At 45.0% G+C, this 72,089-nt stretch overlaps 1 protein-coding gene across 2 annotated transcripts; it reads left to right on the top strand.

The window, feature by feature from the left end:
- The first annotated feature begins 13,854 nt into the window (after positions 1-13,854).
- Positions 13,855-56,751, top strand: LOC116967509 (receptor expression-enhancing protein 1-like). Of its 2 annotated transcripts, none has more exons than XM_033014141.1 (8): positions 13,855-14,433; positions 35,319-35,391; positions 41,453-41,529; positions 42,893-43,013; positions 44,853-44,966; positions 46,451-46,604; positions 49,499-49,674; positions 54,579-56,751. In XM_033014141.1, exons 1-8 carry the CDS (start codon positions 14,402-14,404, stop codon positions 54,645-54,647), a joined length of 816 nt encoding a protein of 271 aa, XP_032870032.1. In that variant the 5' UTR covers positions 13,855-14,401; the 3' UTR covers positions 54,648-56,751. The 2 variants fall into 2 exon arrangements, with proteins under 2 accessions (XP_032870032.1, XP_032870031.1); XM_033014140.1 differs by lacking the exon at positions 13,855-14,433 and adding an exon at positions 19,918-20,152.
- Positions 56,752-72,089: the final 15,338 nt, after the last annotated feature.

Here is a 72,089-nt window from a genome sequence, read left to right as displayed (position 1 = left end):
ACCTTGTGTAAATCATCGCTGAGTCATCAAATATTTAAAAGCAAAGCATAAGATATTCTGATTGTTATTATACTTAAAGGCAAACCAATTTCATGAATGTGTGTCAAGTCCTTTTCAGCTCTGTCCTATTTTTTAAGACAATGTTCCAATGCATAATCTGTGTTTGTACATTGCACAATGTCAAGCCGTTAGGGTCAGTTGAAGGATCTATGTCCTTCTTGACATGCCGCGATCGAAGAAGTCTCGAGAATGTGGTAGGCGCCACTCAAATGCAAATCCTCTCATTCGCCTGAACTCCGAAAACCTGTGTCACATGTCAGCCATTTTGATCATTTAAATCTTCCATCGTCTTCCCCTCGTCTCACTTCTCAAAGTAAAATCAAGGATGCTGCCTGGGTTGTTCCTGGAATCTCCTCATGGTGGTTCCTGTATAAATGTCCAACACCTCGCGTAGGGGAAACACGGTGGTGCAGCGGTAGAGTTGCTGCCTTCCGGCGCCAGAGACCCGGGTTCAATCCTGCCTTTTGGTGCTGTCTGGAGTTGTATAGGAGCAGGGAGGTTCTACTGCAGTTGTACAGGGTCTTGGTGAGACCACACCTGGAGTATTGCGTACAGTTTTGGTCTCCAAATCTGAGGAAGGACATTATTGCCATAGAGGGAGTGCAGAGAAGGTTCACCAGACTGATTCCTGGGATGTCAGGACTGTCTTATGAAGAAAGACTGGATAGACTTGGTTTATACTCTCTAGAATTTAGGAGATTGAGAGGGGATCTTATAGAAACTTACAAAATTCTTAAGGGGTTGGACAGGCTAGATGCAGGAAGATTGCTCCCGATGTTGGGGAAGTCCAGGACAAGGGGTCACAGCTTAAGGATAAGGGGGAAATCCTTTAAAACCGAGATGAGAAGAACTTTTTTCACACAGAGAGTGGTGAATCTCTGGAACTCCCTGCCACAGAGGGTAGTCGAGGCCAGTTCATTGGCTATATTTAAGAGGGAGTTAGATGTGGCCCTTGTGGCTAAGGGGATCAGAGGGTATGGAGAGAAGGCAGGTACGGGATACTGAGTTGGATGATCAGCCATGATCATATTGAGTGGCGGTGCAGGCTCGAAGGGCCGAATGGCCTACTCCTGCACCTAATTTCTATGTTTCTATGTTTCTATGTTTCTATGTCTGTACCGAGTTTGTACATTCTCACCGTTGGTTTTCAACGGATGCCCCAGTTTCCTCCCACACTCCAAAGACTTGCAGGTTCATTGGCTTTGGTAAGTTGCCTGAGAACAGTTGGGAAGAAACTGTCCCTGAATCTGGAGGCGGAATGCTGCCTCACCCGCTGAGTTCCTCCAGCATTTTTTTGTCTACCTTCGATTGTTCCAGCATCTGCAGTTCCTTCTAAAACACTGAATCTGGTGGTGAGCGTTTTCACACTTCTGTACCGTCCGCTCGATGGGAGAGGGGGGAAGAAGGAGTGGCCAGGGTGCGACTCATCCTCGATTATGCTGCTGGCTTTGCCGAGACAGCGTGAGGCGTAATGTTCAAGAAGGAACTGCAGATGCTGGAGAATCGAAGGTAGACAAAATTGCTGGAGAAACTCAGCGGGTGCAGCAGCATCTATGGAGCGAAGGAAATAGGCAACGTTTCGGCCCGAAACCCAGAAGGGTTTCGGCCCGAAACGTTGCCTATTTCCTTCAGTCTGAAGAAGGGTTTCGGCCCGAAACATTGCCTATTTCCTTCGCTCCATAGATGCTGCCGCACCCGCTGAGTTTCTCCAGCAATTTTCTCTACCAGCGTGAGGTGTAGATGGAGTCAATGGGTCTATCAGGAAACGTTGGTTACAAAGAGACCAGAGGCATCTGTGAACGCTGGGCTGAAATCTCCCTTCCTCTCTGCTGCATTTATATTTGAAGCTTCCTTGCCTCATTATGGGTGATCCGTTAACCAACTGAGGCACTGGGGATTCCCTTCCCAGTGCTTTACAGAGAACTATGAAGATTTATTGCACTACATTTGTAAGCCTATTAAGCTGAAACACGTCCCATTGTGTTTCTCCTCTGTGGAGTATTCATTCCGAGCACATATTTATTGGGCAGTAAGCAATATAAATATTGTGGCCTACCTGGAGCCCTGTGTTTAATTCACCCACCCCCTCTTGGGGCCATTAATCTGTTGTTGTAGACGCTTCCCAGTTTGTGAAGATTAACATTACTCTGCTCTGCAACTCAGGCAGCGGACAGCTTGCTTGAAAGCACTGCCTCCCGAGAGTAGATGTTCGCGAAACGTTCTGGTGGAATCCAGCTGCCTGCATCCGACGTCACGCCAGGTCCCGATCACCCATCGTCAATGTGCCAATGGACAATAGACAATAGACAATAGGTGCAGGAGCAGGCCATTCGAGCCAGCACCGCCATTCAATATGATCATGGCTGATCATCCAACTCAGTATCCTGTACCTGCCTTCTCTCCATACCCCCTGATCCCTTTAGCCACAAGGGCCACATCTAACTCCCTCTTAAATATAGCCAATGAACTGGCCGCAACTACCTTCTGTGGCAGAGAGTTCCAGAGACTCACCACTATCTGTGTGAAAAATGTCTTCCTCATCTCAGTACTAAAGGATTTCCCCTTTATCTTTAAACTGTGAGCCGCTTGTCCTGGACTTCCCTAACATCGGGAACAATCTTCCTGCATCAGACAAATGCAATTCAGGACTTTTCTCTTCACAAGCAAAGTCAGAATGACGGTTAGTGAAGAATTCGAATAATCGCTGAGCGTTCAGATGCTGCGCGCGCCTCCTGCACCAAAGGGGGGGGGGGGGGGGAGCGTGTGTCGTCACACACAAAGATCTTTGGTCACATGCTAAGCACGCGCCTCCACAAACTGATGAGCGTCTTCTTGAATGGAGAGCGCGTGGCCGCCTCCACAAACAGTCACACACACTGTAGACCCGCCCCCACAAAAAATATTTTGTGTGGAAGGGGAGGAGGAGGGTGGAGAGGGAGAGGGGGAGGAGGAGGGGGGGGGGGGGGAGGAGAGGATGGGGGGAGAGAGGTGAAGGGGGGGGTGGAGGGGTTGGAGCGGGCGTACATGAGTCGAGAGAAGAGAGAAGGGAAGAGAGAGAGAGAGAGAGGCTGGTACAACAACAAAAAACCTGGATAAACTCAGCGGGTGCAGCAGCATCTATGGTCCGAAGGAAAAGGGCAACGTTTTTGGCCGAAACCCCTTCTTCCGGGTTTCGCTCCATAGATGCTGCCGCACCCGCTGAGTTTATCCAGGTTTTTTTATGTCTACCTTCGATTTTCCAGCATCTGTAGTTCCTTCTTAAAGACAGAGACTGTGCACGGTAAGGGAATGAGGAGGGAGAGGGGGAAGAGTGTGGAGGGAGGGGGAGAGTGGATTGGAGGGGGAGAGGGGTGGGGGGAGAGAGGGGAAAGTGTGGGGGGGGGACTAAGCTATAACAGTAAATTAAACATTGTCACTAATGCCAGCGTGTTGTAGAGTAATCCCTGCTGATTTGGAGAGATATTAGAGATATGGTAATAGAAAATATAAACAAATATTGTGTGTCTGTCATCATAGGAGACAGAAAAAACTCAAGAGTTGAAAGATACAGCATGGAAAGAGGCATTTCGGCCCACCGATACTGTGCTGATCATATGAGTCCTTGTGTAGCTTGGAAAACGGTGGTTCTTCCCAAATTCAGACTAATCTTTCTTTATAACTGACATTTCATTAACATTTCATTGCTTAAGACAGGCAATGGATCCAACAAGGATCGATTGCCGCACTATAACATAGCCACAGAAATCTGAGATGCTTCTGCTGTTTGAATGGCAATAGACAATAGACGCAGGAGTAGGCCATTCGGCCCTTTGAGCCAGCACCGCCATTCAATGTGATCATCCCCAATCAGTACCCCGTTCCTGCCTTCTCCCCATATCCCCTGCCTCCGCTATTTTTAAGAGCCCCATCTAGCTCTCTCTTGAAAGTATCCAGAGAACCTGCCTCCACCGCCCTCTGAGGCAGAGAATTCCACAGACTCACCACTCTCTGTGAGAAAAAGTGTTTCCTCATCTCCTTTCTAAATGGCTTACTCCTTATTCTTAAACTGTGGCCCCTGGTTCTGGACTCCCCCAACATCGGGAACATGTTTCCTGCCTCTAGCGTGTCCAAGCCCTTAACAATCTTATATGTTTCAATGAGATTCCCTCTCATCGTTCTAAACTCCAGAGTGTACAAGCCCAGCCGCTCCATTCTCTCAGCATATGACAGTCCCGCCATCCCGGTAATTAACCTTGTAAACCTACGCTGGGCTCCCTCAATAGCAAGAATGTCCTTCCTCAAATTAGGGACCAAAACTGCACACAATACTCCAGGTGTGACCTACACCTGGGGTTGCCAACTTTCTCACTCCCAAATAAAGGTTAGAAGGTCAAAATGAGGGACAAATTCCCGACGGCATAAAGTACAGGCGGCCTTCGTCGAGACCGCTGATAGGCACAACCCACGTCGTTTTTTGCTTGTTTAAGAAGGAACTGCAGATGCTGGAAAATCGAAGGTAGACAAAAGTGCTGGGGAAACTCAGCGGGTGAGGCAGCATCTATGGAGCAAAGGAAATAGGCAACGTTTCGGGCCGAAACCCTTCACCTGTCTTTGGTTCCTAATTAAGCCTCCAGCTAACATTTGGGAACTTTCGTCGGTGCTAAAGAAAACTGTTGCTGTTTCACAGTCAGACTTGAGAAAATCTTCGCATTTCTGCTTCAATCCACAAGTGTGAGATAGCAAGTGGTGAATACTACTGGGAATTTTGGAGAAAACGTTTTACCCAAAGCGCGGTGAGGAGGTGGAACTCCATCCCAAAGGATGTAACTGAAGCCCAAAGGCTTTAATACTAAGCTGATTGAGTGCATCCGGGAGAAAGAAATCGTACCTTCAGAGAGGAGATGAGAATTCTTTAGTCAGAGGGTGGTGAATCTGGGGAATTCATTGCACCAGCCGTTTGAGGCCAACTCAATGGAGATTGCCAGATTCCTGATTAGTGCGGGTGTCAGTGGTGATGGGGAGAAGGCAGGAGAATGGAGTTGAGAGGGAAAGTTAGATCTTGATGGGCCGAATGGTATACTTGATGGGCCGAATGGTCATATTTGAGAATTTTTGTACATGAAATGTGAGTGGGATGTGATTTGGAATATTGTGTGCAGTTCTGGTCGCCCCGTTTGAGGAAGAATGTGAGGGCGTTGGACTTATGTGCGGGTGGATGAGTGATGGTCTTGGCATCATGTTCAGCACATAGATTGTGGGCCGAAGGGCCTGTCCTTGTGCTGTACGGTTCAATGTTCTGTGAGATGGCCAAGTGTTTGTGTGGCGTAGAAGCTGCTAAACGTATAGAATGAAAGCCCCAAGTTAAGTCAAACCAAGTCAAGTTTATGGTAGACATAAGTGCTGGAAACTCAGCGGGTGCAGCAGCATCTATGGAGCAAAGGAAATAGGCAACATTTCGGCCTATAGCCATCAGACTATTAAACACTACAACCCCCAAATAAGTTCTGAACAACATAGACTTGGGGGCCAGACAAAAATAGCTGGAGAAACGCAGTGGGTGAGGCAGCATCTATGGAGAGAAGGATTCGGCGACGTTTCGGGTCGAGACCCTTCTTCAGTTGCCGCCTTACCCGCTGAGTATCTCCAGCATTTTTTGGCTACCTTCAATTTTTCCAACATCTGCAGCTCTTTCTTAGACTTGGGGGCATTAGTTTTGTCTCTTTGCACTATTATTGTTTGTTTTTATGTGTATATATCTCTGTGTGTGTGCGCGCGTGTGCTTGTGCGTGTGCATGTGCGTGTGTGTGTATGTATGTAAAAAATATATATACGGAACATTTTTTTCTTGTTTACAGAGTACTATATTTATATATTCTGTCATGCTGCTGCAAGTAAGAATTTTATTGTTCTGTCTAGGACATAAGACAGCACAACTATCTGGGGATTCCAGTTAGCTGCCTGCACATTCGGTATTTTTGTTTTTACTTTTGCTGCTGAAATTTTTAACAAAATTGCCCCATTTTTATGAAGACCTCTTGGGACCCCCTGTAGCATTTGGTGGCCTTCCCTCAGGTTCTGGCAGCCCAGCCTAGAAGCCCACTTGTGTAGAGGACAAAATACCAGCGTGGATGTGTAGGAAGGAACTACAGATGCTGGTTTAAACCAAAGATCGACACAAAAAGCTGGAGTAACTCAGCGGGACGGGCAGCATCTCTGGGGAAAAGCAATAGGTGACCCTTCGCCAGAGTCTGAAGAATGGTCTCAACCCGAAACGTCTACAGGTGCACAGTAGAGAGCATGCTGACCGGTTGCATCGGAAAAGACTACAAAAAGTAGTAAACACTGCCCAGTCCATCATCGGCTCTGACCTCCCTGCCATCGAGGGGATCTATCGCAGTCGCTGCCTCAAAAAGGCTGGCAGTATCATCAAGGACCCACACCATCCTGGCCACACACTCATCCTTCAGGTAGAACCTGAAGACTGCAACATCCAGGTTCAGGAATAGCACCTTCCCCACAGCCATCAGGCTATTAAACTCAACTGACACAAATCTCTGAACATTAATAGCCCATTATCTGTTTATTTGCACTTTATCTGCATATTTATTTATGTGTGTATATATTTATATAATGGTATATGGACACACTGATCTGTTCTGTATTCATGCCTACTATATTCTGTTGTGCTGAAGCAAAGCAAGAATTTCATTTGACCCAAGCAGTCGTTCCAGGTGCGACAAAGGTTCACCTGTATCTCCTCCAACCTCATCTACTGCATCCGCTGCTCTAGATGTCAGCTGATTTACATCGGGGAGACTAAGCGTAGGTTGGGCGATCGTTTCGCCGAACACCTCCGCTCAGTCCGCAATAACCTACCTGACCTCCCGGTGGCTCAGCACTTCAACTCCCCCTCCCATTCCCAATCCGACCTCTCTGTCCTGGGTCTCCTCCATTGCCAGAGTGAGCAACAGCGGAAATTGGAGGAACAGCACCTCATATTCCGTCTGGGTTGCTTGCGTCCGGATGGCATTAACATTGAATTCTCCCAATTTTGCTAGTCCTTGCTGTCTCCTCCCCTTCCTCAACCCTCTAGCTGTCTCCTCCCACCCTCCCATCCGCCCGCCCTCGGGCTCCTCCTCCTCCCCTTTTCCTTCCTTCTCCCCCCCACCCCCCATCAGTCTGAAGAAGGGTTTCGGCCCGAAACGTCGCCTATTTCCTTCGCTCCATAGATGCTGCTGCACCCGCTGAGTTTCCCCAGCAATTTTGTGTACCTTTGATCTTCCAGCATCTGCAGTTCCTTCTTGAACACAAGAATTTCATTGTTCTATCTGGGACACATGACAATAAACTATCTTGACTTGACTCCTATTCCCTTTCTTCAGAGATGCTGTCTGACCCGCTGAGTTACTCCGGCTTTTTGTGTCTACCAGCGTGGATGTTTTGGGCAGTGCCCTTGCTTCATGGCTGCAGTGTTGACGTTGGGTCCCATGCAGGCCAGTGGGACGTTCCTTGTACTACCAGCAGGTGGGTCTGGAAAAACACTTCAATATCCAGCAAGACTGCAGCCTGCCCAATGTTTTACACCATAGCACCATCTGTTGGTTGTTTGTGCACTGTGCTACATCTCTGGATGAAGTATGACACAAAATGCTGGAGTAACTCCACGGGTCAAGCAGCATCGCTGGTGAAAAAGCATCTCCGGGTGACGTTTCGAATCTGGACCCTTCTTCAACTCAAGCAGTCTGGACTCGAAACGTCACCCATCCTTTTTCTCCCAACTTGTCCGACAAACATACACATTTAGAGCAGCAGTCATTTAGTTTGGATCAGAGATAGAGCATGGAAACAAGTCCTTTGGCCCACCAAGTCCATCGCTCACCCGTTCACACTAGTTATAAGTTATTCTACTTTCTCATCTACTCCCAACACATTGGGGGAAATTTACAGAGAGTCAATTAACCAACAAACCCACACGTCTTTGAAATGTGGGAGGAAACCGGAGCACCCAGAGAAAACCCACGTGGTCACAGGGAGAACGTGCAAACTCCGTACAGACGGCACCCGAGGTCAGGATCGAACCAGGGTCTCTGGTGCTGTGAGGCGTTGGCTCTACCATCTCGGCCACAGTAGGTCACCAAACACCCTGACCTGTTCCACCATTAAGGGGTGGCACAGTGGCATAGCTGCCTCACAACTCCAACAGCCCGGGATCGATCCGACCTCCAGTGCTGCCGTCCAGTTTTACTCATTCCTACACATGTTAACAAACTCTTCAAGAAGACTGGCTCCGTCCTAGGGGTGGAGTTGGATTTGTGGGAGGTGGTCTTGGAGGGGAGGATGTTGGTGCAATCGGCCTATAGTCATTGAGGCATGCTATGGCTGGCTGTACCGAGTTTGCACATTCTTCCCATGACCGGGTTTTCTTCGAGATCTTCGGTTTCCTCCCACACTCCAAAGACGTACAGGTTTGGAGATTAATTGGCTTGTGATAAGTGTAAATTGTCCCTAGTGTGTGTGTGGGATAGTGTTAGTGTGCAGGGACCACTGGTTGGTGCGGACTCGGTGGGCTGTAGGGCCTGTTTCCGCGCTGTATCTCTAAACTAAACTAAATTAATTGTGTCCGTTATCAAAATGCCGTTCTAGTTCAACTGCATGTGAGGCAGTCCCTCAAGATTGAGGATGACCTCCACTGGAGTTGTAGTTACCAAAAGAGAACCGACATTGTGCACAACAAGCTCCAAAGAACTGACAGATGACAGACAGAAAAAAATGCTGGAGTAACTCAGCGGGTCAGGCAGCATCTCTGGTGTAAAACAGCATCTGTAGTTCCTTCCAACAGAACTGACAAATGACGTTGACTGTTCTTTAGTAATGATGGCTGAGAGGTTTCAAGCATATTTGACGAGTATTTTAAGATAAGAAACATTATCATCAGTAAAACATAGCTGCCAAGGCTGGAGCAAACCCGGCCCAGCAAGAATATAGACCTTCTAAACAGCTAGGGTCGTCATCCCATGATTAGTTAAGGGCCTGTTCAACTTTTGCGTCATTTGGTGCGCGAAAATGTTGTACATCCCAATATCCTGGGGCGCCGCGCGCAACCGGGCGTCACTGCCTACGTCACCACGCACCATGCGTGTGTAATGTGCACCATGCGGCATCACGTGCGCGGCACGACACGCGTGTCGTGTGTCGTGACGCGTAAATGATGTTGCGTAAATTACGCGCAAATGACGCCCATGTGGGACAGGCCCTTTAGTTAGTTTAGTTTTAGTGAATTGTCACATGTACTGAGGCAGAAAGACAATACATGTTTACAATCCAGCCATCCACAGTGTACAGAAACATAATAAAGGGTATAACATGAATAACGTTTAGTGCAAGATAAAGTCCAGTAAAGTCCGATCAAAGATAGTGTCACGTCCAGATAAAGATAGTAATATACCTGCGTTGGTGAGTTTGATGTGCACTGTGGCAGGGGATTGTAAATACAATGAATCTGGTCAGTAGTGGACAGGCAGTGACAAATGACTGTGGAATCCACCCAGATTCATGGATCAAGACCCAGCCAGCTAGCTCATGACAACAATGCGAATTGATGTAGCGCTGCTAAACATACTGTAGCAAAGCATCCCAGGAATGTGCCAACAGTTACCCTCTTGGTTTAACGCCCAGGGCCCACAGGTCATGTAGACCTGGACTGCCTCATCACTGACACTCACCAAAGGCGAGAGGTTCAAGAAAGAACAGCTGGCCGATCCAGTTTCATTCCCCGTAGGGATTAACGTTGGAGTCCAAGATCTCCCATTGCCACTAAATTGCAGATAATGTTCATAGCGTGGTTTATATAGAACTTGCAAATGTATACCATCTGTGGCACTCCCACTGCGCCACCTGATATTTCCACACCAAGGGATGAGATCATCCGCAGCTACCAGATGGTTGGGTGGGACGTCAAAAATGCATCAGGACTTTATTTTTCCCCAGATCACCTCCGCAGCTGCACAGATCCACCGAGGCCGTCGACCCACCAGAGATAGGGGTCAGGCTTGTGCGGCTGGGTGGTACAGTGCACAGGAGACCACAGTGCAATATTGGGAATGGAGTCAGGAATGTTCTTGGGAGGTATTGGGTCAGGGCGGGATTGGATTGGATTGGATTTTGTTTTGGAAAGGTGCCTAGGAATGTTCAAGTTTATAAAAAAAGTTTGTCCAGATTGCCTTTCCTTATAATAATTCCCCTAAATCTCCCGCTGGCTACATATGCCTGCAAATAAATCAACATCACTAAAGAGATTCTTTAGTTTGTTTTCTGGATTTGTTTGGTTTCTTTAGACTTCTGGAGAGTTTGATGCGTTCAGGGTGGGATTATCTTTGGGAAGATTGTGAAGAGAGAGGTCTGTAACGTTATGATAGAGTTTCACGGAAATTAGTTGAGAGATACAGCGTGGGAAAAGAAAGCATTTAATTCACATGTTTAATCAATAATGCTTTATTATTAATGTTTAATGTTTTATGTGTCATTCCTAATTGTCACTGTATGTCATGTTGTCACTTGCGGGCGGAGCACCAAGGCAAATTCCTTGTATGTGAATACATGGCCAATAAAGTTATTCATAAACGGTCATAAATGGAAACAGTCCCTTCGGCCCACATAGTCCTTGCCAACCATCAATGACCTGTACACACTTTAGTTTAGATGAGATATGAGAAGCACACCCATGTAGAACAGTCACTAAAACACCCAATAAATAAAGCGGCTTCGCTCAGAGTGTGATTAGAATTTGGAATTTACTACATAGGGATATCAATGAGCTAGACGTCTATACATTTATTTAAGGATGGTTGGTAAATATACTGGAGAGAGAGGACATACAGATTGGGTTTGCTGAGAAGGGCTGGAGGTTTGTATGGGATATTAACCTCACCAGAATCAGGTAGGTCTAATTACCTGCTTCCATCTATATTAATCTGTGAAAGTTTCCAAATTATATTTTATACAGCTAGAGGGAGCAAAGACATCTTTTCAATACAATCCCAGACCATGACAATGGCAACAGTGAGCTCTATGTGGAGTTGGAAACATAGATCAGTACACCACCGGAACAGACTCGTCTGCCCACAATATCTGTGCCAAACTTAATGCCAAGTTAAACAGGACTGGATGAGGGAATGAGGTAACATAGAACTAGTGTGAACGGGTGACCAATGATCGGCATGGACTCAGTGGGCCAAAGGGCCTGTTTCCATGCTGCATCTTTCAAGTAAACTAAACTAAACTAGTGGAAGACCATCGGTAAGAAAGATTGGTTCTCTTTCTTTCTCCGAAGCCTGACTTGTCAACTGCTTCCAGCAGTTTCTGCCAGAAGATCAGAGAGATGATCCCAGTTGCCAGAAGAGTTGGAGCAAAACATTTGCAGATGCTGAAACGCTGATTCCTAGGCTGGGAATCAGCAAGTCCAAGGGTCTCCAATGAGGTAGATAGTTGTTCAGGACTGCTCTCTAGTTGTTGGTAAAATGGTTCAGTTGCCTGATAACAGCTGGAAGAAACTATCCCTGAATCTAGAACCTTTTGCCTGATGAGAGGGGGGAGAAGAGGGAGTGCCAGGGTGCGACTCGTCCTTGATTATGCTGCTGGCCTTGCACAGGCAGCGAAAGTTGCAGAACAAGTACAAACCAATGTACCAGAAAAAGGTTGAGGGTGGAGGCGTGAGTAGAGAGAAAAAGGGTGGCAGGCAGGAGAAACTGATTCATAAAGATCAGATGATTAGAGATTTATTTATTTATTTATTTGTTTATTTGTTCCAAACAAGTAAAGACATAAATAGGAATAAATAACAACAACAAAATCGAAATAGTCAAACAATTGGACAATCCAGGCAATATTTGCAAAGCAATAAAAAGCATAAAGCAAAATTTAAACGTCCAACACTTTTTCTTTACAAGCTCGAAAAGGAGTGAGAAGAGGAATAACTTATTTAATCTCACCCCTTCTCCCTAAACCCTTCTTCCATATTTAATAATTAATTAATTAATAATAATAATACCCCAGACAATTTTTAGAGATGCATACAAACATATATATACATACAACTGATATACACTTACAAGTAATATGTATGAAGTAACCAAAAAACATAAATAAATAATAAACAAAATAATAAACAAACACCAACCCCTGTTTGTCAACCAACCCCTTCATCCCTGTACCTAGTGTAAAAAAGTTTTTTGTATGTCATTTTGAACTGGTTCATGTTTGGACATTGCTTTAACTCCACATTCAAACTGTTCCACAATCCTACTCCACAGACCGAAATACAAAAAGTTGTTCTGGTCATGCGGACTCTTTGTACCTTAAAATTAAATATTCTTCTTAAATTATAACCCCCCACTCGCTCATTGAATAATTTTTGTATATTTCCATGTAAGTTTTTATTTTTGGCCCTAAACATTATCTGTGCTGTTTTAAATGCAACCAAATCTGCTAATTTTAATAATTTTGAATGTAAGAATAATGGATTAGTGTGATCCAGATACCTGACATTGTGAATAATACGTATTGCTCTTTTTTGCAGAATAGTTAATGAATGTAGCGAACTTTTATAGTTATTAAAAGGAAGCAAGAAATGGGAGGAGTAATTAAAAAGGAACTTTTAATTCAAATTTATTGGCCATTGAAGATAGCCAATTACTCAATGGTAAAGTTTCACCATACGTCACAGACTGGGCGGGTCACTGGGTCATTGACGCGCACGCGCACTGTGAGCATTTTCTCCAAAAAAAGTCAATGGCCCCGCGGACCTGGGGGAAAGCAGCAACAAGACACCCCTCCCCCCTGCACACAGAGCGCGCATGCGCACTCCCGCAGCTTCGTCTTCCCCTCCGTTGGCCTGGCAACGCGGACCGGCGAGGGACGGCTTGGAGGACTCCTGGTCCTCCCAGCCGCAGGTAGCGGCCCAAGTGAAACCAATTAAAGGGGAGAGCGGGTGTTTTTTTTTAAGTCGGCGTACGAGCCAACATGTGCTTCTTTCTTCCACCCACTCCCCAAATAGACAATAAAGTTGAAGGATAGATAGAAAAGGAGAGATTAGAGATGTAATCACAAAGCGAACCCACACCCAGGACAACAGGCTTTTTGGAAGTGACCAAAGCAAGAAGCGGACCGAGTAGTGATAACCCCAGCACCAGCTGGAAGGTGGACCGGCGAGAGGCAACGTTTCCAAAGCCAGCCAAGCCGCCGCCGAGGGCGCGGACCGAGTAGTGCCAACGGAACGTTCACCGCAGCAGGGCATCGGACAGGGGCGTGGTCTGACTCCCTTGCCGCCCGGACCGCGGAGGGGACCGCCCGCTCGCCTAGTGAGTGCGGACCGAGTAGGGGCGGGGGACCGGAGGGCGTTCGCTCGCACACAAGAGGGTCAACGTGGTCAGACTCCGGACCCGGCCAGACCGCGCAGGGAGCACCCGCTCGCCCAGTGAGTGCAGCCGGCTGCCCCATTGGAGTGCATTGGACCCGGGGGCTTGGTGTGACTGAATACCTGATTGACCTGATTCACCACTCAAGGAAGTGTATTGCAGAGACAAGAGAGTGCAGGCCCGCCCGGACCGCGCAGGAACACCCATTCGGCCCACAGTGCGGACCGGGTAGTGCCAACCAAAGATCTTACAGCTTCACTATAAGATCTTTGGTGCCAACCGCCCACCCCGGTGTGAGCCCTGTGAGTGCGGACCGTGTAGTGCCAACCACCCATCCCGCCCGGACCCCGGTGGGAGCCCTGTGAGTGCGGACCGTGCAGGAAGAGCGAGGGAGGGAGGATCCCACTCTGTGTAGGGGCGGGTTTCTGCCGGCAGCCCCGCCCGGACCGCGCAGGAACACCCATTCGCCCACACAGTGCGGACCGGGTAGTGCCAACCGCCCACCCCGGTGGGAGCCCTGTGAGTGCGGACCGTGTAGTGCCAACCGCCCACCCCGGTGTGAGCCCTGTGAGTGCGGACCGTGCAGGAAGAGCGAGCGAGGGAGGAACCCACTCTGTGTAGGGGCGGGTTTCTGCCGGCAGCCCCGCCCGGACCGCGCAGGAACACCCATTCGCCCACACAGTGCGGACCGGGTAGTGCCAACGGCCCGCCCCGGTGTGAGCCCCTGTGAGTGCGGACCGTGTAGTGCCAACCACCCATCCCGCCCGGACCCCGGTGGGAGCCCCTGTGAGTGCGGACCGTGTAGTAAGAGCGAGGGAGCGAGGATCCCACTCAGTACAGGGGCGGGTTGCAGCCGGCAGCCCCGCCCGGACCGCGCAGGGAGCAGCTCTCGCCCAGTGAGTGCGGACCGTGTAGGAGGAGCGGCGACAGTTTAAATCGCAACGGCCGCCATGGTGTCGTGGCTGATCTCCAGGCTGGTGGTGTGAGTATTATATCATGTATTTAGTTATATATACAACTTTAATCACCAGTTTTTGTAAACATAAAAGCCCTGCTTCCGGGAATTTAAACGTTCGCACTTCTATTCGAACACTGCCCTAAATTTTCAATTTCCATTTTTTTTTAAAAACACATAAAATTGTGTCAAAATTAGGTATTAGGTGCCGTTCGTTGAGTTTGCCTTGTCATTCTTCGTCTCTTTCTTTGCTGACAGACCCTTCGGCCCGACCTGCCCATACTGGCCCCATCCACACACTAGTCCCACTTGGCCCAATATCCCCTCCGAATGTTTCTTAGAAGTTGGGATAGTAGTCCCTGCCTCTGCTACCTCTCCCCTGGCAGCTTGTTCCATACACCCACCACCCTTTGTATGTAAAAAAAGTTACCCACCCCCCCTCGGTGATCTGTGTATATAATAACTTTAGGAATCTGAGGGGGTAACTTTGTAACACCTCTACCATGTATGTCTACTCTGCTCATGACATTTCAGATTCAGATTCAATTTTAATTGTCATTGTCAGTGTACAGTACAGAGACAACGAAATGCATTTAGCATCTCCCTGGAAGAGCGACATAGCAAATGATTTGAATAAATAATAATAAGTGATAATAAGTGTCCGGGGGGTGGGGGGGGGTGATTGGCAGTCACTTGTCTGTGACAAGATACAGATCAAGATGCAAGTCAGTAAATAATAATTGGTTCAAATCTGTTTGGGACAAAGAGGTTCGAGGTAAAAATCTAACATTCATTAAGGTAGACAAAAATGCTGGAGAAACTCAGCGGGTGCGGCATATCTATGGAGTGAAGGAAATAGGCAACGTTTCGGGCCGAAACCCGTCTTCAAACTTTCATTAAGGATGGGGAATCTCTCTGCCCCAAGGAACAAGAAGAGTCCCAACCAGAAATGTTACATATTTTTGTTTACCATAGATGCTGCCTGACATGCTGAGTTGCTCCAGGGTATTTTCTGTAAACCAGCATCTGCAGTTCCTTGTGTCTACCCTAAATTTTCTTCGATTCTATAAGAAGGGCCAATAGTGTCCATGTGCCCTGACGGGAAATGATGTGTGTCCGTTTAGTTTGCGTTGGGCATTGTTAGGGCAGTGCAGAAAGGAGGCCGAAAGTAGACTGGAGTGAAAATGGTAGTGGGGCAGAGAATTGAAGCGATAAACTGCCAGGAGTGTAGGATCGTCCCTGCAGACTGAACAGAGTGTTTTGCAAACCCATCCCTGTTCTTAAGAGGTTGAAGCTTTGTCATTGCATCACAGATGCCATGCCATTTATTTTCCTCAAAACTCAGGTTGATGAGTTTCAACTCGAATCTACTATCATTTGCGTAAGTATGCATTTTTGGGTGTTAGTGGTATGGAAAGTGAGGTGGAGGATCGGTCTGGAACTATTTAAAGGCAGAACCTACTCAAGAGATATGCTGCCTGACCCGCTGAGTTACTCCAGCATTTTGTGTCTATCTATTCAAGAGGCTGCTTGGGCCACTCTCTTTTCTTATCATCTTAACTTTGTATTTTAGTGATTGACCCAAATAGATGCAAGCTGTGGAATCAAATTTGAAAACAACATCTTCATAGGGTGGGGAACTTTCTGCAAACCCTTTTTGTACATCCCAGCTGTACAACAAGTGATTGGTTTTCGAGTGGACTGCAGTGGTTCTAGAAGGCATCTTACTACCATTTTCTCAAGTGCAATTAGAGATGGCAATTAAATGGCTCGGGTGCAAAGCCCACTCCCCTTGAATGACTGATATTAAGGTGGGACATTAACGAGCCACTTAAGGGAAGAGATTGGTTACAGATGATCACAATAAATTGCAAATGCTGGAACTCTGAAGTAAAAACAGTAAAATGCTGGAAACACTCACCAGGTTTGGTAGCATCTGTGGAATGAGAAACAGCTGCCTGACCTGCTGAGTGTTTTCATCATTTAATGCTTTTATTTTAAAAATTCACAGTCAGTGGATTGTCACCTCATAGGTTTTCCCTTCAGGTTTAATTATTGTAAAGTTGTCCTTTTTTTTGCATTCTGTATTTTGGATTTAAATGCATGTTCTTTAGCGTATGAAACTTGAGAGTGGAGTTTAATTTATAATTGTGGCCAATTGGTGTTTTGTTGCCTAGACATGTTCCAGCCAACTCTTTAATTGGCAGCGCCAGATACTGGCACACAATCTTCTGTCAGTAGAGCCACTGGTGTTCTGCTCAATCACAGTGGGTGATTAAGGACATAGGTTAATGGGGTTATAAATGCAAGTTGCCTCTCTATATGCAAGTTTTTTGAAAAGTACTAACAGCACTTGTGCCTAATATACAACAATGCAAAACATGATTTCACTTGCTTGGCTTTATTGAATACTTGACTCAAATATTAAATCACAATGGTGGAGCTGCTGCATCACCGTGCCAGAGACATGGGTTCGCCCCTGACCTCAGCTGTTGTCTGTGTGGAGTTTGCATGTTCTCCCTGTGAACGCATGGGTTTTCTCCGGGTGATCCGGTTTCCTCCCAAGTCCCAAGGATGTGCGGGCTTGTAGGTTAAGTGGCCTCTGTAAATTGTCCCTAATGTGTAAGGCGTGGAAGAAAAATGTCCCTTATGGTAAAATGTGCATGATAAAATGATATAACATGGAACTAGTGTGAACAGGTGATTGATAGTCAGCATGGACTTTGTGGGCTGAAGGGCCTGTTTCCAGTGCACTGACAAGTTAAAAAAAATTTAAAAAAAGTGCAAGCTCCAGAGGCAAAGGATCTTTAAAATTCTCTACTGCAAGGGCAAATGGGTACAACTGAATCTAAAACGGAGTCAATGTATTTTTGGACAGACTTTGGTGATAAGGCCAGATAGCAGACTTGAGGTTGATAATTTTCCTTAACAAAAGATACAGTGCAAGATCTGCCTTGCCCACAAAATATATTTGCATTTTCATTTTGTATTAAACAAAATTAACATTGCCTGCATTTGGGTTTTTTTAAATAAATAACCATGTTCACTTGTGTCAGGGGTAGATGCAGAACTTGAACATTAAACCCCTTGAGCTTGCGCCACTGGATTCAGATTCAGATTCAACTTTAATTGTCATTGTCCGTGTACAGTACAGAGACAACGAAATGCATTTAGCATCTCCCTGGAAGAGCGACATAGCATATGATTTGAATAAATATTTACATTAGCATATATACAGACATAGTGTTTTTCCTGTGGGAGGAGTGTCCGGGGGGGGGGGGGGGGGTGATTGGCAGTCACCGAGGTACGTTGTTGAGTAGAGTGACAGCCGCCGGGAAGAAGCTGTTCCTGGACCTGCTGGTCCGGCAACGGAGAGACCTGTAGCGCCTCCCGGATGGTAGGAGGGTAAACAGTCCATGGTTGGGGTGAGAGCAGTCCTTGGCGATGCTGAGCGCCCTCCGCAGACAACGCTTGCTTTGGACAGACTCAATGGAGGGGAGCGAGGAACCGGTGATGCGTTGGGCAATTTTCACCACCCTCTGCAATGCCTTCCGGTCGGAGACAGAACAGTTGCTATACCATACTGTGATACAGTTGGTAAGGATGCTCTGGATGGTGCAGCGGTAGAAGTTCACCAGGATCTGAGGAGACAGATGGACCTTCTTCAGTCTCCTCAGGAAGAAGAGACGCTGGTGAGCCTTCTTGATCAGAGTTGAGGTATTGTGGGTCCAAGAGAGGTCATCGGAGATGTTAACACCCAGGAACCTGAAGCTAGAAACACGTTCCACCTTCGTCCTGTTAATGTGGATGGGGGTGTGCGTGCCGCCCCTGGACTTCCTGAAGTCTACAATGAGCTCCTTGGTCTTCTTGGAGTTAAGGGCCAGGTTGTTGTCAGCGCACCATGCTGCTAAGTGCTGGACCTCCTGCCTGTAGGCCGACTCATCGTTGTTGCTGATGAGACCAATCACCGTTGTATCATCTGCATACTTGATGATGGTGTTAGTACCATGTACAGGTGTGCAGTCATAGGTGAAGAGGGAGGAGAGGAGGGGGCTCAGCACACAGCCCTGTGGAACGCCGGTGTTCAGGGTGAGGGTTGAAGAGGTGTGCTTGTCTAACCTAACAGACTGTGGTCTGTTGGTTAGAAAGTCCAGTATCCAGTTGCAGAGGGAGGGATCGATGCCCAGGTTACTGAGTTTGGTGATCAGTTTAGATGGTATAATGGTGTTGAATGCTGAGCTGTAATCGATGAACAGCATTCTTACGTAAGTGTCTCTGTTGTCGAGGTGGGAGAGGGCGGAGTGAAGTGCCGTTGAGATGGCATCCTCCGTGCTCCTGTTCTTGCGGTAGGCAAACTGATAGGGATCCAGTGTGGGGGGTAGGCAGCTTTTGAGGTGTGCCAGGACCAGCCTCTCGAAGCACTTGGTGATGATGGGGGTAAGTGCAACTGGGCGGAAGTCGTTGAGGCTTGCCGCAGTGGAGTGTTTTGGCACTGGCACGATGGAGGTGGTTTTAAGGCACGTGGGGACAACTGCTTGGGCAAGTGACAGGTTGAAGATGTCAGTCCAGACGTCTGTCAGCTGCGCAGCACAGGCCCTGAGCACACGCCCGGGGATGCCGTCAGGGCCAGCAGCCTTACGTGCATTAGTCCTACTCAGTGCCACGTATACGTTGTAGGGGGTGAGTGTGAGGGGTTGGTGATCGGCAGGGAGCACAGCCTTGATGGCCGTCTCTAGATTGTCCCTGTCGAAGCGGCCATAGAAGTGATTAAGCTCCTCAAGGAAGGAGGCGTCGCTGGATGTGGGGGTGGTGTTGGAAGGTCTGTAGTCCGTGATGGCCTGGATGCCTTGCCACATGCGTCGGGGATATCATACAATTGTATGATAATGCAATTGTGGCTGGTCTGTGCCTCGAGTTTTCTGTCAGATAAGTTTCCTCTTTCGAATGGTGTGACTGTGAGCTACAGGGTCCGTCTGCCTTTCTTACACTATCCATCTTTGGAGTGTCGGAGGAAACCGAAGCACCCGGAGAAAACCCACATGGTCACAGGGAGAAGGTACAAACTCCGTACAGACAGGCTCGTAGTCAGGTAAAATTTGTAAATTGTCCCAAGAGTGTGCAGGATTGTGTAAGAGTTCGGGGATCGCTGGTCGGCGCAGACTCGGTCTTTCCACACTGTATCACTAAGCAAACTAAAACTAAAGCCCTCCTTGCCTGTAGCCACATCACTTGCTACCTAAGGAAATAAAAGCATTGATTTGTCTGATAACCTGATATCAGATCAGCCTTGCCCCTGGCCCCATAGCAGAAGCGTCCACGTTGCGGGGCTGGATACTGGAAGTATCCCGAGCTAATTCTGTTACCACCGTCATTTATTGCGACGATGGCTTCCACTGATTGTCGCCGGAAGCTTGCGTCCTTTTCAGGACGGACAATGACAGCGATGTCAACATTTGTAACGAGGGACAGGAAAAGAAGCTCCTTGTGTTCATGAACAGACCATCTGATCCATCAAGCCAGCCATACGTTTTGTTAAGATGAGGACAATTATCGACCTCGAGTCTGTGTGTTCCCTGAAAAATCTAGTGACTTATCATGAAGTTGGTTGTGACTTTGAAGGAGAACACCAGAGATCCCCAGCTCTAGGAATGAACGCACATCTCCATCTCAAGCTCACCACCTGCCCTGCCAAGATCCCTAAACATCTAATAACATCATTGAATATCTGCATTTTGCAAATGCTGAGGTATAGATGATATTTGATGCTGAAATTGATATAGTTTTATATTAAGTTTACCACAGTATTTAACCTGCCTGGGGGCAATTTGAATACATGTAAATAATTAATTTTAGAAGCCAAGTTTGTTACCAGGATGTCCTGTTGGCTGACTCAGCATTTGTCTCCTGGTTGATTTATAATTGGGAACAACTGATCTGTGAAAATGCCTGGCAGTGTTAGTGTTGATTGTATTGTGCTTACACTGCATTCTGGACCACTGCATAGTTCAGGCCCAGGCTAGTACAGTGCATCCATATCAATGCCTTTAATCTGCTACTGAAAACCCCGCACGTTGGCACATTTGGATTCCTTTAGTCCATTACTTTCACACTGGATACTAACTACTCTCCAAATGTGAGCTCATCTATCACTCTGGTGGGCACGCAGTGCCTGGAGTAAGTCAGCGGGTCAGGTGTACGTATTCTGCTTTCCTCCTTGTGTCTACTGATGTAAGGTAGACAAAAGTGCTGGAGAAACTCAGCGGGTGCAGCAGCATCAATGGAGCGAAGGAAATGGGCAACGTTACGGACCGAAACCCTTCTTCAGGCTGATGTAAATTGCCTCCTGGATTTAACAATCCATTCTTCCTCTCTGGTCTTCCAAAGTGTTTGATCTTCCCATCTCTGTAACCTCCAACACTCCCCAAAATTCCTGATGAGCCATCGAGCCTTCTTTCTATTACACTTCAACATTCTACCCTCGCCACTTGTGGCTTTGCGATTAGATGACTAGTCTCTAAGCAATGCAATTCCCTCTATTTCTATTTAACTTCTTCAAGCCTGATATCTCTAAAGTGAAATTGTGTCAAATGCTGATCATTTTGCAGTGAGGAGCCTGGGGGAGTGGAGAAGATATGATTATATTTCCCTTATGATCTCGGATTATCCCTAAGCACTTTAATAACGGCAACATATTTCGGAGGCTGTTATTACCACAACTTTTTTTCACAATCAATTCGGTCGCCTTGCTGTAGAAAAGTTGTTAAGCTGGAAGAAGTTCAGAGAAAACCTTTGAGGATGTTGCTCGGACTTTATTCCCTGCAGTGCAGGAGGATGAGGTGGGTATATGAGCTGCCAGAGGAAGTTGTTGAGGCAGATGATACAACAACATTTCAAAGACATTTGGACGGGAACATGGACAGGAAAGGTTTGGGGATATGGGTCAAATGCAGGCAGGTGGGACTAGTGTCGATAGGGCATCTTAGTTGGCATGGGCAAGATGGGCCAAAGGGCCTGTTTCCATACTTGGTGACTTTATCAATGATATACTTACCAGAAGAGGTAAAAAACGTATTCAGTTTTGTAGCTTGAAGGACAAATTTCGGCCAATACACCAAGGTTAATTCAACTGCTCGCTGAAACGGTTCATGTCTTTCTATTCTGAGATAAGATTATTCATCTCATATAAAGGAGAACCCCTCCCACAGCACAGCAGCCCCTTAAATATCTGCTTGGGATTTTAGTTTTGAGATACAATGTGGAAACTGGCCCTTCGGCCCACCGAGTCCCTGCTGACCACGATCACCCCTGCACTATTTCTATTTGATCCCTGTTTCCCACCGTACACACTCGGGGCAATTTGCAGAAGCCAGTTAACCTACAAATCTGCATGTCCTTGGAATGTGAGAGGAAATCGGAGCAAACCCACTCAGACAGAGGGAGAACGTACAAACTCCGTACAGACAGCACCCGTAGTCAGGGTCAAACCTGGCCACTCTGTGCCTCCCTCCACCCACCAATTTGTGTTTGGTTTGCCATCTTGGGACTAAGGCCTGCACTTTGTCGCCCGGCTGGCAAATAAGCAGAAGCTGGCATTTGTGATGCATCATTAGTTTAGTTTCTTGTCACATGTACAGTGAAAATCTTTTTGTTGCATGCTTTCTATTCAGCGATCAGACCCCACCTGCTTACAGTCGAATCGTCCACAGTGTGCTATATAAGTGTGATCTGCTTTCACTGGAAGTTGCTTTTCTTTTATAGGGGATAATTATTGCCTTAATTGCGAGTGGTAGTAGAACTTCATTTCTCCTGTTGCATTTTGAGCTGCAGTCCCATTTTCTCAATTTCTGACATGGAAAGTTGCATATTTCTAAGTGTTGGATTTGTGACCAACCCCATTGCTTCACAAAAAAACAGATAAAAGGGTTTATCTGTTTAAATCAATAACAAGCCGTGACACTGCTGATGGATCATGTGGCATTGAACGACATTATTGCATTTGTGTAAAGATTAGGCCTCTGTGCGCAGTTCGCTTCTCTCATCATTACTGACCAGTGCAGGACAGGTCGAGGCTCTCCAATTCTGAAGACAGTTGAGGAATGGTTTTTGTGGGGAGATTGTTGATAGGAAAGCAAATTAAAAGAAAAGTTGAATAGTATGGATCTTCAGTTCCTAAACTGAAGTTCCTTTATATTCAACGATTCAACCTAAAGTAGGAACCAGTTCCAAAGGTGTGAGTTTCTGGGTTAATTAGTCTCTGTAACTTGCCCCTAGTGTGCAGGGAGTGGATGTGAAAGTGTAATAACACAGAGCGCGTGTGAATGGGTGATTGCGTGGACTCTGTTTTTCAAACCCCAGAGTAGGGTAATAATCTGGTTTGTGCTTCTTTTGTGTAGCTTCCTGGTTATTGGCACTGAGCCCCTGGGATATGGAGGTGCAAGGAATTAATTGCTATTGACGGTTTATGCAAGGACCTCACTTTCTGCAAAGGTATAGTGACCAGTCCTTGTCACTTTGGTATTTGTCCATTTTAACCCATACCATTCCTTACCAGTTGCGCACAGTGGTGCAGCGTTAGAGTTACTGCCTTATAGCACCAGAAGCCCGGGTTTGATCCTGACTATGGGTGCTGTCTTTACAAAGTTTACACGTTCTCCCTGTGACCCCATGGGTTACCTGCCCAAGGACGTGCTGATTTGGAGGTTAATTGGCTTCTGTAAATTGTCCCAATGTGTAGGATATAACTAGTATATGGGGATCGCTGGACGCTATGGGCTAAAGGGCCTGTTTCCATGCTGTATCTCCAACAAAAAGTAGCAGTCAACTTTTCTGTATGGTCCCACATGCAACAGAGGTATCTTCAGTGTGAATCCTCTGTTCCTTATCTCACTGCAGCAAGCTAGCCACAAACCTGTAACTTGCAATTGATTAGGCTTCACCAAGATCTTTGATTGCCCTAAAGTGGGCAAACCTCCCAATGTATTAAAAGACACATTGTGCTGGAGTAACTCTGTGGGTCAGGCACCATCTCCAGAGAATATGGATAGGCGATGTTTGGGGTTGGGATCCCTCCACAGACTCTTCTGTTCTTTGGCAGTCTTAACTTGCTGAATAGCAATAGAAAAGCAGAGTATTACTTAAACAGTGATAGCACTACACAAGTGATGTTTATTTGATGAGACAGATGGTTGGGCAAAGGCGGAGTTGAAAAGACGGAAGGCGCGAGATGAAGATAAAAGTGAAAATTGTGAAGCCAGCGGAAGGAATGTCGGTGTGAGGAGGGAAATGGGTACAGGCCCAGGAGATGGGGTTGGGTGGAAGACGGGAGGGTGGGATGTATTCACATTAGTTACTAATGTAACAGGGCAGCACGGTGGCGCAGCAGTAATGTTGCTGCCCTTACAGCGCCAGAGACCCAGGTTTGGTCCTGATTATGGATGATGTCTGTACAGAGTTTGTACAATCTCCCCGTGATCACATGGCTTTTCTTCTGTTTCCTCCCACACTCCCAAAGTCCTGCAGGTTTGTAGGTTAATTGGCATGGTATAAATGTAAAATTATCCCTAGCATGGGTAGGATAGTGTTCATGTGCGGGGATCACTGTTCAGTGTGGATGTGGTGGGCCGAAGGGCCTGTATTCGCGCTATATCTCTAAACTAAAATAGTAAGATTAAACGAGAACTTATCAGTTTGAAGTTTGATCTGTATTTTATGAGGAGTTACGCTGAGGGATTACGTGTAGAACCCGCTCAGCGCGCATGCGCGGCATACTTCCAAGCAGCGGTGTGGAATCACAGATAGACACAGTTATTGAAGTAAACATAGTAAAGAAAAGGAGACATCAGTTATCAGTTTGACCTATATTATGAGGGTGGGAGCGGAGGGCACGTAATCCCTCAGCGTAACTCCTCATAAAATACAGATCAAACTTCAAACTGGTAAATTCTCGTTTAATCTTACTATTTTACTTCGGAGTCACATGAAGACTTCAAAGCTCTGTGATTTCAAACCGTGTAACAGTTTTATTTCACTCACTGCCGAAGTTCTTGAGGGAGGAAGTGTGTTATCGTAACCAACCAATGAATCTGTTTTTCGAGAAACAAAAATGGTATTTAGTAACAATAACAAATTAAATTGCTCCCCCGGGCTTAAATTAAACATTTGCAGTTTGTAAAATTTTTCTGCAAACAAGTCAGGTTTCGTCAACGGCTTATTGTAAAAATTTCAGAATGTCGTTTCCCTCGACCATTCTGCTGTCGTCAGAATATGGTCAACCGGTACGTCCATTCTTTCGGCCGTTGATGTAGACGCTGCCCTGGTGGAATGAGATTTGAAAAAAGTTAGTGTCTATTCCGGCAGCCTTTAGTACCTGCTTGAGCCATCTTGCGATGGTTTGGCTCGTTACCCGGCCATGAGGTTTTTTGTGGCTGACCCATAAGGCTTTTTCACTCCCTCTGATGCTATAGGTTGTGTCTATATAATATAGTAGATAGGTCATGACACACAACCGCGGCTCTGGCGGGTAAGCCCGGAACACCACAACTGGATTGGCTATTCCTGGCCTGCTCTGTTCTACCAGACCCTGGATGATGAACGAGATCTGGTCTGGGGTGGTCACCATGTTGTCCAGTCGCAATCGATGTAGTGACTGGACCCTCTGAGTGGATACAAGTGCCATCAACATGAGCGTTTTCAGGGTAGTTATGTTCGAGGCTGAGGGATCTGGCTGGTGGCCATCCCCTGAGGTACGTCAGGACCACACTGACATCCCATAAATGGGTATACCTTGGTCTAGGGGTTTGATGTTATAGATGCCCTTCATTAATTTGACCACCAGTGGATGGGATCCCTTCGGCTGTTGTCCTGGTGCTGGTTTCAAATAAGCAGACAGGGCACTCCTTGCTGTGTTGACGGCACTGTAGCTGATTCCTCTTTGTGGTGGCCAGGAACTCCAGTGCGTTGGTGACTGTTGCTGTTGTGTACGTGGTCCTTGTTTCCTGGCAGTACTTCTCCCATTTCTTGATGCTGGTTAAGTACTGCTTCTTAGTGGATGTTCGAAAGGGATGCTGACATGGTGTTGATGGTTTGTTCTGACAATCCCAGTTCCAGATAAGGTCTGTTTAAAACCCTGCAACCCATGAGTTTGATTTTCTCATGGCATGGGTGGCTTATGCCTGATACCGGGTGAGTTAACAACTCTGGGTCACTGGGGAATACCATCGGTGTTTCAACAAACATGTCATGCAGTACTGGGAACCATGGCTGTGTAGGCCAGTCGGGTACTATCAAACCCTGATGCAGAGTCCATCTGTATTTTTCGTAGTACCTGACTGATGAGGCAGAAGGGAGGGAAAACATAGAAGAAGGAATTTCCCCAATCCAGCGTGAAGGCATCTACTACCGCTGCTGCCTCTGGGTCTGGTTCCCAAGCGACATGCATAGGTATCTGGTGATTTAGCCTTGATGCAAATAAATCGATATCTGGCGTGCTATATAGCTTGATAATTTTTGCAAATACTTTGGGTTTTACATCCATTCGATGTTGTCATTGAATTTGCGTGACCTGGTGTCTGCCACTGTATTTAGCTTACCTGATAGGTAAGTTGCTGACAGCCAAAAATGTCTTTTTGACACACCATTGCCAAATTGTGTTGTCCAATTTGTCGCATGATAACGATTTTATGCCTCCCATATGGTTAATGTAGGCCACCACCGTAGTATTATCCATTTGTAACCGTACATGCAATGATGCATATTTGATGTATATGCTTTTAATCCATAAAAGGCACCCAACATCGCTAAATAATTAATGCCCCGTGTAAGTAGTAATGATGACTTTAGGTTAGTCCATCTACCACCTGTTAGATAATGATAGGACTGAAACTATGCCAACTGTTTTGATATAGTTTCAGTGGGTAATTTCATGACCCGATCATAATGACCTGCATGATATTTTAATGCCTATACCTTTGCTCTTTGTAGATTTTATAATGCAATGGTCCGAATTGTGCAGCCAAGGAATGCTGCTACCATTTTCCCAATTACTCTTGCTACTTGTCGAATAGTTGGTTGCTCGTTGACCATTAAATTGTGGCATAATTGTGCCAATTCAACCGTTTGTCTTTTGGCAAAGTTAGTCATATGGACTGAATTAATTGTGAAGTCTAAGTAGTCCATGATAGTGGATGGCTTCAACTTTGATTTATCTGGATGTAAAACAAACCCCAGGGTTTCGAAAACTGTTTTGTAGCTGAAAAACAGCTGACATAGCCAATTCCATGGTCTTCTTATTAGTTTTGCCAGGGCTGGTTTTAGTATCTTGATGAATAACCTTGAGCTGACGTTATCCCATGGGGTAATGCTTTAACTGTCATAGTTGCCCCATCCAGGTAAATTTTAGGTATCTGCGTAGATCCTTTTAAATGGGTACTGAATAGTAAGCATATTTGAGGCCAATGCTTGCCATAAAGTATCCTTTGAAATTAGATTCCTTATTTTACATATTCTTGTAGGCACCAGACCCACCTACCTCCATGGATATGGGCATTTCTTCTGTCTCTTCCCAGACCAGCGAGTCTGGCGCGTTGTCTGACGTGGCGGTGATGTTGGGGGGTGGCGCATTTTCCATGGGGTCCTGCTCTGGGCCGTGGTCTAAAAGACTCCCGGGCATAAAAAAATGCGGTCCCAGAGCTTTCACCAGTCCCATATGATAGACGTCGACTGGTGGACGCGATGGGGTGCTGCCGCTTAGGTATTGTATTTTTGGGGTTTGCTCGTCCTGGGGCCTGCCCTCATGAGGCCGAAAGTTTTTATTCCCATGAGGTTTTTTGCCAAAGAGCAGTGAGTCTGACTCAGTGGTTGGGGTTTAGCACAACCCAAATTCGGGATTTAGGGCAGGTCTTGTGATTTATATACGGAGGTAATTTATCTCGCTCTGCGTGTTGCACAACAGTGCGAGAGTGATTTGTTAGTTAGTGGTCATCTCCGTATTGTCCACAGAAAACGAGCAAATGGTGTGATGGCTGACGTCAGGAGCCTGAGGATCTGCTGCAGTATCAGCTCCTGGTCCGAGTATTTGTCCCGACGTGCCCCCAGATTTGGCTGTTGACTGCCGGCACTTTGTAGGACTATAATTTATTGGCGCTGTACATTTTAAAGCCTCATTAACCACCTGCTCCTGTAGGTGCCTGTCGGAGAGGTGGTCAACGCTGGCCGTTAGTTTTTAGGCTCTAATGGCCTTCCTGCACGTGGGGTAGCCACGTAGCGGTCCACACACACCCAGCAGCTCTTCCTGTTCCTGCACCCCTGGCATACTCCCGAATTCTTCAGCCAGCGACCCCCTCTTCATGACCAGCCCAGCCCTGGTCACCCCAAAGCTAACCACACTAAGGAGGAAGCGATGGGCAGTGCCTAGGCACTGTGGAGGGTATGCCTGAACCCTCCAGCGAGACTGCCCCTCACGTAGTGTGTCTCGCAGGAGCTCCTGCTCCAGGAGCCGCTCATGCGGCTGTCTCTCTCCCATGCGGGTGGAGAGACGTCCCCTCCGACAAGTCGGAAGCCACCGGCCGGATGCCTCTTCGGATGGCTAAACATCCATCCCGCAGCTCAGGCACTAGCGGGACTGGGCTCGGCGCGGTGATGGGGATAGCGGAGCGCCCGGTAATTGTTCCTACCGCCTGTTGCTGCCCCCCCCCCTGCAATGGAACACTCCTCCGCTGGAGTCGAGCGGGGGACAGGTTCTTCTAGAGCTTTTGTGCCTTGTAGAAGCGAGAGCGCCGCTCAAGCAGTGCGTCTCGCAGGCACCTGCTCCGAGAGCCGCTCCAGCGGCTCAGGCGGCTCTCTCTCCCCCCGTGCAGGTGGAGAGACGTCCCGTCCGAAATCGGGAAAACACCTGCCGGATGCCTCTTCGGGTGGCTATGCATCCAGCCCGCTGCTCAGGTACTAGCGGGCTGGGCTCGGCACGGTGTCGGGGAATAGCGGAACACCGGGTAAACGCTCCTACCGCCTGTTGCAGCCCCCCTCCCCGACGGAAAACGTTCCTCCTCGAACGGGGGACAGTTTTGTTCCAGAGCCTTTTTCTCTGCCTGTAAAACACAAGCAGTAAAAGGCTCCCCTGTAATAGAAACCCGACCTCGGGGTACTCACCTGACGGTCCGTTTCATTCTGTAGCGGGAGCGCCTAACTCCCGTTGCAGCCGCTGTTGCACTGCTGGCGTTAATGCCACGCATGCGCGCTGAGCGGGTTCTTCACGTAGTCCCTCATGTGACTCCGAAGTAAAATTGGAGAATTCAATGTTCATATCTTTGGGTTGTAGACGCCTGGTCTTGCAATGGAGTGATGGGTGGCATATGTTCCAGGTTACAGGCTGCCTATTTAAGGAAATGTTACATATTGTTGGCACAATAAAGCAAGCAAGAAATTAAATCTGCATCTTAGTCCCTTTTCCAAGTACTGTACTGTACATTGTTGTACTGGGAAAGTGCTAATTGCCCAAGTACAATTGGTAATTAACTAAACCACGGTAATGAGATCAAGACGCTAAAATGATCTTGAGGCCCTGCACGGAGACCCAAGTCTTTCTTGGTCTTGTCTTGTAATCCAAGCCTCTAGCAATAATGGCCAGAGTTCTATTTACATTTTAATTGCATGCTAAATTTGTCTCTTGTGTGGACACCCAGATCTTCTTGAACATCAGCATACGATAGTTTCTATTTCTGCTTTTCTACCCTTCTTGCTTGTTCCCAGAAACCCTGCTTGTGATATCTGTGTTAGGGTGCAATTTATCAATGGGCGCACGGAACCCTAATAGCTGGTGTTGGGTTTGAGTTTGGCTGCTTCATTTATTCTAATTGCTTGTATTCAACTGGGCTTGTGGCGCCAAAGGATCAAAGTGTAACAGTGGTGCAGTAGTTGCATCCTTATAGCACCAGAGACCAGGTTCGATCCTGACTATGGGTGCTGTCTGTGCGGAGTTTGTACGTTCTCCCTGTGACCACGTTGGTTTTCTCTGGGTGCCCTGGCTTCCACCTACATTCCAGACGTGCAGGTTTGTAGGTTAATTTGGCTTCTTTCAATTGTTCCTTGCGTGTTCGATGTTACTTCCGTGCGGGTGATCGTTGCTCGCCGCAGATGTTGTAGGCCGCCGGGCCTGTTTCCACACTGTATCTCCATATTAAAAAAAGCCCAGCTGCAAGTTCCACTGGTTTGGTGTCCAGCCAACATATTTTCCTTCAGGTATGGGAGAGGCACATTAGGTTCATTCTGATCTATGTCTTAAATTGGCACACTTCCATTTTTATTTAGGTCAGTTCATGGAGGATTTAATTAAAGGAAGAAAAGTCTGGTTTGCCGATTAATTCGATTCCCTCAATACCATGCGATGTTTTGCATGATCATTGGTAATTTCTAGCCTGACCAATACTCTACTTGGTTTAGTATTCAAGCTTCGTATCTGCTACAGGAGAAAATGTAGCTCTGGTTTGAAAACTTAACAAACAAGATCTAGTGGAGCGACAAAGGATTTGGACTCAAAACATTAACGTGGCTTCTCATTCCACAGCTGCTTGCAGACTTGTTGAGTATTTCCAGCATATTCTGTAATGTTCATAAGTGATGGGAGCAGAATTAGGCCGCTTGGCCCATCTACTCTACCATTCAATCATGGCTGATCTATCTTTCCCTCTTAACATTCTCCTGCCTTCTCCTCATAACCCCTGACACCCGTACCAAACAAAAATTCATCTATCTCTGCCTTAATAACATCCATTGATGTCCCCCTCAGCCTTCAGGCAAAGAATTCCACAGATTCACCATCCTCTAGAAATTCCTACTCATCTCCTTCCTATAGGATGTCCTTTAATTCCGAGGCTATGAACTCTAGTCCTAGATTCTCCCACTAGTGGAAACATCTTCTCCACATCCACTCTATCCAGGCCTTTCACTATTCGATAAGCTTTAATGAGGTTCCCACTCATCCTTCTAAACTCCAGCGAGTACAGGCCCAGAGCTGTCAAATGCTCGATGCTGTCACAGTAACTGGAATTAGGACTTTCAAATTGTTTTGATCCAAGACAATGAAACCTCTCACTTTATAGGAATCTTCATTTGAACTGTGCCTGACAAGTATTTGCCTGTGCCAAGTGAATCAAAATATGTTGGCAGGCTTCAATAATTTGCTAGCTGACGTGTGAATATTTGTTAAGAACAATATCAAACTTGGCTCTGATGGCTCTGATCCTGTGGATGAACTGAACAGGATTCAACGACTGGGTGAGGGATTGGAGAGCAGTTGTGGAACCATTAAGTTTGAGCTCTGACAGAAGAGGGGAAATATATAATTATAGATTTTGTGATGATACAAGATGACACCTCTTTTATTCATTATGGATGTTGGGTGGGGTGGGAGATGATTAGTACGAGGCGTGGTTTTCTGCTCAACATTACAGATCTGTGGTTATCTCTGATTATTGTATACCTAGTTTATCTTAAGGTTGTCGTGCGTTTGATATGTCGTCGATCATTTACTTTTAAGATACTTTAACTAACAAATAAACTAATTCAAGCAGTCCCCTCTGCAGTAAAGCTGACCATTTTCTGCTTGGAGATTCCGTACCAGAGCCATTTTATACAAAAACTGAATGCGCAATGCACGAAATCGCTTCCAATGTCTTAAAGGCCTGTTCCCGAGTTACTCACGAATTCTCCCGAGTTTTCCCCTTGATTCAAACTCGGAGAATGTCCGTAACGAGTCCGTAGGAGTCCGTGGATATATCGCAGCGGCTCGTTATGCCAGCTGTAGGTACTCGGGGCATCAGGTAAGTCGGGAAGTTTTTTCGCCCTGATGTGAAATGTCCACGAGTAAAAAAAAATTAGCCCCGAGTACCTACGATGGCATAACGAGCCGCTACGATATATCCACGGACTCGTTACGGACATTCTCCGAGTTTGAATCAAGGGGAAAGCTCGGGAGAATCGTGAGTAACTCGGGTAAGTGGTGCAGGCCCTTTATCAGTAGTTACGGCGGTGACTCAATGTTAGAAGCAACATGTAAACGTGATTCCCATCACCAGTCGTATCTTCCCATCTCCATCCCTTCCTGCTTCCCTCGGAGACCCCTCTCCCCGCTACCTCCCGGTTTGCTCATCCCACCAGTCCTCTCCACGGACCTTCCCTTGCAACTGCAGGGAGTGCAACACCTGTCCACACACCATCTCCCTCTCCTTCATTCACGGACCCAAACGGCCCTCCCTTGCATGCATTTCCAACCTCTGTTGCATTTGGCACTCTCAATGTCACCTCTCCCCTACATTGTGACCATCTCCACCTGCCTCCTCTGTCCCTCCTTACCTGGATGCACCTATTGCTTGCTCTTGTCCCCCCTCTTCCTACCATCTACCTCCATCAGTCTGCAGAAAGGTCCCAATGCTCAATACCCTTTGTCCATTTCACTCCATAGATGTCACCTAATCTGCTGAGATCCCCCAGCAGTTTGTTGTGTTTTGTGTTGCACATGTTTCAATATTTTTGGCCTGTAGGACAATATTTGTCCTACATTCCTGGCCAGTTCACTTTGAGATGAAAACAGGAGCTTCTTGAGGCACTAGGAGGTCTACTTGTGTACCCCTGTTGCCACATTCTTAAATTGGCTTTGATGGAAATAGTGAATTAAAAAATGGGGCGTAAACTGATATCGGGTCTGCTTCAATGCCTTTTTTCCCTCAATTGAATCTTTGAGGTCTCCTCCTGGCACAATGAACTGATCCATAATTAGTTCCCTTGGCCTCCTTCAGGCAGCTGTTGAGTAAAATGGAGGGTGCTGATTCTGTGGCTTTAGCATATCTTGCCGGCTGTTCATGCTTGTGGGTTTTTTTTATCTGTCTACAGAAACCCGAGAGGTTCTGAAAATGAGGAATTGCAACTGTTGTTATTTTCAAATGATCGTCTGACCCTTGTCGGAATTATAGTGCTGCTGTTTGAGCTGAAGTGGAGGTTATATGTTATTTTAAAAGATGCAAGCTGGATCCAAAAGAAGCTTCCTAGCCTTGGAAAGGTCTTCACATGGTCTTGTTTGGGGAAGAGTTTATTTCCATTTGATTGATGAAATCTTCTCAAAATAGGGAAAGAGACATCTCTGGCACTTTCTTCACCAGAAAGTGAACCAATACGTAAAACATGTCAGACAGTTGTTCAGCAAAGGCCCTTGTCCAAATGCAGGCAGTTTTTAACGCACTGTATTTTGCAGCCATGCACTGAGGTAATAAACTGTGTCTAAAGAAGGATCTCGACCTGAAACGTCACCCATTCCTTCTCTCCAGAGATGCTGCATGTCACGCTGAGTTACTCCATCATTTTGTGTCTATCTTCGATTTAAAGCAGCATCTGCAGTTCTTTCCTACAAACTTTGTGCTTGTGTAGGATTATTTCACTGGTGCTGACTGCTGAAGCTTCAAACATTATCCTTTACAAAAACGTTCTTGAGCCTTTTCAATAACAAAAACTTAAATATTTACCTTGGGCCAAACTTGTTCATCTGTTAAGACCCTTATTGCCAAAAAGCATTTTGAGGAGTTAATTTATAACCAATTTATATATTAGTAAATAAAGTTATTGAACGTTGCTGATAAGCTGTAACATGTGTGGTCACAACAGTTCTGTTCAAGTGAATTTTTTTAAAGACCAGCTCTGTAGTTAATACATTGTTGTACTCTTCTAACTTATATGAATCTGTACCTTTACTGGGACAGAATACACCTTGTATGGATTTGTCAAGTACCTTAACTAAGTTGTTTGTTTCTATCTGGTAAGATATATTGTCAATGAGTCTTAAGTTATTGGAATTTGCTTAGCTTCACTCTATTTTGGTAGCAGCCATCTGTAATGGTAGTGCTCTGCTCTTAATTTGTGGACATCAAGGAACCAAATGTATCCATCTAACCCTTTGTTATTCATCAGAATCGTGGCTGATTTTCTAGTGCAGTACCATTTCTATCACAATAACTGTATGCATTTGATTGCGTCTGCGTAAGATGAAGGGTCTTTACCCGAAACGTCACCTATTCCTTTCCTCCATAGATGCTGCCTGACCCGCTGCGTTACTGCTGCATTTTTTGTCTATCTTTGGTGTCAACCAGCATCTGCCGTTCATTCTTGCACAACCATATATATGCATTGATTTCCTTTATGGCCACGAACATCTTAATTTGTGTTTTGGTTGAACATCAAGAGCTTCCGCAATAATTTTGCTCACAAAACCCAAAGATTCGCCACCCTCTCCTCATCTCGGTCGTAAATGGCCTAAGCATTGTTCTCTAACTACATATGTCCATGGTCCGACAATCGTCAGTCAGGAGAAATCCTCCCGGCACCTTGCTTGTCAAGCCATTGAGAATTTTAAGTCTGGATAAGATCCCTTCTAATTTTAAAGGATGCAACGCCAATCTCCTCAATCTCTCGGCAAACCTGCCACCCCAAGAACCAGCCGAGTGAATCTCTCCTGCAATCTAATCCTGTAATTACACCCATTCTTACATGAGGAGACTAACTCCGTAACTGTATACTCGGCTCAAGATGTGGTCTTACCAAGGCCCTGTACAATTATAATAAGACTTTCTTCTGGAATCAGGCACCCTCCTAACAAAGGGTGCATTATCATTTGACCTAGTTGCTTGTGGTTTGCCCACAGTGAGTTGTTTACAAGCACATAGTCTTTATTTGAAATTATCCACTCTCTTCTTTCACAAATGACCTACTTTCTCATTATGCACCTGTGGATGACTCTGCATTTTCCTCTATTATGCTCTATCTACCATGGACATCACGGCCTGAGTCACAGGGACAGGTTGAGCAGGTTAGGGCTTCCTTTCCTGCAGCACAGGAGGGTGATCTTATAATGGGCTATGAAATAATGAGGGGAATAGATGGGGTGAATGCAGGGTGTTTTTACCCAGAGTAGGAGAATCAAAGATAAGGTGAGAGGGGTAAGATTTAATACAAAGCTTGAGGGGTAACTTTTTTTCCTTCAGATGGTGGTAGTTATATAAAACAAGTTGCATTTATAAGACACTTGGACAGGAAAGGCTTGGAGGGAAATGGCTTAAATGCAGGCAAATGGGGCAGGTTGTACAGGGCACCTTAGTCGACATAGACTAATTGGGCCAAAGGGACTGTTTCCATGTTACTACCCACTCACTCAGCTTGTTCATATTGACGTGAAACGACTTCTTATCCCCTATGCTCACGATCCCATCTAATTTAATTTTGTCTGCAAATTTGGAAATATGCCATGATTCCCTCAGCCAGATCATTGTTATAGATGGTGAATGGCCTTGCTATTCCAGACTGAGCAGGATCGAACTTATTTCCATTCTTTGTAATGCACGCAGTACATCCCCCTCCCCAGCTCCATATGCACAACCTCGTGAATCGACCTCCAATGCGGTACCTTGTCGAACTCTTTTGAAACTCCAAATGCACTTTTATTCGCTGGTTCCCATTTTATCTATTTGAATAGTTACATTCCCAAAGAACTCGTTAGTCAGACATGAATTAATAAAAATGATTTTGGTTTATACTAAATGGTTTTATACACAATGCTGGAGTAACTCAGTGGGTCAGGCAACATATATGGAAAAAATAGACAGATGACTCTTCGTCCCAACACGAAATGTCACATGTACATAATTTTCTCCAGAGATGCTGCCTGATCCACGGAGTTACTCCAGCATTTTGTGTCCATACTCTGACACAAAGTCCCCTTCAAATATTCACATTAACTGTGCTCGGTTCTATTGTCTGGATGTGCTAGGTGTAGATTCCATCATATTCCCTGATATTAATATAACATTAGTAATTTCCTATTTTATTCTCACTCGCTTCTTAAAAGACACTTTTTAAAGTTTACTTTCTGTTGGAAACAGGCTCGCCTTTGGTACTTTGTATCCTGCGTACTCATCTTATAAAGCTGTCAAGACAAAAAATGTGAAGGAATATGTAAGTACAGTGCATTTGTCATTGCTTTTTAACATTGCTGTTTAAGCACTTTATGGTTGCAGATGGCCACAACTGCAGTATTGCCAATTGCTAAAACCACCCTATCATTCAAACTTTTGCTTAAGCATCCCTTGACTGAAATCGTGCAATAATCTTGCCTGATTTAGCAGGTGTTCCTTGATACACTAAGTCTCGCTTCAAAGCCTGTAGCTTGAATAGAACCAGACTCCACGTGGGACTTCATGCTTGCCATGAACTCCTGATGGTTCAACTTTTGACTCCTGCCAAGATGTCACATCACAACTCCAGGAGAGGGAGTTGATGCTATTGCCAGTCGGGTTAAAATGCACTACTTAAAATGGCTCACAAACACGGCTTGCTTCAAGCTATTGTACGGAATTATTGATAGAACGCACGGTATGTTATTAATTAATTGGATGGGGCTGAGCCAAGGCCTGAATAGCTTTTATTGGAAGAATATTTAAAAAGGGCTTGAGGCTCTTCAGCCTAATTAATCTTTTTCTGTAATGCCATCAACTCCTAACCTGCTTTTTACTGCACGTCCCAAATTGTCTGATCCTCTTGTGATTCTGTTTATTATGTGCATGAATCTTGTCTGACAATATGGCTGAGATTGTCCCTTTGCATTCCCCTTCACAAATGCCTGACCTGTTGGGTTACTCCAGCACGTGGTATGTTTTTTCTATAAACCAGCATCTGCAGTTCCTTGTTTCTACATTTTGACTGCTCTACTGCAAGTTCTCATCAAGGTGTGGTTACATTGAAGACGTTCTCCTCCTCCGACTCTGAAGAAGGGTCCCAACCCGAAACGTCACCTATCCATGTTCTTGAGGGATGTTGCGTAATCCGCTGAGTTACTCCAGCACTGTCTTTTCTTTCAATACCACAACTCCTTTACCGTGTAACTTAATTCCATTTTTTTTAAATCACATTTGTGATTTTAAACACAACGTAATGTCATATTAATGGGTGCCGCTATTTGTGTCTAGAAGTTGTACCTTTTGGTTGCAGTTGTATGTGAAGGTCCATATTTGAAGGTCTAAGCACGTAATTGAATTCTGAATTGTACCGCCTTGGATACTTAATACGATGAATTAGAGTGCAAGTGAAATTGGTTGTCTGCATTGCAAACCAAATTGTTGCTACTTCATCCAGTTATTTACTGTGTACTTCACCTGTCACATTGTCTCTCGGGAATAGTACTGTGGAACAAACAATTGCCGTTTATGTTTAGTGTGCTCTTTGCCCCATTTGCAATGATACACAGCGTGAGATGCAGCAGGAATCCTGTTGCTATGCAACTCTGTTGTCAGCAGCCAGAGGCAGTTTCTTCCCAGCTGTTATCAGGCAACTGAACCATCCCACCACATCCAGAGAGTAGTCCTGAACTACCGTCTACCTCATTGGAGACCCTCTGACTATCTTTGATTGGACTTCATCTTGCACTAAGCGTTATTCCCTTATGTGAATGTCTTGATTGGAATCGCGTATTGTCTTCCCACTGACTGGTTAGCATGCAACAAAAGCTTTTCACTGTACCTCTGTACACATAACAATAAAATAAACTAAACTAAATAGCTGGGCAATGTTTCTGTTGTAACTTTACTGAGGCAGCTTAAATTATATTCTATCATAAATAAGTCTCAATAGTGATGTGCTAAAATCTTTCTATAAATCATACGGCAAAATGATTACAGATTAGGTGCACTTGACATCCCCTCTCTTCAGTGGGGACCAAGACCACCCATGGCTCTGATTTTTGTTAATAGGAAGTTATTATGAATAGATTTACTGATCTAGTGGGGAAAGAGGCTAGGGGCATAGTATTTAACTGAACAAGGCAAGTTTGCATGTTTACTTTTAGTTTGGTTTATTGTCATGTCCGACATGTGTTGCCTTCCCAAAAAATGTACACCTCATTCCAACTCCATTTTTAGTTATTGTATTCCTCTGTCTCGGAGAGAACCCACGCAGGTCACAGGGAGAATGTACAAACTCTGTACAGACAGCACCCACAATCGGGATCCAACCCGGGTCCTTGGCGCTGTAAGCTGCGTGATTACGTTTTCTATCTTCTTGTTTGTCGGATTGAAGTGCAGTTTGAAGAATAATGGAGGGTCAGAAGCATCTGGGCAGCAGGTTCTACGCAGGTTGTCATAGTTATGGAGTCATGCAGCGTGTAAACAAATCCTTCAGCCCTACTTTCCCATGCCGACTAAGATGCCCCATCTATACTAGTCCTGCCTGCCTCCATTTGACCTATAGCCCTTTAAATCTTTCCTATCTCTGTACCTGTCCAAATGCCTTTTTAATGCTACTACAGTACCTGCCTCAACTACCTCCTCTGGCAGCTTGTTCCATATACCCACCACCCACGAAACATTATTCCCTTATGTATCTACACTGTGAATGTAACCACTCGATAGTAACCACGCATTGTCTTTCTGCTGACTGGCTAGCATGCAACCAAAGCTTTTCACTGTACCTCTGCACATGTGACAATAAATGATACTAAAACTCTCTGCATTAAATCTTCAGCCAATGCCTAGACATTTCCCCCAAAATATAGTGTGTGGATAAGTCGCATGCAAGGTATATGCATCACTTCAGACAGAGGCACCTGGTGTCATCACCAGGCCTATAGTCAATGGAATCATACTCCTCCAATGACTCCATGTACAGCCTTTCACATTTCTTCTTCACCTCCTCCATCTTGAATGCACCTTATAGCCTTGTGTTGTAAACATTTCATCATAATTGAGCATTTCATTAGGCCAAATGTGGGCGACATGAGCTTAAACACCCAAGCCGACTGAATCGGAAATGCCAAGGACTCTAATGCCAATGTGTTGCTGTTTTGTTCACTTGGCAAACCTTGCTGACAACGCAGGGAAACAAAAGCTTTGTCAAATAGAATCATTTTTTCAATCAATTTGTAGGCTTCACAACACTGTGTTTCTCAGTCATTAACAGACTCTGTTTTGGAGCCAGCGTCCTTGCTTCATGCGTACCTAGAATGAAGTAGCTTCACTGTATTGTAACTGAGATGACCAAGCTGCTTCCAGGAGCATTTTTCCTGGCAGCCGCAAGTTTTTGGAGGGTGTTGGTGATTACCATCTTTGGCCAGCTTCTGAGCAGTGAAGGAGGAACGCCTAGCACTATGTATAGGGTGAAAAAGCAAAATAGCTTACCTCATCTCACACAATGTTTGTGTTGCTGCCCTGTAGAATTATTTGACAAATATTTGTGCTGGTTATGTTTGCAGTCTTCACTAAGCTCAGTGAGTTTAATCGTGTTTGCCCTGCCCTGGTCTTTTTTTCCCCGGCGGTTGGTATTTAAAGGCATCTCAACAACGTCTATCGTAAGAGGCTGCCATGCAATTGTTACTGAATAGTTGTATTGTCCTCTTACACTTCTCTTTTATGAAGAGTTTGGAGTTGCACAGCCACTATTTTCTTGAGACTGTTGTGTACCCATCTACACCAATCACTTCTTCCAGCCCTTGGCCCTTCATGCTTTGGTGATTCAAGCTCATTAAAGACTTGAATGTTCGAGGAATCTCTGCCGTCACCACTCCGCAGGCAATGTTGCAGATTCCAACCCCCCTGGAGGTGAAGAAACGCTTCCTTGCTTCTTGAAATAAATATTTACTTTAACCTACTCCCTTTCCATTACACATGGTATAAGGTATCTACCATGTACAGATGAGGCACTGGGTGCCTGGTGACTAATGTTGTACCTCTGTTCGAGAAGGGTTGCATGGAAAAGCCTGGGAACTGCAGACCAGTGGCCTAACGCCTGTTACAGGAGAGTAACTGGCACTGAGTAATAACTCTGGCACTGGCTCAGGCCACTTAAATCAGCTGCCCTGGACATTTTATGACTTTTTTACTTTTATTTTACCTGCACTTTTTTTAAACTATTCGTACTGTTTTTATCAGGAACTGGATTGTTTTTTATTGTTTTTATTTATGCGTGAAATGTTTAATTTTTTATGTACGATGCTCCGGTATTCCCTGGGAAACGTCTTCTCATTTTGCACTGTACAACTGTTGCTTTGCAAGATGGCAATAAAAGGAGAGTGCAGAGGATCATTGGGACACAGCTACCAGCCTTGGAGGGCATCTACCACACACGGTGCCTCAGGAAGGCCGTCGGCATCCATAAAGACTCATCACACCCTTGTAACGGACTGTTTGAACTACTTCCCTCCGGCAGACGTTACAAGGCCTTCTACGCCCGAACCTCCAGACTCAGAAACAGCTTTATTCACAGAGCTATAGCGGCTCTGAACCGGCCCTGCTGAGTGCCCCCCACCCCCCCTGGACTGTCTCCCTCGGATAGTCACGTCACAAGGCTTATTTATTTATTTTACTTTTCTCTTACATCGGCTGGAAGCTGCATACTAAATCTCGTTGCACTGACGTGCAATGACAATAAAAGATATTATTATTATTATAATGATAATGATATTCTGAGGGATAAGATATTTGGATAGACAAAGAGACTGATTAGGGAGAGTCAGCATGGTTTTGTATGGCGGAGATTGGCGCCACAGTGGCGGATTGGTCGAGTTGCTGCCTTACAGCACCGGAGACCCGGGTTCGATCCTGATTACGGGTGGTGTCTGTACGGAGTTTGTACGTTCTCCCCGTGACCCGCGTGGGTTTTCTCCGAGATCTTCGCTTTCCTCCCACACTCCAAAGACTTGCAGGTATGTAGGTTAATTGGCTTGGTAAATGTAAAAAATGTCCCTAGTGGGTATACGATAGTGTTAATGTGCATGAAACTGGTGTCAAAGTTAAATAGGGTGCTAAAATAAGGCTTTTGGAGTGTTATAGGAAAGATGTTCAGCTGGAAAGAGTACAGAAAACATTTGAGGATGTTGCCAGTATTCGAGGGTCTGAGTTACAGGGAGAGGTTTATTCCTTGGAGCAGAGAGGATGAGGTGTATACGATCAGGAGGGGATGAGATAGGGTACATGCACAGCGTCTTTTATCCAGAGCAGGGGAATCAAGAACCAAAGGACAGGGGTTTAAGATATGGGGGGGGGGCGAGATTTAATAGGAACGTGAGGGGTAACTTTTTTGACACAGTGGCTGGGTGTATGGAATGAGCTGCCAGAGGAGGTAGTTGAGGCAGGTACTATTGCGATGTTGAAAAGACATTGGACAAGTGCATGGATAGGATAGGTTTAGAAGGATGTGGCCAAACACAGGCCAGTGGGACTGCTGTAGATGGGGCATGTTGGTTGGCATGGACATGTTGGGCTGAAGGGTCTGTTTCCACTGTATGACCCTGACTCTAATTGGCACAAATATCTTTGGTACAAATCAATGGTTTAACAGTAAATCTATTTGTGCTTCTTGATGCTGGAAGAATACAGGATTGTTTTTTTTAAAAGAGGGGGTGGGGGAGAAAAATGGAAATGCATTCATGGCATCCTACAGTAAGCAAATTTTAAAGTTCATCTAATTTAACCATCACTTCTATGTCCCCACAATCTTGGCCCACTTGCCAGTTTCTGAAAATTAGAAAGTTGTTCGGGACAGGCAGCATCTCTGGAGAGAAGGAATGGGTGACGTTTCGGGTAGAGACCCGGAACGTCACCCATTCCTTGTCTCCAGAGATGCTGCCTGTCCTGCTAAGTTACTCCAGCATTTTGTGTCTACCTTCGATTTAAACCAGCATCTGCAGTTCTTTCCCACACAATGAGAAAGGTGTCACTGGGTTCAATTTTAATAATTGCTATGTAATATTTGGACTAATCCTTTTTTGTTTGTTTCAGCTAATGGTTCTGAGAGATTTTATCTGCACTTGGGGATAATGCCTGGACTTCCTTGCAGCAAATTATAACGTACTTCACTTGGAGATGGATTATTAATGACACTATTTTCCTTCCTTTTCCTCTCCATCTCAAGGTTGTGATTTTTTCCTCAAAGTAGCAGCAAGTTTCAGTAAATTGGGCACATTAGACATGCACTTTGTCTCATTTTCTGTGTTCTCTGATAAATCAATACCCATTTGATTTCTCCCTAGGTCCGATGGATGATGTACTGGATCGTGTTTGCAATCTTCACAACAATAGAAACCTTCACGGACATATTTATTTCCTGGTGAGTTTCAGAGCATTTTCGGCATATTGAAAGAGATGATTTAAGAGAAGGAATGTACATATTTTTTTTTACGGTCGTTTGTTGAGAGCAAAATAATCCATGAACATCGAGAGCAGGGTTTATATTTGGTGAAAGTTGATGGAGAACGGTGAGCAAAGGTAAATATGTATATAGTGAGTATATACTCGCAGGATGAGTATATTGTGAGAGTGCGTTCCAAGCTCCCTGGAGTTTGTAGGTGAAAGAAACTCAATCTTGATTCTATCTTTACACATTTTGCTGTTGTGGGTAACTGATAAAGCTTGTGACAATGGGTAGTTGCAGTAATTCGGAAAATGGATTCACTCCAGAGCAAGGGGACGGGTTCCATACAAAGTAACGTAGTCTGCTTCAAGCAGCATTGATTCCTCCCTTCTAGACCTCTGGCTCTGTTGCTTCTATAATGGTCATTGCCATACCACTGATGGATGGCCTGCACTGCCCCGATTCCCTGACCTATACAGACTCTTTTGTTAATTTTCTTTTTTGCCTTCTCTGTCAGTATTCTTCCATTATCCTGTCTTTGGTGCTGAGCTGGCAGATTTCTGGGCTATTGGATATAACTCCTTGTGATATCCCAACACTAATTCACTTTTCTTAAAAGATGGTACATCAATAGATTTTTTTCCCCAGTAAACTAGTTGTGTTTAATGGGAGTGCAGAGACCAGGGTCATGGGGAATTGAAGGGAGTGTGGAATTTGACCCCATTGAGATTGAAGGGAGTGTGGGCCAAGGGGCTCTGATGGATTTAACAAAGTGTGGGATCAAGACCCCAGTGAGATTAAAGTGAGCGCCAGGAAACTACCAGTTGAGGCAGATGCTAAATGGATTAGTGGATTATTGGAGCATTGCTGCAGATCAGGGGTTCCTAACCTGTCTTGTCCTGTTAACCCCTGGCAACTTTAATACCACATTTAATACCCAATGTTATTACACTTATTTATGAACAATTAATGATGAACAGATACCGGTATACCAGAACCAAACGCAGTCAGGCAATGAGAAAAAAATAGGTACAAATCCAGAATCAACAAATCTACCCCCTGGGTAGGCAAAATTTACCCTGGGGGTAAATTTACCGCGGGTAGGGAACCCTTGCTGTCGATAGTGGCTTGCCATGCAGCTATCAGTAAATGGGGTCGGGCCCGAATTCAACATTGTACATGCTAAGCCAAGTTGGTTATTGACTCTGTGTGTTGGATTTTAAATAAGAGATCATTTTTCAAACTTCTAGGTGATCACTGATCAGATGCCACTAATGAGAAATGTGTCTCTTGTACCTGTTGTTTATTTGCTGACAGATAAATCCTCTTCTACCTGCAGGTTTCCCTTCTATTATGAAATAAAGATTGCACTCGTGGTCTGGCTGTTGTCCCCATACACAAAAGGTGCCAGCATGATTTACAAGAAGTTTGTTCATCCCACACTCACTTCGAAAGAAAAGGTAAATAAACAGTTGAAGCTCTTGATTTGTATTAGGCCAAGGTATTCAATAAACCACAGTCATTCCTGAAAACATGAAATAAAATGTAGTTTGTGTAGTATCTGCTATTTTAGTTATAATGAAACCACACTAACTAGTTTCTAACAAAGTTTTAAACTCAAAAGTTTTAAAGGTTTTAAAACTAGTTGAAGTCTGAAGAAGGGTTCTGGCCCGAAACATCGCCTGTTCCTTTGCTCCAGAAATGCTGCCTGGCACGCGAGGTTACTCAGCATTACGTCTCCATCTTCGGTATAATCCAGCATTCCAGTTCCTTCCAACACTAACTAGGTTCTTCTGTTTTTTGTGTGCATTTGTTTCACTTGGTGGACTTGGAGCTTTGGCTTGCATTTGACCTGGAGCTGTTTAAAATGTACCCTGCTGCACATGTTCTGTGGTTCTTTTCAACAGAACAGATTTATAATCTTATTTAGATTCACTGTGACAGCTGTGGCCTTTGAGCATCTATTCTAACTTCTAAAGAATAGATGCTAATCACTTTAAAATCTTATAGGAGAGGGGGCGGCACGGTTGCGAAGTGGTAGAGTTGCTGCCTTGCAGCGCCGGAGACCCGGGTTCAATCCCGACTACGGGTGCTGTCTGTACGGAGTTTGCACGTTCTTCCCATGACCTTGTGGGCTTTCTTCGAGATCTTTGGTTTCCTCCCGCACTCCACAGGTTTGTAGGTTAATTGGCTTAGTGTGTGTGTAAATTGTCCCTCCTGTATGTAGGATAGTGTTAATGTGCGGGTCGGCACGGACTCAGTGGGCCGAAGGGCCTGGTTCCGCATTATATCTCTAAAAGATACAGGCCCTGATGTTTTCCACATTTGGACCACCATGGAAGATAAAATCTAGATTGTTATTGAAGTCGTGAGGCAGTAGTCGACTTTCTGCGGGTAGCACAGTGGCGTAGCTGGTAGAGCTGCTGCTTCAATACACTGGGTCCCAGGTCCGATCCTGATCTCTGGCTCTCTGTGTGTGGCATTTACACTGCCTCCATGGGACCATGAGGGTTTCCTCCAGGTGCTCCGGTTTCCTTCAACATCCCAAAAACCTATGGTTTTGTATGCTAATGGCCCTCTGTAAATTCACCCCAGTGTGCAAGGAGTGGATGAGAAAGTGGGATTACCTAGAATTAGTGGTCAACGTGGACTCAGTGGCCAAAGGGCCTGTTTCCATGCTGTATCATCCAATCAATAATTCTGCAATCCTCCTTCAGTGCTATCCTGCATTGCTGCTTTAAATCGCAATCCAGACTCTCCGATAAGTTTACCAGCTGAACTTGGAGACGCTAGCAAAATTGCTTTGCTTGAACCTGATTCATTTCCACTGCAGCGAAGTAGGGAAGATTTTTTTTTTTTTTAAGGGAACCGAAGAAGCCAGTTGTCATTCAGAATGTGCGTGGCCTTTACAAATGAGTTGAAAACCACTTTAGAGGGTGATGAAGCCTGTCCTTTGTATTCCTGTCATTTCTTTCAATGCATCTAACCGTGTCATTGCGGCCTGTGACTGGTGCCCTTTTTAATTTATCAACTCGTGCAGTCATTACAATGAGCAAATTAATTTATCGTCCTTTAAGTGTTGGCCTTCACTTTTTCTGCCACTCGAGCAGCTTAAACGGTTTCATTGTGTGCAACCTGTGTAATCACCATGCAGGATAAGTGCTTTATGTTAACTATGCTGCAGTAAATCCACAATGCTGAGATGCACAATGGGTCTGTTGTCATGGAGAAGATGGAAAGATGTGGTTGGTTTTCAGTTGAAGGTACATGCTTTTCATTGTTCATTTCTCTCCCTTTAGGAAATAGATGGCTACATCATTCAAGCCAAAGAGCGTAGTTATGAAACCGTGGTCAATTTTGGCAAAAAGGGGCTGAACATGGCAGCAAATGTGGCAGTCAATGCTGCCGCCAAGGTAGGAATTCAAACTGCTCCACTGCTTTAAATCGCATCAGGGTCAATGAAGTTAAAATGAAGTTTAATGGAAGTCGCTTGGTTCAATTGGGCCAGCAGGTGTGTGTGAACTTATTATCAATCTTAGGAGATGGCCTCGCCATCCGTATTCTGAGAACCAAACTTGTTTGCAAAAAGTATTCATTAAGTACCCTAGGCTACTCTATCATAGTCATAGTCATACAGCAGGAAACAGGCCCTTCGGCCAATCTTGCCAAGATGCCCCATCTACTTTTTATTTATTTATTTTATTTATTATTTTATTATTTCTTTCGAACAGAATAAAAGAATAAAAAGCAAGTGAGAAACAACATACAAAAAACAAAACAAGACTATTTATAAAGTGTCATAAACAATATCTATAATTAAATGAAATCGTATGTGTCTGAAAAGGAGCAGGAAGAAGCCAAAGCTTATTAATTCCCACCCCTTATTCAACTGCTTATAATTATCTTATACAAATTTAGCAGCTGTATGTACACCATATGTACACCAGCAGCTTTATGTACACCAAATTATTTACATTTACACACTAATCAAATATTTACAAAGCCATACAAAAAAGAAAAATCCCAACTTTAATCCCGACTTTAATCCCAACTGCCCACGTCTGGCCCCTATCCCTTTAAACCTGTACCTGTTAAATTGTCTTTAGAATGTCATTATAGTCCCTGTCTCAACTACCTCATCAGGCAGCTTGTTCCATACACCCACCACCCTTTATGTGACAAAGTTACCCCTCGCTATTCCTATTAAATCTTCTTCCCCCCCCCCCCCCCCATCCACCCCATGCAATGTACATTTGAAGATCAATCACCAACTGCAGAAATGCATCAAAATGTCATTTGCCACACGTTTAGTTTACCAAGGTACAGTGAAAAGCTTTTGTTGCGTGTAGTCAGCAGAAAGACAATACATGATTCTAATCGATCCATTTACAGTGTATAGATACATGATAAGGGAGTAACGTTTAGTGCAAGGTGGAGTCCGATCGAGGATAGTCCAAAGGTTATCAAAGAAGTAGATAGTAGTTCAGCATTACTCTGGTTGTGGTAGGGTGGTTCAGTTGCCTGATAGCTGTTGGGAAGAAACTGTCCCCCAATCTGGTGGTGTGCGTTTTCTAAAATAAGATCTATGTTATGAGTGTTTAGCGCCTCTTGCGTTACTTTACTGCAAGGTACAAAGTGCATTGTTAAACACGGTAATGGAATTAAAAAAGGTAAACATCACTCCGGATGCATAACAGGTCTGACAGCTTGTCACGGTGTTGACTTACCAGGTTACCAAACACTGTTGTGGCGAGTCACTCATACGATGTTGGTGTCATTTTAAAATGTTGGCCTGTTGTTCATTCTCATCAACATCTGTTTTAATGTTTCTCTTACATCAGTCTCTACATTTCACTTTGGGCATGAAATGTCTCTCTTGCTTTCCCCTGTATTGCAGAGTCAGGGAGCTCTTGCAGGACGCTTGATGAGTTTCAGCATGCAGGACTTACGAACCATTCAGGTTGACGAGCCAACACATTACACAGATCCCCTTTATCCTGAGGACGAGCCAATGGCAAGGGATCCCATCGTTGTGGCAAGAGGAGAGCAATGTGAGTCTTTTTATTTTGTGAAGTTGGTAATGTAGCACGATCATTTTGAAGACAAAGTTAGCTTTATTCCCAGTCTAAATGTTAAACAAGATTTGAATCTTATGATCGGATAATGAAAGAGTCTGCTATACGGTACTCTATAATTCCAGTGTTGAGAGATGCTGCAATTCGCTGAAGGCAATTTTGGTGTGAAATAAAAACAATTTAAACAATTTTTCAAACTGGCAACTGCTATTTTAGGCACAGCTACCATCTAGGTGATTGTTTCAATATCCCTATGTATTCAATCTTGCTGCTTGCTGAGGAATTGAAGCACGGAGGGGCTGACATTTTGTTGATAGAAAAAGCTCTTTTTAAGCATTAGTGACCCGATGACTACTTTGAATCTCTTCGTTGACCATTTCTGGGGTTTGGTCTATTGCCGGGACCTCCCACTAAGCAGGGCATCGACGGAACCCGGTTCTTACAAGCGTAATGGCTGAACAAAGCACAGCTACTGTACTATAATTACAGGCAACCACTTTGTTGTCCAACCCATTGCCAAAGGCTTGAATGAAGTTGAATGCAGAGCAAGTTCAACCACAATTTCACAAACTCACAAAAATCATAAACATGGGATTCAAGGCTGCAGCCTCCATGCCCATTTCACACCAGTAAGATCGTGACTGACTCTTGACCTCCCCAGTCCCAAAATCCATTGGTCTTGTGCTCCAATATACTCTGCTCATCTGATATAGTGAGTGCAAGCACCAGAATGTTTGAATGGTGGCAGAACATTACTGGCATTCAGTCTAATTTAAAATTAACTCCTCTGGTTATTAGACGAGTACAGAACAATCTAGAATATTAAATGGACAAAACTTCAGCATATACATTTTAGGTACTAATGATATACATTTAGAAATGTGGATCTAAACTGCTGTTCCCTGCCACCTTCTCGGGGCATTCCAAAGAGGTGTAGGTTTGTATGTTAATTGGGCCCTACTGTGTAAGATTAGGAAGTTGTCCCTACTGTGTAAGATTAGGAGGTGGGATGGCAGAACTAGTGCACGGGTGACCAATGGTGGGCCGAAGGGCCTGTTTCCACACTATCTTTAAACCTAATCCATTTCAGGATGGGTGACTAATGCTGATCCTGTCCAGGTCTCAAAAATATATCCATCTGTGTCAATGTGCTATTTTGCGAACTATTGTGGAACTTTGCATGGAGTTGCCAGGGTTCTTGGTGCACAGTATAGTATCTCTGCAGCCTGTGTCAAATCTGACAGTGGCATAATACTTGAAGCCAAGGCATTGTAAAGTGTGTACGGGATGGCATTTGCCAAACTTGCCTGTTGATGCATGGGATCCAAATGGGGTTAGAGGTCAGGGCTTCGAACATCGGACCGTCAGCAGCAGCGACTGCGGAGGGTTCAACGGCCCCGACCACGGGTGAACAAGGAGGAAGATGACTGAACTATATTATCTTCCATCACGGTGAGGAATGTGGATTCCGCTGCGGTGGGTTTTTATGGTAAATTTTATTATGTGGTTGTGTATCTTGTTGCTTTTCACTTGGCATGGCTGCATGGTAACTCAAATATCACTGTACCATAATTGGTGCATGTGACAATAAATTTGAACTTGAACTTGAAGTTTGAGAGCTATCATTGAGGCACTTTTGAGAGTTGAGGATCTTGAGACACTACACAGTTTTTGGGGAAAGCATAAGGTTCTAAGCTGCTGGTAGACAAAAATGCTGGAGAAACTCAGCGGGTGCAGCAGCATCTATGGAGCGAAGGAAATAGGCAATGTTTCATCCCGAAACATTGCCTATTTCCTTCGCTCCATAGATGCTGCTGCACCCGCTGAGTTTCTCCAGCATTTTTGTCTACCTTCGATTTTCCAGCATCTGCAGTTCCTTCTTAAACAGGTTCTAAGTTGCTGACTGATGCGTATTTAAACAGTTTGATTTGATCTGCAACAAGGCTGCGACAGTCTTGTGCTTGACTGTTGTTTAGTTAACAAGACAGATATGCAGAGATGCATAAACTTGATATCTAATGCAGTGACATCCACCTGAAACTAAATGTTTGTACGAACTGAGGAGTCCATTAGCTTTCTTTGTTGCAGTAACCTCGTTGGGGAGAATGGCCTCTTAACTGAGATACTGAAAGACATTCAGTGTGTGTGTGTGTGTGTGTATAGATACAAAATGCTGGAGTAACTCAGCGGGTCAGGCAGCACATCTCCAAAGATAAGGAATAGGTGCCATTTCAGGTCAAAACCCTGCTTCAGACCCTGAAACATCACCTATTCCTTTTCTCCAGAAATGGTGCCTGTCCCGCTGAGTTACTCCGGCATTTTGGATCTGTCTTCTGTGTAAACCAGCATCTGCAGTTCCTTCCTTCACTGTGTAATAATAATAATGGATGGGATTTATATAGCGCCTTTCTAATACTCAAGGCGCTTTACATCGCATTATTCATTCACTCCTCAGTCACACTCGGTGGTGGTAAGCTACTTCTGTAGCCACAGCTGCCCTGGGGCAGACTGACGGAAGCGTGGCTGCCAATCTGCGCCTACGGCCCCTCCGACCACCACCAATCACTCACACACATTCACACACATTCACACACAGGCAAAGGTGGGTGAAGTGTCTTGCCCAAGGACACAACGACAGTATGCACTCCAAGCGGGATTCGAACCGGCTACCTTCGGGTTGCCAGCCGAACACTTAGCCCATTGTGCCATCTGTGTATATGCATGTGTGTGTATTTCCCAGCACTCACCAAGGGCTACATGAGAAGAACAATGGCAATGATGCCTTCTTGTTGGTATTGAAGTGTCCCTTTCGAATTGAAATCATTGCTGCTGTTCAGAGTTAACTTTTTATTTAATCTCTTCACCCGCAGCCCAAAGACTTCCAGACACTGCGCTGAACCATCAGTATGCAGAGAGTGACTCTCAAGACGAGTGCAAGTCTGACGGGGAGGCAGAGAGGCGAAGGAGTTCATTACGCCATGAAGCGCAGGGTTCAAAACCAATCCGAAGGGCACAAGTCTCGAGAAAGCGAGGACAAACCAAAGGGGTGAGTGCCGCTGAAGGGCACAAGCATTCGGTGGGTCGAGGGATTAATTCCCGGGATGGCGGGACTGTCATATGCTGAGAGAATGGAGCGGCTGGGCTTGTACACTCTGGAGTTTAGAACGATGAGAGGGAATCTTATTGAAACATATACGATTGCTAAGGGTTTGGACATGCTAGAGGCAGGAAACATGATCCTGATGTTGGGGGAGTCCAGAACCAGGGGCCACAGTTTAAGAATAAGGAGTAAGCCATTTAGAACGGAGACGAGGAAACACTTTTTCTCACAGAGAATGGTGAGTCTGTGGAATTCTCTGCCTCAGTGGGCAGTGGAGGCCGGTTCTCTGGATACTTTCAAGAGAGAGCTAGACAGGGCTCTTAAAGATAGCGGAGTCAGGGGATATGGGGAGAAGGCAGGAACGGGGTACTGATTGGGGATGATCAGCCATGATCACGTTGAATGGCGGTGCTGGCTCAAAGGGCCGAATGGCCTACTCCTGCGTCTATTGTCTATTGCCATTCAAACAGCAGAAGCATCTCGGATTTCTGTGGCTATGTTATAGTGCGGCAATCGATCCTTGTTGGATCCATTGCCTGTCTTAAGCAATGAAATGTCAGTTATAAAGAAAGATTAGTCTGAATTTGGGAAGAACCACCGTGTTCCAAGCTACACAAGGACTCTTATGATCAGCACAGTATCGGTGGGCCGAAATGCCTCTTTCCATGCTGTATCTTTCAACTCTTGAGTTTTTTCTGTCTCCTATGATGACAGACACACAATATTTGTTTATATTTTCTATTACCATATCTCTAATATCTCTCCCTTGTCAACCTGTAAGGGACTAAGTTTTTCTGATATTTCTTCCTCTGTGAAATCATTTGGGTCTTTATGTTTCTTGTATGGTTACTCACCTATTTTCCCTTTCAGTATCAATGTCTTAATACTCAACTTTTGCCAAAGTTTAAAATGTAAACCAAGACATGGCAAATCAAGGAAGTCATCTGTTACACACTACACAACTTTCTGTATGACTGTGCCATCCTCGTGCATGTTTATACCCCTCTAGTACCCCTCATTGACCAGGTTGGTCTAAGTGGTGTGACAATCTTGGATCAAAGTGCGTCAAACACCCTTCACAATCCCTGATTCAACAAAGTGCCCAAACTTCAGTCTCCAGCTCATTAACCCGGAGCCAAAAGCGATTGCTAAACACTTTAACTCCCCCTCCCATACCCGCACTGACCTTTCTGTCCTGGGCCTCCTCCATTATCAGTGAGGCCCAGCGCAAATTGGCGGAACATCACCTCGTATTTTGCTTGGGTTGCTTACAACCCAGCGGTATGTAAATTAACTTCTCTAACCTCAAGTAACCCTCTCGCCCCATCCCTCCCCTTTCCCAGTTCTCCAACCAGTCTGACTGTCCTTGTTTACATTTTATCTCTGCTTTGTTGTTGCCTTCTCCTAGCTAGCAAGGGTCTATTCTACTTCTTCCTTGATCGCCACTCCCCCTTTGAAGTCTCGTTTTCACACCTTGCACTTCCTTATCTCTGTATCTCCCCCTCCCCTGACTCCCAGACTGAAGAAGGGTCTTGACCCGAAACGTCACCCATTCCTGCTCTCCAGAGATGCTGCCTGTCCCGCTGAGTTAACTGCAGCATTTTGTGTCTAACCCGGAGCCAAAGTTCCACGAGCTGTTGGCACTTTCAGAACCATAGTTGCTGAAGATCCTTAAACTGTAGCTGCAATATGTCAACTGTTCTGCTATACCTGTCTTAATTTTATTTAATTTAGATATAAAGTTTCATTGATGTTTCTTACATTCCAAATTTGGCAAACCTGTACTCGTATTCACTTGGGATTGTAACTGCATCACTAGATGAGTCAGTTTAGTTGTCATCCCGTGTAATTTTTTTCCGTAGTTTTTAAGTATTGAGCAGCGGTGCCCGGCTGGATTTCATTGAAGTGTTAGTTTGCAGATATCAATAAAACCTGACAATGTCACCGTTCAAGCAGGTTCCCATATACAATGCTTTGAGGGCCTCTAGTGGGTGACAATGGCACTGTGCAACATTTTGACTTCCAAAGTATTGCCAAAAAGATGGGCTTGCTTTGAAGGAGCACGTGTTCAACAGAGACTTGTTCCCCAATTTACCTATTGTCCTGTTTTATCCTATCTTCCTCAAATGGACCCTGTACGTCGCCCAGTTTGCAGTCCCTTTAGAGAGACTAGATGAGATTGATTTGAAGACTCGCTGGTATAATCTTACCAATCTCCATACGTGATTTAGACTGCAGTTAACACACTTAGCTTTTCAAACGAAATCGCTAACAAGGTTAGCAGCAAGAATTGTCTCTGTTCTTCATTAAAAACTTTGTGTGGTAAACATCAGGTGAAAGGTCTCTGCCCTGAGTCATGAGTTGTAGGTCAATTCTAATCTGTACCTGCCACGGAAAGATACTTATCAGAAGCTGAGGGAGCCACTTGAGATCATAGCTAACCCGTATAAAGTTTTCATTTGTTTTCATGGTAGCCTTTCATTCTTGTGCCTTTCTGTACTCTATTTCCCTGCCCTATGAGGAAGAGTTCCAGATATACAATCCACTTCCTACTATACTCCCTTTTAGGAAGTAGCTTATTTTTACTTTTTTTTGTCATTCTGGATTCGCTCGCAAGAAGAAACAGCCTCTTCTCTGTACGTCCATCCAGTCGAGCCATTCGGGGTCAAGTTTAGTTTAGAGATACAGCACGGAAACGGGGCTTTCGGCCCACCGGGGCCGTGCCGACCAGCGATCCCTGCACTCGAACATTATCCTGCACACCAGGGGCAATTGACAACGTTGCCAAGTCAATTCGCCTACAAACCTTTTGGAGTGTGAGAGGAAACCGGAGCACCCAGAGAAAATCCACATAGGCCATGGGGAGAATGAACAAACTACGTACAGACAACACCTGACAAGATCGAACCCGGGTCTCTGGTGCTGTAAGGCAGCAACTCTCCCGCTGCGTTATCGTGCCGCCCAGCATTTGAATAGTTCACTCTAACTCACCTAAACTCCAGCAGATGCAACTTTTCCTTGTAAGATAACTTGGGTATTGGTCCGGTAAATCTCCTGAGCTGCTTCCGATGTATTCATGCCTTTTTACAAAGTGACCAATTCAATTCTCCTGTATTGATCTCATCGGTGTCTTATACATCTGAGTCATGACCTCTACTTTTATATTCAGTTCCCCCTGCAATAGTAACACTTAACTTATTTCATTACTGGCAGCACCTGGATGCTATCCTTTTAAAAATGATTAATTGAACGCCCAAATTGCCTGCATCTTCATTCTCCCTAATCTCTCCTCATTTAGATACTACTGGTCCCCCCTTTAGTTTAGGATGCCCAACTGGCATACATAGCTTTTGGCAGAGCGGCAGCATGGATTTGCTGGCTGCAGGGGAGGGACACAGTTTATGCTGTGTGATGATCTGATTAGGGCCCCATTTCCAACTTGTGAATCCTGAGGAGGATCCACCTCATTGGGGACTCTCGGACTATCTTTGATCGAAATCTGCTGGCCTCACCTTGCACTAAACGTTATTCCTTTACCATGCATCTATACACTGTAAATGACTCTATTGTAATCATGTATTGCCTTTCCACTGACTGGTAAACATGCAACCAAAGCTTTTCACTGTACCTCTATACACCTGACAATAAACTAAACTGTCCTGTATACTTTTTTTTCTGCTGAAACCGTTGATTTAGCATTTCCCCACGTTATGCATCATTTGCCAGCTCTTCGGCCCTCATTTACTCAATCTTTGTCAATGATTCACTGATTGAATGATCCTTTATTGTTGCATGTACCTAGGTAAAGGGAGATGCTTTGTTTTGCGTACGACCTGGTAGAATCATACATCACTCCTCGCACAAGTGTTGCCATGTTTCTGGCACTGACAAAGTTACCAAAGTTCACCGATCTGTCCTATCTTCTGCTTGCCGCCCGCCGCAGCCCCCCCCCCCCCATGTCCGTTTGTATGTTCTTGTACACTGTACCAGGTACCGATTTGGTGTCCTGCAACCCATCTACATTTCATCAGCAAATTTAGCATCCATTCCTTCATCCAATTAATTTATGTAACTGGGCGAACATTGAGGCATCAGCACAAATCCCAGTCGCACAACGCTCATTACTTCTTGCCATCCAGAAGAGACCCATTTGTGACTACTTTATTTGCTGTCAGTCAGCCAATTTTCAATTTGCCGCTATGTGCTACTTTCCCCACCAGGAGTTGTTATTTTCCACAGTAACTGTCGACATGGTATCTTATCCAATGCCTCTGGAAATCTAAATTCAACCCATCCTCCAGTTTCCTGGAATCCACGGCTCATGTTAAGAAATTCCAATATTGGTCAAACTTGATTTCTCTCTAGAACTATACTGACTTTATGCAACTACCCGTTGTTTTAGCATCCTGTTATATTATCTTCAATAATAACTTTTAATATAAGATAGACACTAAAAGCTGGAGTAACTCAGTGGGTCTCTGGAGAGAAGGAATAGGTGAAGAAAAAGGGTCTCGACCTGAAACATCACCTATTACTTTTCTCCAGATGCTGCCTGACCTGCTGAGTTACAGTACTCCATCTTTTTGTATCTTCGGTTTAAACCAGCATCTGCTGTTCCTTCCTGCACGTAACTTGTGATATGTTCCCTCTGGCAAATGTCCAGCTATTCTTGTTGAAAACGACCATTTACCTGTTCAGATTCTTCCCTCGTTACGCATTGTGCTGGGTATTGTTCTCCTGCAAGCCTAATTACCAAAGCAGGGGGGAGGGGGAGGGGAGGGCAGGGCAGCGAATGTTTCAATGTAGAACTCTGGATTTCGTGTCTAAAATATGAATTTCTCTGTTTCTAGGCAGTGATAAAACCAGTTAAACCGGGATCCAAGAAGAAGGCGGTGCAGTCTAATTTTGACACTTTATGATCACCAGAAAGAACAATTTTACATCCGCCATGAGTTCTTGAGCTGCACAAACTTCATGGGTAAAAACCACCGCTGCTGTTTTTAATCACTGGCACCTTTTTGAAATCGCCAGCTCTTATCTTGTGTTTTGTTTATTGTCAAAGTTGCCTCTTGTTAGGGTCAACTGCTTCGAAGACGGTGGCGAAGGCTGGTCCTCAAATAAAGATGCAACGCTGTCATTAACCAGGGAACTTAAAGTTTGTCATTGAATTGATAAACGTGATTAGGCATTGCATTTGTGTGAATATCAAAAGAGATTCTTGCGCCTCCTTTGAAATAAGAAAATGTTTACTAGGACTGGTTATGAAGGGGGAGGATGAGACTCTCATTTGGTTAGCTTTGTAATATAAATCTGATTTGCTTGTAGCTTTTAATTTGGCAGGACAGCGAGATACTAGAATGTATGTACTGTTTGCCATTGACAAAATTGTTGAACTCTGCATTTTTACTTGTGTTTTTAATGTAACCACAGCTGACAATCCTCGAATTGGTGTTATAGCACAACTAAACACTACATTTTCTCACAGACATGCTCTTGACTGCTCTCGGTTCGGATGGGGGGGTAAACCTGCTACTTAAAGTAAAAAAAACTCTTTGTGGCATGCGTGCGTTGGAAATGTAAATACTTTGGTGTCGGAGCGGACGGTCTGCTTTTCAGTTTCCATGTTTGTACAAGAGTATGTAATGTGTGCTTGAGTTAAAATGTGTAATGATGTCAGTAGAGGTGCGTCTGGACTGCTTGCAAACTGGAGTTTGGAGTGGAAAGAAATTGAGTGCAGGGGGGATTACTGGCGCAGCGATCTGTGAAAAGGGCTGAACATGCACTGTCCTTCATGCAAGTAGTTCACCCAGTTCACCAAGGCCACGGGAGCAGTTTGGACGCCTGCCAAAAGGAAACCCTTGTGATCCATTACAGTTTATTTCGGTAACTGTTGGTGTCCGTTTGAATGTTGATACTTTGAGTCGTTCAGTTTGACAAGTCTTTGTTTTTGCACTCTTGTTACTTACAAAAAGAAATGCCCATGAAACTAGATAGAAATGTCACATTGGAGGCTCAAAGAGATACATGCTGCAGTCTAAATGCTGCTATAAGTATTGCATGATCTTTCTTTCAGATGCCTGAATCTCCAAATGACTTTCGAATAACACCTTGCTGGCAGATGGATATTGTCAGACACTGGGGATAAAATATGTGATTTGGTATAGAGATCCCTTAAATCCGATCTATAACAAGGCCATGAGCACTATGTATTTGAAGTTTGATTCCTAGCCAGGTGACCTGAACCCAGAAGCTTTGGCGTCTGAAGCTGGTGTATTTTCTCTTCTAGATGAATGGATTTCTTTTGGATCCTTAGCAACAGATTGATTTGCCACAGCTAAAACTGAACGGTGGCTATCCTAAATCCCCTTTCCGCCACCACAAGTCTCCAGTAACTTCACTGCTGCTAGGCGTTGCACTTTATTTCATTTCTAGAGGCGTCCTACATTGTAATCTAGTCCGTAAATTATAAATGGATTGTGTAGTCTTGATGCTCGATTAATGGACACCAACCTACGGATAAATCAGGAGGTCCCTTTTGGGTATTTGATTATGTAGACAGCGCTGCTGAAATGTTGCTGTGTGCACTGAGAACAGCCCGGCGGGTTGCCTGTTTACCGTTGTGTGTGTTCTCGTTACAAGTTTGTGCTTTAATCGTGCGTGAAGCTGCAGAGGTGAATGGTGCAATGGATCACATGGTACGACTTTTGGCATGAAACCTATTGGGTGGCTGTCTTGACACGCGCACTCTCAACAGTTGATTTGACTGCTGTTGAAACTCCAGAGAGAAGCAGGATTAATTTAAAGTGTAGGTTTTTATGGAACGTCACCAAGCAGAGGGCAAGTTCAACGGGATGCTCCCTGTGATCACATTACGTGGGCAGTCAAGTGAGTCGCTTAGAATCCTACTATTCATTCTTGCTGTTGGACATATCTCTTTTCTACTGTTGTATGATAATCCTTGTTTCTTAAATGGTTCTTTTAAGTCGTATTGTTTTCACAATAAAGTTGTTGGCTAATTGGTAATGTTTCTGTTGCAAAGTCTTTTTGATTTGTGTCCCGTCTTAATGCATTCTGTCCAGTCGAAGATGCTTTGGTTCTCGAGGCTGATTTACTCATCTTGGTACGTTTCCTGTGTTGTGGCCGCGATCTGGTATTCTAGGGAGCGATTTGTCATTTGGCTACATTCGTCTCAACTGGCTGTGCTGCGTCCTTGCTCGGCCACCAGATGGCGTCACTGTGGCTGCGTAGAAGGGACAAGAAGCAGAACTGGGAGGTTGCCCATTGCCACACTTGCCATTGGCTGAAGGGCAGTAATGCAATGTTCTTCGTGCAATCAGATTTGGTTTGATGTTCCCAAAGACCAGCCTGGAGAATGAGGGCTTGTCATCTTCCTTCTGGAAGAAAGCTTTGCATAAAGAGATATGCCATGTAAGGTCCACCCATGTTCTCTCTTCGAGATATTTTTGAAAGCTAGAAATAACTAAAAGCATCTTAACTGCCATTCTGATATCTAGATTCTTGATCAGCACGGGTGTCAGGGATTGTTGGACAGAGGCAGGAGACTGGGGTTACAAGGGAAAGATAGATCAGCCATGATTGAATGGCGTGGTGCACCTGATGGGTCAAATTGCCTAATTCTGCTCCTAAAACCTATGAACTTATCATTGTCATTTACCTTATCTTTTAAATGTTGTCCGATAATTTGTACATGACGTTTGACTTGTAACTTTGGGTTAAGGAAATACTTGCCAATGGGTTGTGTTTAGTTCCACACACATGCAAGCCCTGGCCCGCTGCTGCCACAGAGCCCCTGGAGCCTGCGGGAGATGTTTCATCCCGATAGATATCTGGGTGGGGAGAGGCTGCGAAGGCTTGGTGTTTGTGCAGTTTTTTGCTTTGCTGGGAACAATCTCACTGCGAATGCCAGGAGAATGGGACTGCTGGCAGGAAACTCGACTTTTTTCTTGCACGACAGGGAGAGATCGAGTCTCGGCAGGCCCTCCGTTTTCCGTTTGGGTGGTGAGCGACAGCTGGCTTCCTCAGAGGAACCCGAGGCCACGTGCGACGTATGAAAGTGACTTTCATATTCAGGGACTTTGCAAATCAGTTTTGTCACTTTTGGCTCACCCCACACTCCCTTTGCCTGACGGGACTTGCTTGCAGTTTGATGCTGTTCCAGCTGCCCATGGAAGTCTCCATATAAGGTGTCTTTTTTATTGTTGCTGCTGCATTGAAGGACACTCGAGGGCATGGTGTGGCAGCTACCTGGCGTGGCAACATCATTGCTGCCCAATCTTCTGTTTGCTGCCAACATTTCCAGTGCAAATGTCTACCAGCAGATGATCAAGAGATATGTCTTTGTTTCTTGAGTACAAATTGTTCCTTTCAAAATCTGATAACTTGGAACAGCTTTCTGGGAGTGCCATATTTGTGTTCTACCTTTTAACCTCCCCCCCCCCCCCCCCCCCCCCCCCCGAATAACTCGTGCAACTCGAAAATGTTCTAACATTTTAACTTATGCCTGTGCTATGATTTTATTTCTCGATATTGAACTGCAAAAAACGTACAATAATTTTAAGCTGCATTGTGTTTAACCTTTGTTTCCCTTCTAAATCTTATGCATTTCACCAGAAGCCTATGCCCTTTGGCTTTCGATGTCTTAAATACAGGAACATTTTTTTTTTACTACTGATGGCAGAATTTTCTACTATTGAGAAAGGAAGAGAAATAATAATGTCGTGGAGAAGTGTTGACGATGGGACTGACTTGTTCTAGAGCCTGATCTGGCATAGCCATCAAATCCAAAACTGTTTTCTACTGCATTTAATCTAAGTTGCTTTAATTCTGAGCTATGCAAAGTTGAAACCTGACTTCTGTTATCAGATGGTAGACATAAATGCTGGAGGAACTCTGCGGGTGAGGCAGCATTTATGGAGCGAAGGAAATAGGGCAACATTTCGGGCCGAAACCCTTCTTCAGGCCCGAAACGTTGCCTATTTCCTTCGCTGCATAGATGCTGCCTCACCCACTGAGTTTCTCCAGCATTTTTGTCTACCTTCTATTTTCCAGCATCTGCAGTTCCTTCTTAAACATTCTTTTATCAGATTGCTGCTGTGTATAATTTGATAACTGGTTACATTGAGCAGATGCCAGAGAAGAACAAAGCCACTGATCTATTTCAGATATTTGTTTAAATGACTGTACATTAGCATGATTTAAATGCACTGGCCCACCAGACTGAAAGTATTTGTGTACCAGCCTTGCCCAGTGGCAACATTCTTGCCTCCAAGTTGAGAAACGTTTTGGATTCAAGTCACGCTCCAAATACGTGAGCACAAATAACTGAGCTGGGCTTTCCAGGACAGCTCTGAGGCAGTGCTGTCGTTTTGGCAGAGCGGATGAGACTCTGAACCAAAGCCCTGTCTGTTCTCGGGTGCACATCAAAGATCCCCTAGCGCACGAAAAGTAATCCTGGCTTCGGGACGGTGCGTATCCTAGGTTCCCTTAACACTTGGGACTTGGGGTTTTATTTGTGGCCTATCTTTAACTATTATACTTTGTCACTACCACTCCGTTCTCTAACCATGATTATATTTGTTTGGAATTATAGTAGGAATCCTAAAGCAGTCCAATGATAATGTACGTCCGAAGACAAAGTGGTATTTATTGGTGGGGCTAAATAAGGGGCTTGGTGACTAGCAAAGTCACAAGGCCTGGGGTCTCCGAGAACATCCTTTGACTGGCACCAGTGATTTTACCAAGGTACTTGGGTAAGTGAAAGATGCACTCCGGCATCATTCCATATAGATATAGTGTGCGATAGATAGCCAAAAGTAAAATGGTGGCTGACTAACCAGGCTTCCAATTAAACGTCACATTATCTGATTTCATAATGATTAATCAAGTTATTAAATCAATTGATTAAACTTGCACCAGAAGTCTCAAACAATCCAAAACCAAGTTTGAGATGGAAAGCGAGCAGTGGAGGCCTTCCCTGAGGATCGTGTGAAGCAGCACTGTTGATACGCCAGTTCAGGTTTCAAGTACATTGGAGCCACAAGGCAACTCGTGGTGGGTGATTCTGAATCCTTGTACGTTGCAGTATTTTTAAATATATATATATATTTTATTAAAACCATGGAAGTTGTTAAATTGGCATAAAGAAAACCATTTGGAACGTTTTTAGTGAAAGCTTGGTGAGCATGATTCACCCCAAGCATTGGCAGGAGGCAGATATGTTGCACATGTATCTGAGCATCTGCCTACGATCTGAAGGACCTTGGAGCATTTTGCGATGGAAAACTCTGCAATGTAAATGTTGCATGTTGGCTGGCTGAAGGATCTTGCTGTGCTGGCATTCTGTGCAGCTCCCTCGTCCTGATCGCTGCTTCAGTGCAGCAGTGCCAGACAGTTTTAGAAACATTGAAAATAGGTGCAGGAGTAGGCCATTCGGCCCTTCGAGTCAGCACCGCCATTTAATATGATCATCCAAAATCAATATCCCGTTCCTGCTTTCTCCCCATATCGCTTGATTCAGTTAGCCCTAGGAGCTGTATCTAACTCGCTCTTGAATACATCCAGAGAATTCCACAGATTCACAACTCTGGGCGAAAAAGTTTTTCCTCATCTCAATCCTAACTGCCTACTCCCTACCCCACATCAGTCTAAAGAAGGGTCTCTACCTGAAGTCACCTATTCCTTCGTTCCTCATCTGTTGAGTTTCTCCAGCATTTTTGTCTACCCCTTATTCTTAAACTGTGACCCCTGGTTCTGGACTCTCCCAACATGGGGAACATTTTTCTTGCATCTAGCCTGTCCAATCCCTTGAATTTTATTTTTCTGTACGATCCCCTCTCATCATTCTAAATTCCAGTGAATATAAGCCCAGTCGATTCATTCTTTCATCATATGTCAGTCCCACCATCCCGGGAATTACCCTGGTGAACCTACGCTGCACTCCCTCAATAGCGAGAATGTCCTTCTTCCAATTAGGAAACCAAAACTGCACACAATACTCTAGGTGTGGTCTCATCAGGGCCCTGTACAACTACAGTAGGACCTCCTTGCTCCTATACTCAAACCTTCTCGCTATGAAGGCCAACATGCCATTCGCTTTCTTCACCATCTGCTATGCCTGCATGCTGATTGAGGTCTCTGAAGAGGTGTTAAACAAAGCTTTGTGTACTGTTTTAGTTTTAGAGATACAGCAAGGAAACAGGCCATTCGGCCCACAGAGTCTGCGCCATCCCGTAGACCAGCACTACCCTACACATGATGGACAATTTCCAATCTTTAGCGAAGCCAATTAACCTACAAACCTACATGTCTTTGGAGTGTGGGAGAAATCCGGAGCACCCGGGGAAAACCCACGCGGTCACAGGGAGAAGGTGCAAACTCCGTACAGACAGCACCCATAGTCTGGATTGTACCCGGGTCTCTGGCACTGTAGTGCAGAGACTCTACCACTGCGCCAGCCAGCTTACCGCCTTGGATCATGCTGTTGCTTTGAAGAGAAAGAGTTCTGGATCATGAATTAATTAATTCATTGGCTGCTGCAATGGTTAAAATGAATTTAATGTTAGTTCCCATTTGTAGGAACGTGCTGCATGCAAACATTGCCCGTCATGACAACATTGCTCCAGAGGCTGCACTTTAAACACTTTGTGTAGGAAGGGACGGCAGATGCTGGTTTAAACTGGAGATAGACACAAAGCTGGAATAACACAGCGGGACAGGCAGCATCTCTGGAGAGTGTCTTATCTAACTTTAAATATTTGTTATCTATGAAATGTACGGCAGTGAGTGACCTAAGCTGCAAATTTGTCAAAAACGAAGAACTTCAGATGCAGTCTACAATCAGTCTGAAGAACTGTCCCGATCTATCCTAGTTCTCCAAAGATGCTGCTTGACCCACTGAGTTATTCCACTACTTTGCGTCCAAGCTGCAAATTTGTTCTTTCAAACAGTAATAGGTGAAAGGAGCCGTTATTAGTGCAATGTAGTGGTCATACAACATATTTTCTGTCAAGCCACTAGCTTCTTCTTGTCAAATACTCACAAGGATATTACCGAAATCTTCAGCTGATACACAAAGGGTGGTGAGTGTATGGAACGAGCTGCCAGAGGAGGTCGTTTAGTTGGTACTGTAATCTTTGAAATAATTTGGACAGGTACATGGCTAGGAAAGGTTTGGAAGGATGCGAGCCAAATGTGGGCAGATGGGACTAGTGGAGATGGGGCACCTTGGCCAGAATAGGCAAGTTATGAGGGCCTGTTTCTGTGCAGGAATGATTGACTGTGGGGCAATGAAGAGGTGCAAGTCATCACAATCGTGTTCCCCAGATGAGCCGTGGGTGGTTGAAAATGCAGCCAAATGGAGTCTCAGCATGTCCCATGTGTTCTCGTAGGTCTGCTTCAGATTACGGGAAACAAAACAATCTCAAGATGCAGGTTATTAAATAGCACAACATGAACATGGGGGCTTTTTCCTGCTAAAGGGATTGACTGAGCTATCTCTCCGTTCCATTCTCCCACTCCAACCTCTCCCCATTATCTGCTCCGTCACAGAGACCCGTGACTCGTTTAATGGCTAACATCAATCATTTCTAGTCTGTCCATTTCTACAATCGCCTCTGTATCCGTGCCCTCGAGTGTGGATCTCTGCTGTTCCATATAATCACCAATATCATGCCTTGTATTTAAAAGACATTCCATGAAGAGCTGGTGACATCCTTTTCATCCGTGGCTCCTTGCCCATGAATAGCACCACTGTTTCAAAGCGCTGCTCCTCGCCTGATGTTTGTTTAGTTCCTTATCACGTGTACTGAGGTAGAGTGAAAAGCGTTTGTAGCCAGCCAACCAGTCGACGGAAAGACAATACATGATTACAATCGCGCAATCCACAGTGTACCGATACACGATACTGGGAATTGCCCAACTGCACGACCATCTGACCACGTGTATCCACCACTCTTTATCCCCTCAATGCCGTTGCCCTCGAAGTCAAAATGGCCAAGTGAGGAATCGTTAAAATGCGAGTAGGCTGCCAGAGGCAAGGAGTAAAGGGAAGTTTTAAATTTTGTATTCGCTCCACATTTTGTTGTTCTTTTCAAAACCAGAAATCCTTGACCCAATATCACCCAACGCTTGGGCAGTCTTTCAGATTTAAGGATGACTTGCGTCCAGTCCAGTTTTGCGGGTCTGTGGTGGCAGATCAACAGTGGTGACCACTGGCCACAGAATCATCTATCGATCAGCGGTGGTGGCCACTTGGGTTTTTTTTCCCTGAGGAAGGCAAGTGTAAAACAAGAGGGCATTGTTTTTGGCTGAGAGGGTAAAGATTTAAAATGGATCTGAGGGACAACTTTTGCACACACAGGTGGGTATGTGGAACAGGCTGCCAGAAGAAGTGACGGAGGTGGTTATATAATTAGGACATTCAAAAGTCACTTTGGACAGGTACATGGATAGGATAGGTTTGGATGGATATGGGCCAGCTGCTGGTAAGTGGGGCTAGCTCAGTTAGGCAACTTGGTGGGCATGGGTGATTTGGGCCAGAGCTGCTGTTTCTATGCAGCATGGTTCTAGGGCAGGAGATAGCTGATGGGAATATATGTGTGTGTTGTCTGTCAGTCCCCTTCCACTGCTTGAGCACAGCTTCTGTGTGCTACCGATGCTTAGTTCAGAGATACAGCACGGAAACAGGCCCTTCGGCCCACCGAGTCCCCACCGACCAGTTATACCCGCACATTAACATGATCCCACACACACACACACCAGGGACAATTTACACTAGTACCAAGCCAGTTAACCCAGAAACCTGTACGTCTTTGGAGTGTGGAAGGAAACCGACGATCTCGGAGAAAACCCATGACGTTTTGCGGTGAGAACGTACAAACTCTGTACAGACAGCCCATCAAGTCTACTCCGCCATTCAATCATGGCTGATCTCTGCCTCCAAATCCCATTTTCTCGTCTTCTCCCCATAACCCGTGACACCCGTTCTAATCAAGAATTTGTCTATCTCTGCCTTAAAAACATCCACTGACTTGGCCTCCACAGCTCTCTGTGGGATCAAACCCAGGTCTGGGGCTGCAAGCGCTGTAAGGCAGCAACTCTACCGCTGTGCCACCGATGCATAGTCTACAGATTCTCAATGCCTCCCCAAATGCTGCCCCCCCCCCCTCTTTGAACTGGCATGAGCCAGAGGTTCCCAAGAGGCAGTGGCGATGTGCCCCCTGAAAGAAGCTTTTAGCACATCCTCGAATCTGTTCCACTGTGCTTAGTAACCTTCTCCCACAAACAGAGTTGAAAATGAAGTGATGGCACGCCACAGACAAACAATGAATCCTTTCTATTCTCCAGTGTGTGTGTTGCAGGCAGCGTAGCCTATCATAATGAATCACAGCCTCGCTGATGTCTGGGGAATGCAAATGTTCTAATTAAAGCCTTTTTTTAATATCTACTATTGAGAAATGTGTTAGCTGCTTGCGTGTGTTCATGCAATGTGCGTTTTTCACCCGTATTTTAAAACTGTTCCAAAAGTAGTGATGCCTTTAGTTCTGAACTCCGTTTGGTGGTGACACAGTGGTAGAGTTGCTGCCTTACAGCACCAGAGACCCTGGTTCGATCCTGACTACGGTTCTTGTCTGTACTGAGTTTTTATGTTCTCCCCGTGACCTGCGTGGATTTTCTCTGGGATCTCCGGTTTCCTCCCACACTCCAGAGATGTACAGGTTTGCAGGCTAATTGGCTTGGAAAAATTGTAAATTGTCCCAAGTGTGTGTCGAATAGCATTATAGCCCTGTCCCACGGTACGAGTTCATTCCAGGGGCTCTCCTGAGTTTTAAAAAAAAATCAAGCTCATGGTAAGCAGGGAGAATGAACGTAGCGGGTACGTCGGAGCTCGGGGACGTCTCTTAGCGGCTCGTAACACTTAACGGCAGGTACTCGGGAAGACTCGTGAAGATTTTTAAACATGTTGAAAAATGTCCACGAGAGCCCTGAGTACCGACGAGTGGTTATTACCGTAAATCTCCCATTTCGAATCGGGGCAAACTCGGGAGAGCTCTTGGAATGAACTCGTACCGTGGGACGGGGCTATAAGTCTACGGGGATTGCTGATCGGCGCAAACTCAAGGGCCTTCTTCCACGCTGTATCTCTGAAGTTAACTAAACTAAAGAGGTGCAGAATCCTGAGTTGCAATGCTCTCGAGAGCAGACCACAGTCCTGATGTGGGCAGCTCCCATCCTCCCTTATTCAAAGGTGCTTTAAAAAGTATTGCTGGCATGTATCGTGGGCACGTCTCTGCAATGCTGCAGCAAGTTCCAAGAATAGATCATTGACTTTATCCGCTCACATGATCACTGCTGAGGCGAAGCAGGAGGTGTTCACATTTTTTATTAAACGGCACAAAGTGCTGGAGTAACTCGACCAGTCAGGCAGCAGCATTGGAGAACACGGATAGGTGATTTCGGTTCGGGATGCTTCCATGTTCTCCAGAGATGCTGCCTGACCCAAGATTTCAAGTTCTAGGAGTAGAAATGGGTCATTTGGCCCATCGAGTCTACTCTGCCATTCAATCATGGCTGATCTCTGCCTCCTAATCTCATTTTCCTGCCCTATCCCCATAACCCTTGACACCCGGTAAGTTGCTCAAGCATTTAGAGTCATTGTTTTGTAAAGCAGCATCAGTTCCTTGTGCCTCGGTGTTCCCTGTGCTAGTGGTTGTTGGGTGACAGTCATATCCGGCCCACCTCATGCGCCTCATTTATCCAAGCCCATCAGCAATGCAAGACCACCCTCGCTTCCTTTACGTTGAAGATAGCTCTCACTTAAATCCATCAACGCTACACTCCATCTCAAATGCTCCCATTGCCAGTGACATGAACATGTTTACATTGCAGAAGATTCTGTTGCTTATTAGTGCTTATTGTATCTGCAACCCCCCCCCCCCCCCACCCCCACTACCTCCTTTTACTGTGACAAGATCTCTCCGCTCGCTCTTCTTTTCTAAAGAACTTAACTCGTTAACAGTCTTTTCTGAGAAGTTCTGATTCCGTGATGATTGGTTAATCCTCTCGTCCCTTCCCCAGAACAGATCAGACTTTGGTCGCAGGTAACAGGTGCAGCCACAGTACTTATGTTCATGAGGAACTGAAGTCAGAACCCTGGGTTCAGATACAACTGCCACTTTGGTGCAAGGTCAGTGTTCTCTGGCTGTCGGGTCGAGTCACTTGAGCGCTTGTCGTGTTGAATGAACTGCGTTTTTGACGACTCTTTAGAGAGCAGTTCAATGGCCCAGCGGTAGAGTTGCTGCCTCACAGCGCCAGAGACCCGGGTTAGATCCTAAACTCGGGTGCTATCTGTACGGAGTTTGTATTTTGTCCCTGTGACCCGCGATGGCTTTCCCCGGGTGCTCCGGCTTCCCCCCCCCCCCCCCCCACTCCAAAGACGTGCAGGTTTTGTAGATTAATTTACTTCTGCAAATTGTAAAATTTGTCCCTACCGTGTGGGACAGTGCTTGTGTTACGAGGTGATTGTTGGTCAAAGGGCCTGTTTCCACGCTGTATCTCGAAAGTCAAGTCTGAAGTCAAGAGATTTTTTTTCCACATTCACAGGATGTGGGCTTGGCCAAGCATGTGTTGCTCATCCTTAAATAACTTTGAGACGGCAGTGGTCAGCCGACACCTTGCAAGTATCACTGCGGACAACGTGGTGAAGCTGCTCACACCGGGCTGTTGGGTGGGGAGTTCCTGAATCGATATGAAGCAATGCTAATATCTTTTCAGACTGCAGTGGTGTGTGACTTGCAGGACAAATTGCAAGCAGTGGCAATCCCGTGTCCCTGCAGTCTTCGTCTTTCCAGGTGGTTTCAGCTAACGGTCTGGATTGAGCTGTGAAAAGGTGAGTGGGACAAATTTTAAAGGGGATGTGCCGGGGCAATTTTTATGGGGTGCCTGGAAGGTGCAGCCAGGGGTGGTACTGGAGGCAGATACGATAGTGGCATTTTGGATAGGTATCTTGGATATGTGGGGAAGGGAGGGATGTGGATCAAATGCAGGCAGATTGAGATTAGTTTATCCTTCTTTGGTTTAGGAGGTGCAGGCTCTTCGGCCCATCAAGTCCGTACCGACCAGCGATCCCCACACACTAGCACTATCCTCCACACGCTAGGGACAATTACATTTATGCCAAGCAATACAAACCTGTACATCTTTGGAGTGTGGGACGAAACCGATCTCAGAAAACACCTATGCAGATCACGGGGAGAATGTACAAACTCCGTACAGACAGCGCCCATAGTCAGGATCGAACCCGGGTCTCTGGCGCTGTAAGCCAGTAGCTCTATATCGCTACGCCACCGTGTTGCCTGCTTATAAACAATTATATTTTATAATATGGCACAAAGATATGGTACTTTGCAGCGGGTCTGGCACAGACGTCGTGGGCCAAAGGGCTTGTTCCTATTCTGTACTGTTCGATGCTCTTGTAAAGGTGTTTTACATGTACTTGTACATGGACTCGTTAACTAAACCCTCAGACAAAAGTGGTGAATAATTGCGTGCTGAGCTTCATTGTTTTCCATTGTCGCTCTCCTCCCCCTTACAGATTCCTACTTGCGTTTTAGTAGACTGCATTCGGAAGCTATCAAAAACTGGTGGCACATTAAATTTGCAGGCTAGTAACCCGAAACCCTTTGGTTCCAATCCAAAGACCCATGTACAAATCTCACATGGTAGCTGTTAATGCTCTGGAATTAAAATGAAAGCTATTAATGAGAAATGCTGATCACAGAGCTGGTGGATTGTTAGAGAAATCCACCTGGTTCGTTGATGTCATTTGGGGTGAAAATTTGTGATCTTTACCCTTATTACAAGCTCATCAGGAAGTCTGGCTCCGTCCTGAGGGCAGAGTTGGATTCACGGGAGGTGGTCTTGGAAGGGAGGATGATCCTCAAACTGCGGAGAGCATCTTGGTCCTTACTGTTCACCCCCTCCATGACACACTGGTTAACCTGAGGAGCACCTTCAGCAACAGACTGGTCCCACCAAGATGTGGCACAGAACGCCACAGGAGATCCTTCTTCCCTGTGGCTATCAAACTGTACAACTCCTCCCCTTCGATCATGGGGTAGACTGACTCCCCCAACCCCCCCACCCCCCAAATCTTTGCACATCCCCAATCCTTAATTTCATGTATTTTGTGTTTTATGACCATTGGCAGATCAATTCCTCTCCTGGGATAAATAAAGTTCTATCATATCGCATTTGGTCTGGTCTACAACTGATGGTCATAGACTGAGTCTGAGGAGCTGAGTCTCGACTGATGATAATGGTTTGACTCCAGATCTATTCATGTAGTTCCCTTCACACTTGGAGTATTGTTTTGGTTTGGTCGCCCTACAGGAAGGATGGCATTAAGCCGGAAACAGTGCAGAAGAGATGAATGAGGATGTTGCCAGGACTCTTTAGGCCTGAGCAGCAGGGATAGGGTGGACAGGCTATGACTTTATTCCTTGGAGCAGAGTAGACTGAGGAGTGGTCTTACAGAGGTGTGTGACATCATGAGGGCAATAGTTTGAATGCAGAGTCTTTCACCCAGGGTAAGGGAAATCCAGAGGACATACGTTCAAGGTGAGAGTGGAAAGATTTAATAGGAACCCGAGGGACAACATGTTGTGGTGGGATATGGAGTGAGCTGCCAGCCAAAGTGGTTGAGATCACTATGGCAACATTTAAAGACCCAAGGAGGGGAAAGGTTTTGCGGGATACCGGTCAAATAGGGGCAAATGGAACTAGTGTTCGGCAGATGGCACAATGGGCTAAGTGTTCGGCTGGCAACCGGAAGGTAGCCGGTTCGAATCCCGCTTGGAGTGCATACTGTCGTTGTGTCCTTGGGCAAGACACTTCACCCACCTTTGCCTGTGTGTGAATGTGTGTGAGTGATTGGTGGTGGTCGGAGGGGCCGTAGGCGCAGATTGGCAGCCACGCTTCCATCAGTCTGCCCCAGGGCAGCTGTGGCTACAGAAGTAGCTTACCACCACCGAGTGTGACTGAGGAGTGAATGAATAATGCGATGTAAAAGCGCCTTGAGTATTAGAAAGGCGCTATATAAATCCCATCCATTATTATTATTATTAGTGTGGAAGGGCATCTTGGTCGCCATGGACAAGTTGGGTCAAAGGGCCTAATTCTGTGCTGAATGATTGTGACTCTTTGAAATCACCTTGCAAACCACTCAAGGCTCATTATTGTGTTCAAAAGGGAACTGCAGATGCTGGAATATCGAAGGTACACAAAATTGCTGGAGGAACTCAGCGGGTGCAGCAGCATCTATGGAGCTGCCAGTCTGAAGAAGGGTTTCGGCCCGAAATGTCGCCTATTTCCTTCGCTCCATAGATGCTGCTGCACCCGCTGAGTTCCTCCAGCAATTTTGTGTACCTTTTTTTTTTTTTTTTTTGAAAATATTTTTTTATTGGAGATAGGTACATAACCAAATTACATCATTACAGTCTTACATTTTTAAATTGATAATATTGTCAATTATTATTACATTGTCTCCAATACTTTTTGCCTTTTTTTTTTTTTTAAACTAGATAGAACTAAAGAGATAGATGAAGTAAAGAAAGAAAAGAAAGAGAAGAAAAACAAAAAAAAAAAAGGAAAAAAGGTAGTTAAAGAAGAATGGAAAAATTTATTAAAATAAAAAAGACTTCATTCGAGATATATTCGTACATTTCAGAGTATAGTATTTCATCCATTCTTTAGCCCGCGTGCTAGTCAGGTTCCTGTGCTGAACCATTCTGACCCTTTAAGTAATCAATAAAAGGAGACCATGTTCCAACGAATAATTCCTGTTTGTCCAACAGGGAAAATCTGATTCTTTCCACGTTTAAGGTCTCCGTCATTTCTATAATCCACATTTTGATTGTGGGGGCCGTAGGGCCTTTCCAAAATTTTAGAATTAATTTTTTTCCTGTTATTAAACTATAATCAATAAAGTTTCTTTGTGTTGTTCTAAGTGTTTGATTTAATTCTAATATTCCGAGTATTATTAATTTTGGATCTGGGTCCAATTGTGTGCTGGTTACTTTAGATATTATACTAAAAATATTTACCCAGAATTTTTTAATTTTTATACAGTTTGCAAACATATGAGATAATGTAGCTTCTAAATGTTGACATTTATCACATGTAGGTGAGATATGTTGAAAAATTTTATGTAGTTTTGTTTTTGAATAATGTAACCTATGTATTACTTTAAATTGTATTAGAGAATGTCTGGCGTTTAGTGAACACTGATGTATGTGTTGCAAACTTTCTTCCCAAGTATCTTTCGTTATTACTTGATTTAATTATTTTTCCCATGTTTGTCTGTGTAAGTCCGTCGAGGGAATGTCACTGTCTAATAAGATATTGTATATATAAGATATTAATTTTTCTGTATTAGGATGTTTGTTCCAACATTCATCAAGAATTTCTGAATTTCTAATTCGAAAATTTTGGGAGTTCGATTTTACATAATCTCTAAGTTGAAGATATCTGAAATAATCATTTCCTCGAAGTCCATATTTTGTGTACCTTAAGGCTCATTATTGTTGGGCAGTGGATGCTGGACTTGCAAGTGACACCCAGAAGTTTTAAAACAGAGAAAGTTTAATATAAAATAAAGCTCTATCGAACTATTGTAGTAGAAACTGCTTACTGAAGTAGGGACATGGACCACTTGGCTGGTGATCGAGGATGTCATAAGTGATAGGAGTAGAATTAGGTTATTTGTCCCATCAAGTCTACTCTGCCATTCAATCATGGCTGATCTATCTCTCCCTCCTATCCCCATTCTCCTGCCTTCTCCCCATAACCTCAGACAACTGTGCCAATCAAGAATCTTATCTATCTCTGCCTTAAAAATATCCACTGACTTGGCCTCCACAGCTTTTTGTGGCAAAGAATTCCACAGATTCACTACCGTCTGACTAAAGAAATTCCTCCTCATCTCCTTCCTAAAAGAACATCCTTTAATTCTGAGGCTATGACCTCTAGTCCTAGACTCTCCCACTAGTGGAAACATCCTCTCCACATCCACTTGGTGTATTGGTTTGGTTTGGTCATCCTACTATTCTGTTGTGCTGCAGCAAGTAAGAATGTCATTGTCCCATCCTGGACTCTTGACATTCTATCCAAGCCCTTCACTATTCTGTATGTTTCAGAGGTTCCCCCCCCCCCCCTCAATCTTCTAAACTCCAGCGAGTACAGGCCCAGTTCCAACAAACATTCATCATAGGTTAACCTACTCATTCCTGGGATCATTTCTTGTAGATCTCTTCTGGACCCTCTCCAAAGCCAGCACGCGTCGTTCCTCAGATATGGTGTCCAAAATTGCTCACAATATTCCAAATGCGGCCTTGCTTATTTTATAGAACCTCAGCATGACAACCCTGTTTTTGTATGCAAGCCCTCTTGAAATAAATGCTGGTATTGAGTTTTCTGTCAAGATAGCATATCTATCATTCTGCTTGCATTGTGTAGCCGTGTGCTCCGAGAGAAAAATCACCGGCACAGGAGAGCTTGTGCTAACTTTGGAGCCTTTATACCATAATTACTGTGAATCAAAAGCTAGTGGAGTCAAGGATCCATTACCGAAAGTGATATAGTCTTGGGTTGGTGCTACAGTAGGTGCTAACTTTGAGATATTGGCGTAATGGTTGACGAGTCAGAGTAGATTACGTGTTAACAATACATAACTGAGGATGAGAAGTTGGTAGTTGGAATTTGGAAAAGTATTTACTGCACAGAACTCCGCCTTACTTTGCAATGGATCTGAATTACCCATGAAGAATATTCACTGCTTGGTGATGTAAAACCGTCTAAAAGCGAAACCGTAACCTCGTAAATCACGTAACATTACTTGACAACCTGACAGATCGCAATGTAGGCTCTGTCTTAATTTACTGTCTGTTTCTTGTCATGCAATGGGTTTAATAATTGAGTCTGATGCTCTTTGTATCATTCGGTTGAGTCCTTGCACAGTATGGGTATTAAAGGCTTTGCTGAGCAGAATGGGTTTTCTCGGTCCTTGCCAGACTCGCTGCTACAGCCACGTGCCTTTTCTCGGTGCTTGCCTGCGATCTCTCTACTTCATCGTCTATATCTCTCGTTTCCCTTATCCTTAACCAGTCTGAAGAACGGGCTTGACGCGAAACGTCACCCATTCCTTCTCTCCAGAGACGCTGCCTGTCCTGGCTGAGTTACTCCAGCTTTTTGTGGCCATGTAGACAATGCTGTCTTGGGTGAAGAGAGAGTGACCTGTGACTATCAACATTTTTAATTAGGTCTGTGACTTCATACCAACCCTTCCT

The sequence above is a fragment of the Amblyraja radiata genome, chromosome 39, assembly GCF_010909765.2.
Source record: "Amblyraja radiata isolate CabotCenter1 chromosome 39, sAmbRad1.1.pri, whole genome shotgun sequence".
Taxonomy (NCBI): domain Eukaryota; kingdom Metazoa; phylum Chordata; class Chondrichthyes; order Rajiformes; family Rajidae; genus Amblyraja; species Amblyraja radiata.
The sequence above is the reverse complement of the archived record's forward strand: the minus strand, read 5'-3'. Positions and strand labels throughout refer to the sequence as shown.

What these genes read in the sequence shown, in the direction of transcription:
- LOC116967509 (XM_033014140.1), top strand. Translation starts at nt 19,944, where the DNA reads ATGAGGACAATTATCGACCTCGAGTCTGTGTGTTCCCTGAAAAATCTA. An exon ending in ACGGACATATTTATTTCCTG is followed by an intron (nt 41,530 to 42,892) that starts GTGAGTTTCAGA and finishes TTCTACCTGCAG; the next exon opens with GTTTCCCTTCTATTATGAAA. An exon ending in CAGTCAATGCTGCCGCCAAG is followed by an intron (nt 44,967 to 46,450) that starts GTAGGAATTCAA and finishes CCTGTATTGCAG; the next exon opens with AGTCAGGGAGCTCTTGCAGG.